General features: G+C 37.1%; 2 protein-coding genes and 1 non-coding gene across 3 annotated transcripts; 1 reads left to right on the plus strand and 2 right to left on the minus strand.

Annotated features, from left to right (window-relative positions):
* Window positions 1-18,961: 18,961 nt before the first annotated feature.
* Window positions 18,962-21,930, minus strand: LOC142505044 (uncharacterized). Its single transcript, XM_075617869.1, has 5 exons — window positions 21,592-21,930; window positions 20,602-21,073; window positions 20,182-20,478; window positions 20,042-20,099; window positions 18,962-19,457 (listed from the first exon to the last, which is right to left on the minus strand). The coding sequence occupies exons 1-5, from the start codon at window positions 21,928-21,930 to the stop codon at window positions 18,962-18,964; spliced, it is 1,662 nt and encodes a 553-aa protein (XP_075473984.1).
* Window positions 21,931-21,984: 54 nt separating this feature from the next.
* LOC142505045 (uncharacterized) lies at window positions 21,985-23,120 on the minus strand. The gene is made up of 2 exons (XM_075617870.1): window positions 22,278-23,120; window positions 21,985-22,056 (listed from the first exon to the last, which is right to left on the minus strand). The coding sequence occupies exons 1-2, from the start codon at window positions 23,118-23,120 to the stop codon at window positions 21,985-21,987; spliced, it is 915 nt and encodes a 304-aa protein (XP_075473985.1).
* Window positions 23,121-23,649: 529 nt separating this feature from the next.
* Window positions 23,650-23,754, plus strand: LOC142513009 (small nucleolar RNA R71). Its single transcript, XR_012808978.1, has one exon. It is a non-coding gene; the product is annotated as a small nucleolar RNA R71 (small nucleolar RNA).
* The last annotated feature ends 48,335 nt before the right edge of the window (window positions 23,755-72,089 follow it).

Consider the following 72,089-nt stretch of genomic DNA (forward strand, 5'->3'; position numbering starts at 1 on the left):
TGACATAAACATATAATTCATGTACTCATGCAAGTAACATCATAAAATCATATAAATCATGTAGACTTACAAGTTTGAGGCTTGACGATTGAGCTTCCGGCACTGATGGTGGCACAACTCTTTACAGGACCATTGCTCTGATACCAACTGAAACATCTGCTATTCGCTTTCTTAAAAAGTACTAGATTTTTTTTAAAACTCTTACTAGCATCGACCGAACACTTGCATAACTTCTCAAAAACCACTGATAAACATAAATAAAAGTCATAAAATATCTTTAACATAATCTTAAAATCATAAATCATAACTAGTGCGGAAAACTAGGGTAGGTCCTTGGGTTATGTGCACCTTCAGTCCAGTCAGATCAACCATCAAGACCCCCATTAACATTATTATCATAATCACCTGCATCAATCACACCTAGTGAGTCTAAAGAATCAACACACCATAATCTTGATAACAAGTAATACATATACAGATCACATACAACAGTGAAAATACTTGTACTTAAAATAACGTTTTCATGAAGATGCATAAACTTTAAACAAAACCATTTTCGTAAACATTTCATGATTTATAACTTTAAATAAAAACATTTTCATAAACATTTTCGTAAACATTTTCATATCCTCATAAACATATTCATATGAACATGCCAAACTTAAATCTTAACCTTTTCCTTTTCCTCATTTCATAACATATATCTTTTCATCATGAACATATACATTTTTCCTTTTTATTAAATTCAGATCGTTAATTGTGACTTTCCTCATCCTCAAAAATTCGATGGATCCATCTACATGTTACCACAGTACTGGGCGGCGGGGACAACAGCGACACTTTCTCGTCAACTGAGCCTTGGCCTATCCTCATCGAATGGAAATACGATCTTCGTGCTCCTTCTGGGGCCTTCTCCCATAAATGGGATCTCGCTAGGGCCTTTTCCCTCACGATATCCCCATTCTGATCCTCATATCCTCAATAGTCACAATTACTTCACCTCCTCCAATGTTTCACATTTTCATCACTTTATTAAATCCTGCATTTAATATCATTTTTCTTTTAAAAACAAGCATGCAACATATCTTTTAACGTTATCGTTTTGTCATAAAAATCCATTATTGTTTAAAATAAATATTTTAGCATATTAAAAATCCATAAACATTTAAAATAACATTTTAGGATCATAAATGTTTAAAATAACATGTTGACATATTAAATCATAGATATTTAAAATAAACATTTTGACATAAAAATCCCTAAACATATTGTTAGACTTAATTTAATTGTGGTGATGAGAGCCAAAACCAGTAGGCCGTTATAGCTAAATCAGAAGACAATATAAATTGACAGAAGCAGAACTCGGCTTATAAAAAGCAGAAGCATAACTCGACTTATAAGAGCAGAATCAGAATTTAGAAAAGCAGAAGCATAACTTATCAGAACTTGAAGTCTTTTACTTGATCGTCACAGTCTTAAATGTTACTGTAACTTTACCTAGTACTAGCATTAATTACACCATTAATGCTATACAAAGACATTTAACGCTCCTTACTAGTTTTGGTATGAAACAAGACTTCTTGTTTTGAAGCATTCTGCAGGACCCTTTTTTTAGTAATAAAGCTGATCTTACTTAGGAGTCTCAGAAGCCGTTTTTGATTATAGACGTTGGATTCAAAGCTTTCTCTATATAACTGTCATATCCTTTATAGAAAATATTATTATCATTATTCTTTATCAACGCAACGATTATTCCAACGCTAGTTTGAGCTATCATCAACTACTACTTATCTTCAAGCTCAACATACAGAAAAGCAGAACACGCTTTATTCTAAATATCCGATCTTTTGATATCATACTGTGCTACTGTTTCGTAATCTCTTCAAGCTAAACACTTTACTATATCTTATTGAGAAGAGTTTCTAATCTGAAAAAGAGTCTTTTCCAGAACTTTGTTGTATTCATTTACTTCGTGTTGAGAGACTAAGAGTTTCAGTAGGCAAAGGATAAGCCCTACTGAAATGGGTGTGTACAACTGTTGTACTGTAATAACCAAAGTCTTTTAGTGATACCTTCTGGAAACAGAAGAAGGGGAGACGTAGAAGATTTTATCTTCGATCTTCTAGAAACAAACACTGTTCTATTGTCTACTGTTTTATTGTTTTCACCCCATACCATCAGATCGTTTCCGTACTTATTATTATTGTCATCTGCTGAGTATTTATTCGAACAATATAAGCTATAATCTCTAACATGATTCTAGCACTTTTTGCAAAAACGTTCAACAAAGGAACGAGTTTATTCATCCCTCCTCTAAATTTGATAACGATCCCCAACAAGTGGTATCAGAGCAGATTGTTCTTGTTCCGAAAATTTATAACATATATGGCACACTTCAGCAAAGTACCCATGTTTTCAAAAGAAGATTTCGATGACTGGAAGATCCGGATGCAAGCTCATTTTGCAGCCCAAGATGATGACATGTGGTTTGTCATCACAGATGGTCCCCTGAAAATTTTAAAGCCAAATACAGCTATTGTTGTTACTGAGGAGGCACCACAGATGGTTGAAAAGTACAGAGGAGAATGGACAAGTGAGGACAAAAAGAAAGCTAATCATGAAAATGTTGCGAATGACATTCTCTACTAAACTCTCGACAAAAATACCTTCAGTAAGATCAAGATGTGTCCTACTGCAAAAGAGATTTGGGAAAAACTCATCCAAATCTGTGAAGGAAATGAACAGACGAAGGATAAAAATTTATCTGTAGCAATGCAGAAATTTGAAAATCTCAAAATGAAAGCTGGAGAAACTCTGAGCGAGTTTGATGAATACTTTAGCAGCTTGGGTAATGAGCTAGCAGCTCTGGGAAAGGAATATGGCAACAGAGAAATATCACTCAAAGTAATGAAAGCTTTACCCAGGGAATGTGACATAAAAACTATGGTTATGAGAGTATCTAAAAATCTGAACAAGTTAGAACTACACGACTTGTTTGCAGACTTAAAAGCCTATGAGTTCGAACTGGAAGTGAGAAACTGGAGAAGAGCCCTCATCGAATCCACCTACCAAGGCTCTTACTGCTACTGCTACTGCTGCCGTTGCTCCAAGTGCATCACCTGCTACTGCCATTGAAAGCACATCTGAAAAGACTGCTGAACAGATCAGCAATGATGCTATGTCCTTATTTGAGAAGAAATTTTCCAGATTCATGAAGAAGAATCACCGAGCTTACCAGGGTCTTAACCGAAAGGATTCACCACCATGTGACAAGGCGTGTTTCAACTGTGGAAAAGTAGGGCATTTCATTGCTGATTTCCCGAAGCCGAAGAAGGATGATCAGAAGAAAAATGAATACAAGAGAAATGACAAGAAATCCAGAAGAGACCGCAAAGCGATGATTGCTGAAGAAAGCAAATCAAAATGGGCGGATTCTAGTTCTGAGTCTTTTGACTCAGAAAGCCATTCAAGTGATAGCGATGCAGAAGAGATCAAATATCTTATGGCAGACACGGAATGAACCTCGACATCTGGAGAGGTATTTTAATTTGACTCGAATGAATTTACACGAACTGATTTTGTTAAAGCAGTGCATGACATGATAGAAGAGTACTCAAGACTTTCTCAATCATGCGAGGAAGTTAAAACTGAAAATCAAAACTTTAGAGTTCAAATCAGTAAGTTTACTTGCTTGCAAGAAAACAACTGTAGTGATCTAAAAATTGAGATAAGTAAGTTGAAAATTGAGAATTACAGAGTAAATGCATATTACCATACAATGAGGTCTGAGAATCAGAAGCTATCGGTTCTGGTAAATGCATGGAATAAGTCTTATGTTTCTTTAGAGAAGAAGCAAGAATTACAGAAGCAATCTAGAGACAGGAGTGGTCTCGGATTCAGTAATATTGAAGGCACTTCTGAAACAGGTACTAAGCAAGAATTGTATACAAGAAAAGAGAAATACATTCATTTTGTTAAATCCAGTGTGGTATATGAACCAAAAGTACCAACTGTTCGAGTTGAAATGTTTGTAGATCAGACGAACAGAAGGAAGCATTATGTTCTGGGTTTTGTTGAACCTAAGGGAAGAGTCCACTAGAGTGCTGGATCTAGTAGAGGATTCAACTCAGGAGGACAACCCTCTATGAAGGTTAGAAACTACCAGTACTATAATTCTAGACCTGTTCAGAAGAGATACAGACCAGACGACAAAAACAGAAGGGAAGAACAACATTCTAAAATGCATTCTGTTAGAAATAACTGACCTTCTGTTGCACACACCTCTGTGGATACCCGAAGTATAAGGTCACCTAGAATTGTACAAATGTGGGTTCCTAAAGGACTGATAAGGCTTGGACCCAAATAGATTTGGTACCAGTTACTAAAACTTGTGCTTGCAGGAACATGATAAAAAAACCAAGATAAGCAGCTCCACATGGTATCTGGACAGTGGATGTTCCAGTCATATGACTGGAAAAAAGGGTTTACTTTCAGAAGTAATGAGTTGTAGTGGACCAAAGGTAACTTTTGGGGACAACTCAAAAGGTAAAACCGTGAGTAAGGGTAAGATTGTCCATGGTAATATTACTATAGATAATGTGCTCTTAGTTGAAAATACAATTTAATTAGTATTAGTCAACTATGCAATAATGGTTACTCAGTAGTTTTTAAGAAGTACACCTGCACAGTTAAAAATGCCAATGAATCTATAGTCTTAAACGGAATAAGAGAAGGCAACACCTACAAAGTATCATGGAACATAGATCATGTTAATGTTCCTAAATATTTAGTTGACTTCCTTAGTGATAAACATTGGCTCTGGCACAAGAGATTGAATCGCCTGAATTTCAAGTCAATCAATAATCTCAAGAAACAGAACATAGTTGATGGTTTATCTGATATTAACTTCGTTAAGAATCATGTTTGTTCTGCATGTCAGCTTGGCAAACAAGTAAGATCTAGCTTAAAGAATAAAGGTAGTAAATCAACATCAAGGTGTTTGGAATTATTGCATATGGACTTATTTGGTCCATCCCTATCATAAGTTTAGGGGAAATGAAATATACTCTTGTTGTTGTTGATAACTTTTCTAGATTTACTTGGGTAATATTTCTTGCTGGAAAAGATGAAACCAGTAGCCTCCTGATCAAGCTTCTGAAAAAGATTCAAAATTAAAAAGCAGTTATATCATCAAAATCAGAAGTGATCGGGACACTGAGTTTACTAACAAGATTCTATACACAAAACAGAACCACAATCAACAAAAGGCACAATCAGACCTTATACGAGATATGGAAAGGGAGTAAGCCTAATGTAACATATTTTTATGTGTTTGGTTTCAAATGCTTTGTGCATAATTATAGCAAAAATTATTTATCTGCATTTGATTCAAAATCAGATGCTGGAATTTTTCTTGGATATTCAGCAGTAAAGCAAAGCATTCAGAATTTTCAATAATAGAACTCTTAATGTTGAAGAATCTAATCATGTTGTTTTTTATGAAGATAGCAGTGCTCCTGGAATTTCTAACGTGTCAAATCTAAGTAACAGATTAGATAGAATTCATCTGAAACTGGACAGTGATGATGATGCAGTACCAAGTGTCAAAGATGCTCAAATACAAGAACCAGACATTCCTCTGGTAGAACCAGTTGTTCAGACACAGGACATACCAGAACCAGAAGCTGACATTCCAGAACCATCTACTACTTTGGCCGAGCATGATCTGAATCCATCAAACCAGGGAGAAATTTCTTTAAATACTTTTGTTTGGAGAAAATCTCACCATCCATCTTTGGTTATTGGAAATCCAGCAGATCCATTAAGAACCAAAAGGAAAATGATAAACGAATATATGCATGCTGCTTTTATTTTTCAGGATGAACCAAAGAAGATTGAAGAAGCTCTTCTGGATCCCAGTTGGATTGAAGCCATGCAAGAAGAGTTGAATCAATTTAAAAGAAATGAAGTTTGGTTTCTTGTACCTATACCATCTCATCTAGCAGTTATTGGAACTCGGTGGGTATTTAGAAACAAGCTAAATGAAGAAGGTGTTATGGTTAGAAATAAAGCAAGACTGGTAGCTCAAGGTTTCAGACAAGAAGAATGAATAGATTATGATGAGACCTATGCACCAGTAGCAAAGCTTGAAGCATTCAGAATATTCTTAGCCTTTGTTGCTTTCAAGAACTTCAAAGTTTATAAGATGGATGTGAAAAGTGCCTTCCTAAATGCTCTACTGCAAGAAGAGGTCTACGTTGAACAACCTCCAGGTTTTATTAATCATTTCTTGCCGCATCATGTTTTTAAATTACACAAATCCCTGTATGATTTGAAACAGGCACCTCGAGCATGGTATGACACACTCTCACAATTTCTTGTCAATCATGATTTTACAATCGGCACAGTAGACAAGACTTTATTTACTTTAGTTAAGAATAAGCATATTTTGTTAGTACAGATTTATGTTGATGACATTATCTTAGGGTAACCTAACACCAAATTGTGTGAAACTTTTGCTAAGATAATGCATGAACAATTCGAAATGAGCATGATGGGAGAATTAACATTCTTCCTAGGATTGCAGATCAAGCAACTCAATATAGGAATCTTCATAAATCAGGCTAAGTACACAAAAGAGCTACTGAAAAAGTTTGGCATGGAAACATGCTCTGCTGCTTCCACTCCAATGAGCTCATCTACTAAAATTGATAAAGATGAAAACGGAATTTCAGTAGAGGTAACTCAGTATCGTGGTCTAATTGGTTCATTGTTACATCTTACTGCCGGTAGACCTGATATTATGTTTGCTGTTTGTATTTGTGCAAGATTTCAATCTAACCCTAAGCAATCACATTATATTGCTGCTAAACGTATTCTGAAATACTTAAAGGGTACTCAAAATGTCGGCCTATGGTATCCCAATTATTCTTCTTTCAATCTTATTGGATATTAAGATGCTGACTATGCAGGTTGCAAACTGGATAGAAAAAGCACAAGTGGTTTTTCTCAATTTCTCGGTGATAGGTTGATCTCCTAGTTCAGTAAAAAGCAGACTTCCATAGCCACGTCTACTGCAGAAGCAGAATATCTTGCTGCTGGAAGTTGCTGCTCTCAATTGCTTTGGATGCAACAACTTAAGGATTATGGAGTTCAAGCGTCTGAATCACCTATATTCTGTGACAATACCAGTGCTATAGCAATTACACACAATCCAATACTTCATTCCAAAACGAAGCACATTGACATCAGACATCATTTTATTAGAGATCATGCATGTGCAGAAGAAGGACATTCGTCTGGAATATGTCTCTACTGATCAAATGCTGCTATCTTTACAAAACCTCTACCCGAGAATAAGTTTTCTTATTTTCGTAATGTTCCTGGTTTAATTGATTTATCTTAACTACTGTTTACTATCTTCTGTTTTCTTTTATGCAGTAAGTAAAAGCAGTAGATAAACAAGAGATATGACAAAATGGAATATTTCATTGATAAAATCAGATGTGTTACATTGTCTAAGCTATTACAATTGTTGATATCAGCAGTACTGAGAGTTACAGAGGAAAACCTAACTAGAAGATACTAGATTAATCCCCCTCTCTTTGCATGATCGTGGTTGTTAAAGGGATTATTCCGCAGCTTAGTCCTTCTATAATATAGAATAATCTAACTGATTATTAAGATTACAGGTCGGAGAATTTCTTCCAAGTTTTCATCTCTTGGAGAATGATGTCTTCAAACATCTTCTTACGAGACCCCAGAAGTTTCCTCTGAAACTCCTCTGCTGAATCAGACTCTGGAGAAGACTCCCAGAGAATAGTTGCACTATCCATTTCATTTTATTTGATAAATGTGTAAATGACTTATAGTTTGTGTATTTGCAGGTATTTATAGAGCTTTGGGGTAGCTAAAGAGTCACTTGACTGTTCATCTCACGCACGAATATCAAGTGTCATATGTCTTTCCTTTGGATCTCGAATCTTCGCTTTTAATATTTATTTATTATTTGAATTTATTCAGGGGGAATAATTTTATTGTGACTGATATTTTCATGCCGTGTCATAACAGAAGGAGGACTTCTCTTTTAATAAAACAATGTGTCTACTGGTCTTTATAAAAGTACTGGATATATTCCAGTACTTTATGACTTCCAGTAGATATTATCATAAGATGACAAATCTTCTTCTGATTTCCTTTAGTAACCGCTTGGACAACTCTCCTCTTTTATTGTATTTTTAAATTTTGGCGTATCTGACACTCATCTTTTAACTTTTCATAAACTCAACCACAAACATACTGACACGTGTCCTTATGTTTTCACTGACGGCTGTACATTTTGTATATTAACCGTCTCTTTTCTCTCATTTCAAATTTTACGATTTCAGACTATTTCATACTAGCTACTGCTTTCTCTCGCATTCATCTCTACTACAGAATCTACTTCGAATCTTTCCTACTTGCAGAAATGGCTGAAGCTTATACACTAAATGCTTACCAAGTTAACTTTGCATGAGTTCTGACAATCAAGGATGACAATCTTGTTAAGATGTTCAAGGCCATTGAAAAATCTGGTCTTAGGAGGTTTTTGGAAGCACCTGCTATCATCTACAAGACTACCCTCCTGGATTTCTATGCTAAAGCAACCGTTGAGGATGGGAAGATCATTTACTCCCAGGGGGATGAATCCATCTCCATCGATGGTGCACTGCTGGAATCAAATTTCTTTCTTCCATTCTTATGTACTTCTGATTTTTCAACTATTTCTAAGGAGGATATGTCCACTGCCCTCATCACTTTCTCAGCTTTTGGAGAGGAACTCTCTCCCTCTTGCTTCAAGAAGCTTCTGAAAATGGAATGTCAAGTGCTTGCCGATAATGTCTCTACTGATTCAGATAAAACAGTATATGAGGAGTCTGCTGTTCCAACCAAAGCCTCACTCCCAGCCACCCCAAGCAAAAATAAAGCCCGCACAACTCTCCGCCTCAAGAAGACAGCAGCCCTTGCTGATCTTGACACTGTCCATCTAAGACAAGTGTTTCCAGAAGCTACCTCATCTAAACCAGAATCTGTCCCCGTCTCAAAATCAGCAGCCACCTCTACTTCAACCACCTCAACTTCTGTTCCGACTTTCAGACCCTCGTCTGGAGTCGTTATTAGAGAAACTACTGCAGGGTCTTCTGCCTTTAGACCTGTTCTGCCTGTATCATCATCAGATAAAGGTGCTACTACTTAAATTATAATTCACCCAAGTGTTGGTTGTCTGCAAGTAAGATATTTCGTGAGTACGAGATCGATCCACAGAGAGGTTATTTTTAGTTTAAATTTATTAATTTATAAACTACCAAATTCAAGAATGAAGTTTAAAAATTATAAATTTTGTCAAGGCTCAAGGATTTATTCTTGGTTTATGTAATATTTTTTAACTAAAAGTAAAACAAAGTAAACCACCATAAATAATGGTTCCAAGAAAATTAAATAATTAAACACACATATAATATAATATAGTTCCCACTATAGAAAATACCGAATTAACCAATATTTTATCTATGATACCTATGATTATATATATAACTATATAAATATATAATTGCATAAATTAAATCATTATATTTCATTAGAACAACCGGCAGAGCCACGCTATTGCCTAAATGAAATATATGATTTAATAAGTTATTTGCGATAAAGTAAATGTTAGTTGCAGTAAAGTAAAAGTTAGATGCGAAAAATAAAAGTTTGTTACGGGAAAGTAAAAGTTAGTTGCAGTAAAGTAAAAGTTAGATGCGAAAAATAAAAGTTAGTTGCGGGAAAGTAAAAGTTAGTTGCAGTAAAGTAAATGTTAGATTGTTAGATGTTAGTATTAAATCATAATATTGCATTTAGAACAACCGGCAGAGCCACGCTATCGTCTAAATGAAATATATATACACACACACATATATATATAATATAACAATAATAATAATTGATGAAATATTTATTCTATCAAAATTAAACAACAAATCAAGATAACCACTTTAATGGTATCAAGCATTTGGTGTAAATTGATAACAACAAATAATTCATTATTATACCTACAATAAAAAGAAGTTAGTTAAATGAAAATAAATAAAGAAAGAATATATAAAATATAAACAATCTTACTTCACCAAGAATTCATCCTCTTCACCTTGACATAATAGATTTAGCTTTCCATGAGCTTACTTTTGATCAACAATCATATTTGGGAAAATGAAAAATATATTGGAACTTAGAACTTTTATACACACGATATTTTACAACGGGATAGAATGATTCTCAAGCTAGCACAAGGCCTCTATTTATAGGCCAAATGAGAGAAAGGGTCAAAAATTTTATTAATATCATATAGTTGTAATAGTAGTTTTTGTCTCCTCCAACTACAATTCCATGACCCTTCTTTCAATGCTATGTTCCACGACCTTAATCACCGAATTTGACTCTGCTCAAAACAGCAAACATGTGGGAAATTGTCTGTAGATGATTTTGGCTTTTTGGTTCACCTCATTTGGTTAAATATTGAAATACTTATGATTTTTTTACTATATGCTGGTCATAGTAAAAGTAAATCTGTCCTCCTTTTGATATTTGCACAATTTGATCATCTTCGTGAACTTTTTAAGCAATCATGGCTTCTGCAAAGTTGTAGATAATTTCTCAAGGATTCCAAACATGTTTGAATCACCTCCATTTGAATTTTGTAGCTTGAGTTATCATTATTTTACAAACACCTAAAAAACCTGAAAATAAAACATATTCAGTAAGACAATTAAATATAAACAAACAATACTAAAATAACATAATTTTATAATTTTAATGAAACTTAAATTTTAAAATATAGGTTTTAACGTATAATAAATTATTAATTATAAGTTTCATCACACCCCCACATTATCTTATTACTAGTCCCTTAGTAATAAAATAAAATTTATCAGAAAATCACAACCTAGATTCTTTATTCCTTTTATATATTCAAATATACAAAAATATTCATTTTAAAACAAAATCATATACCGATTTATATATATATATATATATATATTTATTTATTTATTTATTTTTCGTTTAATATAATAATATATAATTAGATGTGTTTTTATTATTATTCTTATTTTCACATAATATATAAAGTAATAATATATATAATTTTTAAATTGTTAAATTTTTTATAATAATATAGTCAAAAAGATAATTTACACCACCCACCATAACATGTATAATATCAAGAATATTTTTGTAAAAGCTCAACTCCATATATTCTTTCAGGTCAAAATATTTAATGAATAGCTAGTTTTCACTCATTGAGTTGGAATGAATATTAATTCTCATTGAAAAAGGCTAAGTATTAAAGCAGAAAATTAAATAAACTAATATTGAAAACAAATAGGAAAATTTACAAAGAATAAAATATTTTTTTTTCTTTTTTTTCTTTCTATTTTTTTTAATTAACGTGATTACAAAATTTTACAATAACATAAATTTTTTTATCCAAATATTCTACCATAAATATATATATATATATTATATATATAAACATTTATATAACGGATACATCCGACTACCTTTGAAACTTATCTAGCACAAACAAATCTTTTTGTTTGTTTGTTTATTTGTTTTTTTAAAACATTGATAGTTGTTTTTACAATACATTGATAGTACGTTATTTATTTACATCTTTTTTTTTGAATAAATATTTTTTTAGGGGAGTTATATTCTTGTAATTAACCATTTTTTAATAATCAATAAAAGTTTATTAATTGTTTTCTCATTTCTCACCACTTACTCACAAAAGATGTGTGAGTATATATTATACTTTTACAAAAAGAATTCTTTCAATTATACATGTTAACAACCATACAAACCATATCTTTTAATTATATTCTCATAAAAATTTTAAAAATTATTTTATTCGAAAACACACACAATTATATATATAAATATATATAAATAAATAAACACATCTATTATACATTTTATATTAATTGATCAATATATATATATATATATATATATATATATAAATTGTTACATATGAAAAACTAATTTTTCTTGTAGTCTGTAATTTGAATATAATGAATATTAAAATCTAGTGTGTTGTGATTTTTCAATAATTATCAACTAATGAGTTTCATATGAATATTAAAATCTTGGATGTTGGCCAATTAAGTTGAGATAAGAATGGATCAGGTTGATGACTAAATCCTTGCAGTAAATTAATAAGTTCACCTTCACTTGTAGCAGAAACTAACATCCTTCGTGAAGCTAATGAAAGAAATCCCTGTTCCACAACATCATCAAGAAACGATAACAGTTTATCATAATAATTGTTAACATTTAACAAACCAATTGACTTATTGTGGATTTTTAGTTGTGCCCAGCAAACAGTATGAAATATTTTCTCCAAAGTACCGAAACCTCCTGGCAAAGCAATGAAAGCATCTGAATGTTCAATCATTTGAGTAATTCGTTCATACATGTTGTCCACTTTCATTTCTTCTCCTATTGTTGGTCCAGTAAGATTGGCTAAAGTAATCGGAATAATGCCCAAGACTTCACTTCCATCTGTATGCACAGCTTTAGCAAATTTTTCCATGAGACCAACTCACCACCACCATATACCAATTGAATCTTTTTTTTAGCAAGTATTATTCCATGCTTTTCTGCTACTTCTTCATAAATTGAATCTTTTCCTGCACTAGATCCACAAAATACACAAATATTTTTTATTTTACTTACCGTGGATGTTGACATGTTTAGAAATATGTTTTCTGTAATTGTTAGATCACATCATATGAATTTATAAGCGTACCATGCCAAAAGTCAATATTTGAACAGAAAATTATTATTAATAAAATAAAATAAAAATGACATAAAATTAAAACACATATATACAGCGTAGTTGTGATTGTGACTTACATCTTCCTCTGATTTTACGTTCAGTAATTGCTTCAACGCCTTCTATGAGTCGAGGATATTCTTCCCATCCAATTTTCTTATAAATTGGCAAACAGGGTTTTTTAACGTCAGATTCCCAAGACTAAATTGTGTATATATATATATATTACTTATCAAAATAGATATGTGTTACAAAAGTAGGATCTTTCTAAGGCTGATTCCACCGTCCATATTGATATTCCTCATGTTGAAATTGCCACCATAGTTTAAGAAGTTCATTTTGCACGTACCCACTAGAATGCGTATCAAGAACCTCTAGAAAATTATCCAAAGCCTCTTTACTCAGACCATTCTTAATGAATAAAATTTTATCTTCTCTATTCATTGATGTCATTCCAACATTTTTGCATTTCCCCTTACAAGTCCACCTTGCACATTTATGGTATCTACCTATACGTTTAGCTCTTTGCTTTTTGGCATATGTGCTTTTACCAAATCTTGGCATATGTCTTATTATTATTTTACTTCCTTCCCCAACCAATCGGACTTTTGCTTCAATTATCAAACGGACATCATTCGGTATGCCATAAGACATCATCAACCTTAGTCGCTCACATCTAGCTTTATATATTTTTTTCAGCGTATTATCAGGTAAACAAGCAAAATATTTACGAAGATTCATAATACACGCATCCATATTTTTTTAATTATTATTATTATTATTATTATATATATTTCAATTATTTTGGGAAAACTAAAGAAACCGACTTAAACAGTCACGGAGTACCATTATCCGCCACTTAACCGGGAAATGAACTAGAATCTGCAAAAAAAAAAAATATATCAAACAACTATTGTGGATCATATAAAGGCATAAACTCATCATTAAGAATTTCATTTTCTATAAAAGGCTTAAGTCTTTGCCCATTAACTTTAAACACGTCATTATTTTTAGGATTTTCAATATCAACAGCACCATAAGGATAAACAAATTTAACTATAAATGGTCCTGACCACCTCGATCTTAGTTTTCCAGGAAATAAATGCAAACGAGAATTATAAAGTAAATTTTTTGTCCAATTTCAAATGATTTTCTCATAATATTTTTATCATGAAAGACTTTAGTTTTATATTTATAAATCTTTGAATTTTCATATGCATCATTTCTTAATTCTTCAAGTTCATTTAATTGCAATTTTCTTAATTTAAATGCATCATCTAAATTAATATTAAATGCTTTAATTGCCCAATAAGCTTTATGTTCAAGTTCAACCGGTAAATGACAATGCTTACCGAAAAATAACCTATATGGTGACATCCCTAATGATGTTTCAAATGCAGTTCTATATGCACATAATGCATCAGTTAATCTTAAAGACCAATCTTTTCGATTTGGATTAACTGTTTTTTCTAAAATTTGTTTGATTTCTCTGTTTGCAAGTTCAACTTGACCATTACTTTGAGGATGATATGGGGTAGAAACTTTATGTATAATGCCATATTTTCTTAACAAAGAAGAAAATGATTTATTTATAAAACGACTTCCCCCATCACTAATTATTGCCCTCGGTATTCCAAATCGGCTAAAAATAATTTCTTTCAAAAATTTTATAACAACTTTATGATCATTAGTTCTACATGCAATTGCTTCACTCCATTTTGAAATATAATCAACAACGACTAAAATGTAGGTAAATCCAAAAGATAATGGAAATAGACCCATAAAATCTATCCCCCAACTATCAAATATTCCAATAATTATGATTGAATTTAAAGGCATCATGTTTCGTTTTGAAATGGATCCCATCTTCTGACAGTTTTCACAAGATTTGCAAAATAAATGTGATCGAGCAAAACTTGCACTGTGAAATCCTTAATAAAAATATAGTTTTGTATGCTAAATAATTAATCGCAAGTGCACTGTGTCAAGTAATAGTATAATGTAAGTGAGTACGAGTATCGTTCTACTGAAGACTGTATTCGACAATTATTTTTTTACAGTTATTAAATCTTCAACAATGAAAATTTGTTGATTGATTATTACTACTCTAATCAAATAAACATGCAAATAAAATTATTCAAAATCAAGTAATGAAATATAATGTCTAAAATAGTTGAGTAAAATTCAATAAGAAATGAATTTGTTGGGAATTTCGGTTCACCTACCCCTCGTGAATTAATTAATTCGTTCGAAAATGATTATATGCTTCCGACAGGATTTCCTATTCAATTGAACACACTCTCTCGAGCTATGCCAAACTAATTCCACTCAATGATGTAATTAAATGTCTTTAATTATTTATCAAGAGCGAATTGCATGTCGATCTATGAAATCCCCTAGTTTTCGACCCTTAGGACTATAACTATCGGCGCGTATCCAATTTCATATATCTATGTAAATTGTAGATCCACGGATTACACTACTCGTTCCTATCACAAGTTATTCTCTCGAACTCACTCGCAATATAAAAACGTTATTAAAGTTAGCTACGCTTTAACACCACGATAAAACAATAGTATAATCAAGAATACATCAAAAATCGATATGTAAATTAATTTAAATCAAATTTCGGGGTAGGATCCCCTTAAATCCCAACAAATACTAAAGTTTAGCTACTAGAATTTATAATGAAAATAAAAGCAAAAATGTTTCAAAGATAAAAACTAAGTTAGAAATACTAGATTTGACGAAAATTGCGAGGAACGACGCCCGGAAATCTTCGAATCTTCGATCCAAGCACGAAAATCTCTCCAAAGCTTCTGGTGGCTGCTCAATGAAGTCTGAATGAATGAAAAACGTCCACCAATCCTTTCCATATCCTCCTCACACCAAGACTAAGGCAAGTAATCGGAAAAGATATTTTTTCCAAAAATAGGTGGCGCTCGGGCGGTAGAAAATTACCGCTCGAGCGCCACATCTTCTGTAATCTTTCTTGAGGAATGCGGCATTCGTGCTCGGTCGCGCCCGGCGGTAAATTTCTACCGCTCGGTCGCCAGTCTTTCTGCCCATTTTTGCACCTTTTTCTCCGATTTTGGTTTTTCGGTCATTTTTCCTGCAAATTTGTCACACACAAGTGAAACATGATCAAATGCATATATTTACTCTAAAACGAACAAAATGTAAATGAAATGTACGCATGCATAATGCAAACACACACAAATTAATGCAATAAAACATATAAAAACCACGTCTATCAACTTCCTCATACTAACCTTTTGCTTGTCCTCAAGCAAAATAGGTTACAGACTACAACTAAAACATGAAACAAACACAAAGTGAACGTATTAAAATAACTAGAATGATGGCGAAGTAGCAAACTGACATCTCCTGCCTCAGCGGGTTATTGAACCACATCCACTTAGTCAAAACACATCCATTAATATCCCCTTCAACACATCGCACAACATTTGTATTTTTCCAAAAGGCGTGGCCGTGTGTGCTGTGGATTTTTCTAGCTTGTGTTTCAGACAGTTTTATTCGCAAATCATGTGGGTCGTTGAATCAACAAGTCAACACAAATTTCTCTCTCTTGAGTTCTGTTTCTATTCGGGACCAACCAGTAAACACATAAAGCGGTAGAGTTTCATGGTAGAACAACAAAATTGAGGGAGTCAATAGCCATAAGTGTCAAGTGGTTCAGAAAGATGGGGAGTACGTAGATCATTTTCACTATGAATTTGTCAGAAATTTTCTCTGACATTCCTCAACGCCTTACATCTCCATTTTTTTAGCCTGAGGATAGGATTTCATCCCTTTTTGGCTCCCCCTCACCTTACATCCCCTTTTTTTATTCCATTTTTTTTATATCCAAGTTTGCGCATAGTTTTCTCATGCGTACTCACTAGGCTTTGGATATAGGGTATGTTTATTTATCTGGCATAGGGATGAATTTTTAGGTCCTATGCACGATTGGGATGAAGGATGTTTGAGGGATATTTTTGATTTTCTACTTGAGTTAATCCTACTGGTTAGTCATTCATTTCAACAGGTAATCATTCAAGTTCTACTCGCATCTTATGTTTCTCCAGTTCCCCTCACAGATTATTTTGAACTTAACAGTCATCGACACCACTATTAAAATCCACTATGTGTGCATAAAACGATTTCAATTCACCCGGGGATTCATAACGAGTGATAAGACTAAGTAACATGCAGTTCATTTATCCCATAATCATCATTGGCTACCAATTTACTATTTTCACCATCATCTGACACTCATGCACAACAAATACAAAAAAACGACCCCCTCATACTAAAGGAGTGCAATGTCCCCATTGCACAAAATCGAAACACAACAATTCAAGCACTAATGCAGACACAGAGAAAATTAATGCAAAATAAATGCCAGGTAAGAAATAAAACATAAAGCAATAAAAGAAACTTCAATAAAAATGCGAAGAAAGGGGAAACAGTGAACTCCCCTGATCAAGGTCCCTCCTCATCGTGCTCCGGTGGTGGCACTCCGACGGCATCCCCTTGCGGAAGATAGTCATACTGAAACTGGTAGGGGGGATGAACGGCGGACATGGTGGTATGGTCCCTGGATCTACGCCCCCGTGGATGAGCATAGTGCGCATCATGGAGTCGAGATGGGCAAGATGTGTCGCGACGTTGGCGTTGACCTGCTCCTGGTGAGCCATGAAGGCAAGACTCTCGTCCATTTTATCGTTCTGAGTGCGCCTGCGGGGTTGTGGGCGACGAAGGATGAAAGTGCTTGATCCACCTGCCTCCTCCTCTTGAGTGGGGAAGTCTACTTGTCGCTTTGCCCTCTTCCGCTGTAAGTCATCTACACAAATAGCCTTCATCGACTACAACCACTCCTCATCATCACGGAATACAACTCCCGCCTGGGCACACAACTCGGATATGATGGTAGGAAAGAAGAGGCCGATGTGGCTGTTATTTATGCTCATCATGATCTGAGAAAGTATGAGTTTGCCCACATTTATGTTGTATCCAGTAGTAAAAGCAATCAGGAGCACCGCCCGCTCTTTTTGCACCTCGCTCTTATGCGAGAACGGCATCATCCTCCGGGCCACAAACAGATACCACAGAGCAATTCCCGTTTTCAAATACTTCTCGTCAAAGCAACTTGGCGGTCCGTCCAATGGTTTCCACATCGCGCCCGGATGGCACAAAGTCTCGATGATCATCGTGTAATTAGGGTCCGCAACTAATGCCTCGAATTCGGAGTCATCAACGTCGGCCGTTTCTAATAGGGAGTTAATCGTGAATGAATCAAACGGCACGAGCCGACCTCTAACAAACGCTTTACTATCAGTTCGTTCACCGGCATTAGCATAGAATTCCCTAACTACAGACACCACTGCCGCCTTAGGTTGCTCGCCAAATTTTACCCATCCTCGTCTCTCTAATGCACCAAGAGTCTCTACGTGTCTATCCTCAAATAGACGACGAAATCCCCTTTCAGCAATGGGGTTTCTATGCACCTTAGCATGCTCAAATCGGGCCCTAGCCGCCTCACTCACAAAGAGATGTCTACCAAAGGACGAAGAGGAAGAGGAGGAATCAGGATTACCTCGTTGTTTCTTGGGATCCATGAGGGTGTTGATGGAGATGGTGCCTTGAATGGAGAAGATGAGCGGAGTGAGGAAGATTCTTGTTTCCTATGAAGATTGTTCCACCTTGCAGGGAATTTGAGTAGGGATCGACTTGCCTGCACAAGGAAATCGAAAAGGGAGTGAGAGGGTGTTTAGGGATTTAGAAGTTGCAGAATGAGAAAAGGGGAAAGGGGATTTCGCGTTTTTAATTCCAGGCGCGCTCGAGCGGTAAAAAATTACCGCTCGAGCGCCAGGTTCTCTGGACTCGTACCTCGTCTTAAGTGTTCGCGCTCGATAAGTAAAAAATTACCGCCCGAGCGCCGAGCTCTCTGGAAAAGTATTCCCCTCTTTTTTTGTGTTAATTAAAACAAAACTATACAAATAAATAAGACATACCTAACATAAATAAAATATCGAAGTAAATGCAAGATAAGAGAAAGAGAGGTAGTTCTCAATTTATAGTCGAGAGCTTGACTGCCGGTCAGTCTCAGTTCGGTTTGTCTTGGAACCGGGTGATTCCAAGTGGTGGCTCCATCATGCCACTCATGTAGTGCTTTAGGCACTGTGCATTGAGCGTAAATGTCCCATCCTTTCTGTCTTGCAATTCTACAGCCCCCGATGGGTAAACTTTGGAAATCACGAATGGACCAGACCATCGCGATTTCAACTTTCCGCGGAATAGTCGCAACAGGGAGTTGTAGAGCAGGACGTTTTCACCTTCCTTGAATTCCCTTTCGATGATTTGCCTTTCATGCGCCCTCTTTGTCTTTTCCTTATACGATAGTGCGAGATCATATGCCAGATTCCGAAATTCCTCCAATTGGTCCAATTGAAGTAGACGTCGTTCACCTGCATCAGTAAAGTTAAAGTTCAGTGCTTTTGTTGCCCAGTATGCTCGATGCTCTAACTCTATAGGTAAATGACATGCTTTACCAAACAGTAGTCTATATGGTGTAATGTCTATAGGTGTTTTGAATGCAGTCCTATATGCCCAAAGAGCATCATCTAACCTTACAGACCAATCTTTTCGACTGACACCAACCACTTTTTCTAAAATCCGCTTGATTTCTCGGTTAGACACTTTCACTTGACCACTTGTTTGGGGGTGATAGGGGGTAGATATCTTATGTGTGACACCATATTTGCTTAAAAGTTTTTCAAAGAGTTTGTTGCAAAAATGAGTGCCACCATCACTAATGATTGCTCGTGGTGTCCCAAACCTGTTAAAAATATTTTTCTTTAAAAATTTCAAGATCACTTGAGCATCGTTAGTGACATATGCTTCTGCCTCTACCCACTTAGAGACATAGTCGACCGCCACCAAAATATATTTTTTTGTGAAAGAGCTGGGAAATGGTCCCATGAAGTCTATTCCTCACACATCAAAAACCTCACACTCAATAATATTATTCAAATGCATTTCATGACGGTTAGAGATGTTACTTGTCCGTTGGCATTTATCACATGCTTGCACATAAGAACGACCATCTTTAAAAAGGGTTGGCCAGTAAAAGCCACATTCAAGTACCTTAGATGCCGTCCTTGTTGCTCCGAAGTGACCACCTACCTCACGGTCATGGCAATGGTGGAGAATTTGACCAAATTCCTCCTCTGCAACACACCTTCTGATCATAGAATTTGCACAGATCTTAAACAAAAATGGTTCCTCCCAAAAATAATGTTTCACGTCAGAAAAGAGTTTCTTACGTTGATGAAACGATAGATTGGGTGGTGGTGTGCCTGTGACAAGAAAATTAGCGAAATTGGCATACCAAGGATAATGTTTCACCTCAAACAATTGCTCATCAGGGAACCAATCATCAATAGCCTGATCTACACAGTCATTACTAATAAGCTCTAGTCTAGACAAATGGTCCGCCACCACATTTTCTACACCTTTTTTATCTTTTATTTCGAGGTAAAACTCTTGGAGAAGTAATATCCACCGAAGTAAGCGTGGCTTTGCATCTTTTTTAGCATGTAAATATTTCAATGCCGAGTGATCTGTGTAAACAATTACTTTGGACAACACAAGGTATGAATGAAATTAGTCAAGCGCAAATACTACTGCAAGTAATTCCTTTTCAGTTGTTGCATAATTCAATTGACCCTCGTCAAAGGTCTTACTTGCGTAGTAAATTGTATGGAATACCTTGTTTTGACGCTGGCCAAGCACAGCCCCCACCGCAGTATCACTGGCATCGCACATGATCTCGAAGGACAGATCCCAATCTGGTGCCACCAAGACAGGAGCCATCACCAAGCGCTCCTTCAAATCCTCGTATGCCCGTAAACAATCAGAATTGAAATCAAAAGTCACATCTTTCATAAGTAAAGAAGATAAAGGTTTGGCAATTTTTGAAAAATCTTTGATAAACCGCCTATAAAAACCGGTGTGGCCTAGAAAACTTCTAACTCCCTTTATTGAGGCTGGTGTTGGTAAGTTCTTTATGACTTCTATTTTAGCTTTGTCCACCTCAATCCCTTGTTCCGAAACCTTGTGCCCTAAGACAATTCCCTCTTGTACCATGAAGTGGCACTTCTGCCAATTAAGCACCAAGTTCGTTTCCTCGCACCACTTCAACACGGTTCTCAGATTCTGCAGACACTCATCAAACTTTGCACCAAAGATAGAAAAATCATCCATAAATATTTCAAGAAATGCTTCAATCATATCATGGAATATAGCAGTCATACAACGTTGAAACGTAGCAGGGGCAATACAAAGACTAAAAGGCATACGGCGGAAAGCAAAAGTTCCATAAGGACAAGTGAAAGTGGTTTTCCCTTGATCCTCAGGTGCAATAGTGATTTGATTATACCCCAAATACTCATCTAGAAAACAGTAAAACTCATGCCCCGCTAGTCTCTCCAACATCTGATCAATAAAGGGCAGGGGAAAGTGGTCCTTACGGGTGGCGTCATTCAACTTCCTATAGTCAATACACACTCGCCATCCCGTAACTGTCCATGTGGGTATTAATTCATTTTTTTCATTTGTGATCACAGTAATCCCACCTTTTTCGGCACAAACTGAACAAGACTTACCCATGCACTACCAGATATAGGATAGATAATACCTGCATCAAGGAGTTTGATAGTTTCTGCTTTTACTACCTCTTGCATCTTTGGATTTAATCGTCTCTGAGGTTGCACAAGAGGTGAGTACTTGTCTTCCGTCAAGATCTTGTGCATGCAGACTGATGGGTTGATCCCTTTTATGTCCGCCACCTTCCACGCAAAAGCACTCTTGTGCGCTTTCAAAACTCCCAACAGTTTGTCCTCCATCCCATCTGTCAAAGCAGCAGAAATAATGACAGGTAAAGTGTTATTCTCACCTAAGTATGCGTACTTGAGGTGTGGAGGTAATGGTTTGAGCTCAAGCGTCGGTGGCTCCTCCAGGCTTGACTTCTGAGGGATCAAATCTCTTCGATCTCCTAAGTCCTCTAGTTTCATCCTTATTGGCCTCTTCCATGGCTGGTTGGCATTGAAGTATGCCAATATTTCGGCTTATTCTTCGTCCAATTCATTTTCTCTCAGTTCGGTATTGAGATTGGCTTCCAAAGGATCTCCAATAGCACCCTGCACATAGTTAGACACAAGAGCATCAAAAGCATCAATTCTGTAACAACTATCAGAGTGCAATGTGTGCTTGAGTGCATTAAAAACATCAAATGTAATCTCTTTCTCCCCCACTCTCAATCTCAACTTCCTCTCTTGAACATCAATCAGGGCCTTGCCAGTTGCAAGGAACGGTCTCCCAAAATCAAAGGCATCTCCACATCCTCCTCCATATCAAGTACCACAAAATCTGCAGGAAATATGAATTTGTCCACCTTTACCAAGACGTCTTCTATGACCCCTCGCGGGTATTTGACAGATCTGTCTGCTAGTTGCAAGGACATCCTTGTTGGCTTAGGTTCTCCTAATCCGAGCTTCCGAAATACAGATAAGGACATAATATTAATACTTGCACCAAGATCACACAAAGCCTTGTGAAAAAAGACATCACCAATCATGCAAGGAATAGAGAAACTCCCTGGGTCTTTTAGTTTTGGTGGGATTTTATTTTGCACCAAAGCAGAGCAATTCTCCGTTAAGTTCACCGTCATGTGATCCACCAACTTCCTCTTGTTAGCTAATATGTCTTTCAAAAATTTAGCATAACTAGGCATTTGTATTAAAGCATCGGCAAAAGGAATGTTGATATGCAGTTTTTTGAATACCTCAAGAAACTTACCAAATTGTGCATCAAGTTTTGCCTTTTTTAATGCTGCGGGAAAAGATGGAGGAATAACAATTTTAGATTGTGTAGTGGGTGCTGGTGTCGAGTGGGAAGACTTACCTTTTGAAGACTCAGTCTGTTCATCCTGTGCTTGAGTTTTTTCTATTCCTCTGGCCTCTAAGATCTTTCCACTCTTCAACTCCATAGCCTTCACTTGCTCCTTTGGATTGGTCTCTGTGTTACTTGGCAAGGTTCCCGGCTCTCTATTTGCTATCATCTTTGCTAACTGTCCAATCTGATTCTCTAGCCCCTTTATTGATGCATCTTGATTTTGAAGTCTAGTTTCAGTGGATGAGATAAACTTAGACTTCATCTGCTCTAAGTTGGAATTTTCTTCTCTAGGAGGGTCAGATCTGTACATCGGTTGTTTCCCATATTGTTGTCCTCCTTGTGGTCAATTCTGACTGTTTTTACTACCCCATGAGAGGTTGGGATGTTGCCTCCATCCAGGATTGTATGTGTTTGAGTACGGATCATTCCTCGGATGGTTGTGGACTCCCACTTGATTCACTGGTGACTCATTTTGCACATAGAAGGGATTGTCATCTTGACAGTCCTTCACAAAATGTTCACCTCCACACTTTTCACAGAATATCTCTTGAAGACGCATAGCTTTGCCACCCATATTCAAGCCATCCAACTTCCTGTTCAAGATATCGAGTTGTGCAGTAATAGCGGAAAGGTCAGTTACCTGGTGAACTCCTGCACTTCTTCGCTGATTATTCCTTTCAGATTGAGGATGGTAGCTGCTAGCAGCCTTCTCCTCCAACAACTCATATCCTTCCTCAGCAGTTTTTCTCAACAGGTTTCCACAAGCAGCAGCATCTATCATAGTACGATTAGGAGTAAGCAAGCCATAATAAAAGGTTTGAACGACTAACCCAAGTGGCAGTTCGTGATGAGGACATTTCTTAATAAATATTTGAAGCGCTCCCATGCCTCATATAAAGACTCCTGCTCGAATTGAGCAAATGTGGTGATGTCTGCCCGCAGTTTCATGGTCTTAGATGGAGGAAAGTATTTGATTAGAAACGCTTTCGCCATGTCCTCCGATGTGATGATCGAACCTACAGGCAAACAATTCAACCATGCTTTAGCTATATCACGTAGGGAGAAAGGAAATAAACGCAACCTAACAGCATCATCAGAAACTCCATTAAATTTAAAAGTGTCGCAAATTTCAAGAAAATCTGCGATGTGCGTGTTTGGGTCATCTACTGCAGATCCTCCAAACTGGACTGTGTTATGAATCATCTGAATTATAGCTGGTTTGATTTCGAACTGGTTTGCCCGCACCATAGGCCTCACAATGCTGGGGCGTGCTCCATCCAAAGAAGGTTTGGCATATTCCAGAATCGGTATGCGGCGTGGCATCTCAACACGTCTAGCATCATGGTGTTCTCCTCATGATCGTTCTCATGCCTCTCCATCAGTTCTTTCAGTCTCTGCTGTTGTCTTCTCTTGCGGAAAGTTCTTTCAATTTCAGGGTCAAACTGCTCAAGCTCCACGTCAAATGACTTTGGCATGCACTGGATAAGATATCTGTGAAGAAATCGAAGGTTTCAAACAAAGTAAAATAGAGAATACTAAAGAAAATAACTAAAAATAAAATTGTGAATTAACAGTCCCGAGCAACGGCGCCAAAAAATTGATCGAACAGAACTTGCACTGTGAAATCCCTAATAAAAATATAGTTTTGTATTCTCAATAATTAATCGCAAGTGCACGATGTCAAGTAATAGTATAATGTACGTGAGTACGAGTATCGTTCCACTGAAAACTGTATTCGACAATTATTATATCCAGTTATTAAATCTTCAGCAACAAAAATTAGTTGATTGATTATTACTACTCTAATCAAATAAACATGCAAATAAAATTATTCAAAATCAAGTAATGAAATATAATGTCTAAAATGGTTGAGTAAAATTCAATAAGAAATGAATTTGTTGGGAATTTCGGTTCACCTACCCCTCGTGAATTAATTAATTCGTTCGAAAATGATTATATGCTTCCGACATGATTTTCTATTCAATTGAACACACTCTCTCGAGCTATGCCAAACTAATTCCACTCAATGAAGTAATTAAATGTCTTTAATTTTTTATCAAGAGCGAATTGCATGTCGATCTATGAAATCCCCTAGTTTTCGACCCTTAGGACTATAACTATCGGCGCATATCCAATTTCATATATCTATGTAAATTGTAGATCCACGGATTATACTACTCGTTCCTATCACAAGTTATTCTCTCGAACTCACTCGCAATATAAAAACGTTATTAAAGTTAGCTACGCTTTAACAACACGATAAAAAAATAGTAGAATCAAGAATACATCAAAAATCGATATGTAAATTAATTTAAACCAAATTTCGGGGTAGGATCACATTAAATCCCAACAAATATTAAAGTTTAGCTACTAGAAATGAAAATAAAAGAAACAATGTTTCAAAGATAAAAACTAAGTTAGAAATACTAGATTTGACGAAAATTGATAGGAACGACGCCCGGAAATCTTCGAATCTTCGATCCAAGCACGAAAATCTCTCCAAAGCTTCTGGCGGCTGCTCAATGAAGTCCGAATGAATGAAAAACGTCCACCAATCCTTTCCATATCCTCCACACCCCAAGACTAAGGCAAGTAATCGGAAAAGATATTTTTTCTAAAAATAGGTGGCGCTCGGGCGGTAGAAAATTACCGCTCGAGCGCCACATCTTCTGTAATCTTTCTTGAGGAATGCGGCATTCGCGCTCGGGCGGCAAAACATTATCGCTCGAGCGCCACATTGTGGGGACCCGGACGCTAATCCGTTCTTAATCGTCATCAGGATCAATTTACTAATCAAGTAATTAGGGTCTTAAATTTTTTTTTTTCCTTTTTAATGCGGAATGTAGTGAAATCAAACTAATATACAACTCAGTATAAAATAAAGTACAAGTCTTGTACCGTCTACAAAACAGTAAAAACTAAGGTTCAACATCTAATTATCAAGTGCCAAAACCCTATATACATCAAAGTCCGAAGTCTCCACTCTATCACGATCTCTCCTCATCTCCTGGACTCTGATCCTGTCCCACCTGTTGTCATGTACACATACAAACAAGACAACAGCCGGATAATTCCGGTGAGAATATAATCCCAGTATAAATCAACGAAACATGCAATCATATAAACAAATATAAAGCATGTAACAGATAACAGCAATATGTATCAAAATATGAAACATAATCAATATCAGACTGTCGACAATACTCGTAACTCTACAATTCAGACTAAACTCAATCCTAGTCTAGGGATCCCGGTTTCCAGAAGTTGGCATTCCCATATCGACCAACAGTAATAGAAAAGACTCCAGTTCTATCCACGTCGATAGGGTATCGATCACCAGTAATAGAAGAAGCTCTGATCCTATCCACATCGATATAGTATCGATCACCAGTAATAGAAGAAACTCCAATTCTATCCACATCGATATGATATCGATCATCAGTAATAGAAGAGTTACGATTCTATCCACATCGATACAGTACCAATCATCAGTAATAGAAGAAGCCACATTTCTATCCACATCGATAGCCAATCATCCGGTGACAGACTTTGGCACTATCGCCATTACACTATCTTGTGACATCGTGCAATGTGCCCGTGGCAATCCCACCACTATCAGGCACTTCTGTCACAAGATTACTCGTCTAATACCTGCTATCTATAAATCAAGAGAACAAGTACCTCAATCAAATCAATGCAAATATCAATGCAATAAAGTAAAGTATGTGATTTAGGGAAACTCAATTCTAAACCGACTCAAGTCGATCTCCCAATACCACATTGACTTATACCTTTCGTTCGTGGTTTCGGTCTGGAATTCAAACTCTGTCAATCCCTTGATCTGGCAATGGCAATATCAATAATATCATATTAATATACCGCTCAAACCAATTCCAATCTGATCAATAATTTAAAATCAACGGTATAACCGCACAATCCCGATATCCCGGTCAATGTAACATCACCAGATAATAATTCCCTCAACTAATAACCGATACCAATACAATCTGATATCATATCTCAGTCAATTAACTTCAGAAATCATAACAATTCCATAATCAGTCCGTTTCTTAATCTGACTTCGATTCTATGATGTCTAACATGTCCAGAACATCATATATGAATTCCATGCAATTCTGACAATATCATAATTTCAAAACATGTTAAAAAGTAGTAAAATTTACGTCCATTTGTAGCCTGCGTTGATATGAACACAGTACCGAAGTCAGATTCAAAATCAGACGGACTGATTTTACACAATCGCGATCCTAAGATTCAAGGACAGTTTTTCCCCAAAGTTTCCCCTTCGATTTCTCGTTTTCTGAAGTTTACGTATTTGCTTATATATATATATATATACGTAACATGCATCAAGGCAAATGGCGCACCCTCCACGCGACACATCTCGCGCATATGCGCGACATCTACCGGCGTATATGCGCGAGACCATATGTCTCGGCGCGTGATGTGCACAGTGCCTCGCGCATATGCGCACCCTCATTCGGCGCATATGCGCGAGGTACTCAAATTTCTGCCCAACTCTCTGCCACCCTCGCGCACATGCATGGGTTCATGTCGCGCATATGCGCGAGGTCCTCTGGACATTTCGCGCATATGCGCCTGGCTGGTCGCGCATATGCGCGAGAGCTCCTCGCACATACATCTTTTTACACGTTATCTCAAATCGTGTCTCGGTTAATCCTTTCATATTCACATAAAATTGTAAATAAATCATCGTTAATTACAGTGATTAATTCTCGGGCATTACATTTCTCCCCTCCTAAGATATGATTTCGTCCTCGAAATCACAGATCGTCAAATCATATCATTAAGAAGGCATGTAATTAAAACCGAATAAACATTTACATAAGTGAAACAATGCTGGGAATTCTTGTCTCATATCTGATTCAGTTTCCCAGGTAGCTTCTTCAATGCCATGACGAGTCCATTGAACTTTCACAAGAGGAATCGTCTTTGTTCTGAGCTGTTTTTCTATATGATCGATAATCCAAATCGGTTTCTCGACATAACTCAATGTCTCATCCAGCTCGGTCTCGTCTGGTTGAATAACGTGAGAATCATCAGGGAGATATTTCCGCAGCATAGATACATGAAAGACATCATGTATCCCTGATAATGAAGGCGGCAAGGCGAGTCGATAGGCACGATCTCCTATCTTTTCGAGAATCTCATAAGGACCAACATATCGTGGTGACAATTTTCCTTTCTTCCCAAATCTAACCACACCTCTGAATGGAGAAATCTTCAAAAATACTCGATCTTCAGTCTCAAATACCAACGGTCTACGTCGAAGGTTGGCATATTTGGCTTGTCGGTCCTGTGCTGCCTTCATTTTCTTCTGAATTAGTTTCACTTTTTCAGTGATATCTCTAATCATGTCAGGTCCAGTCTCAGGAACTTCAGAGATATCATCCCAATAAAGAGGGGATCGACATTTGTTTCCGTACAACGCTTCGAATGGTGCCATATCAATACTCATTTGATAGCTTTTGTTGTACGAAAATTCACAAAGAGGCAATGCATCTTGCCAGTTAGTGCTAAAGTCAAGCACTACAGCTCTCAACATATCTTCCAATGTCTGAATCGTCCGTTCTGACTGTCCGTCAGTCTGAGGATGATATGCGGTACTCAGATGTAATTTTGTACCGAGAGCTTGCTGCAAACTTTGCCAGAAGTGCGAAGTAAACCGAGGATCACGGTCTGAAACAATCGACTTCGGCACTCAGTGCAGTCTAACCACTTTCTTGACATAGATATCGGCCATCTGATCATATCTATATGTCATCTTGTATGGAATAAAGCATGCTGATTTGGTCAATCGATCAATCACGACCCAAATCGCATCGTAACCTCGGGAGGAACGGGGTAACTGTGTCACAAAATCCATGGAAATGTGATCCCATTTCCATTCAGGAATAGACAAAATCTGTAACAGTCCTCCAGGTTTCTTTCTTTCAGCCTTCACCTGTTGGCAATTCAGAAATTTGGCTACAAATTCAGTAACATCTGATTTCATTTGCTTCCACCAATATTGTGTCTTCAAATCATTATACATTTTCCTGCCAACAGGGTGAATGCTAAAACGACTATTGTGCGCTTCTGCTAGTATTCGTTGTCTCAAATCCGAAACATTTGGCACAACAAGACGATTATTCACATACAAAATACCATTTTGAACCTGATATTCCGATCGATGTCCAGCTCTGACCATAGCAATCGACTTCTGTATATTCTGATCAACTTTCTGAGCTGCTTTAATTCTCAAAATCAGCTCTGGTTCAGCTTGAATCACATATAGTCTTAGAGGCCGACGGTCTGTTTCAAAGGCTAATCCAGACAAACAGCAGTCTTCAATCAAATTCGAAACACCCATAGTCGATAAGGATAAAGAACATACCTTTCGACTCGGTGCATCACCTGCTGCATTAGACTTTCCTGGATAGTATTTGATTTCACAATCGAAATCCTTTAGCAAATCAAGCCATCTTCGTTGCCTCATATTCAGCTCGGATTGTGAAAACAAATACTTCAAGTTCTTGTGATCAGAATATATCTCAAATTTCTCGCCGTACAGATAATGTCGCCATATCTTCAATGCAAAGACGATGGCTGCCAATTCAAGATCATGAATTGGATAACGAGATTCATGGGGTTTTAGCTGTCTCGAGGCATAAGCAATCACATGCCCACGTTGCATCAAAACACAACCCAATCCGCGGTGAGATGCATCACAATAAACAACAAAATCACCAGTACCTGACGGGATAGTCAGCACTGGAGCACTGGTCAATTTTTTCTTCAATTCGAGAAAACTGGTCTCACATTCCTCAGACCAAACGAATGGAGCAGTCTTCTGAGTCAATTGTGTAATTGGTTTGGCAATACTGAAAAAATCTTTAATGAATCGGCGATAATATCTTGCCAAACCCATAAAGCTGCGTATCTCTGGTACAGATGTTGGTCTCGGCCAAAAAATCACTACCTCAACCTTACTGGGATCAACGGATATCCCGTCTTCGGATATAATATGCCCCAGAAATACCACCTGTTTCAACCAAAACTCGCATTTCGACAGTTTAGCATACAGTTTTTCTGCCCTTAAAATTCTCAACACAGTTCTTAAATGCTCAGCATGCTCCATCACATTCTTTGAATAGATCAAAATATCATCGATGAAAATAATCACAAAATCATCGAGATATTTCTGAAAGACACGGTTCATTAATCCCATAAATACCGCTGGTGCATTCGTCAAACCAAAGGCATGACAATAAATTCATAGTGTCCATACCTGGTTCTGAATGCTGTCTTTGAGATATCAGAATCCCTGATTCTCAGTTGATGGTATCCAGATCTCAGATCGATCTTGGAATACACCGAAGAACCTTGCAATTGATCAAATAAATCATCAATACGAGGCAATGGATATTTATTCTTTACCGTTGCCTTGTTCAGTTGCCGGTAGTCGATACAAAGTCTCATGGAACCGTCTTTCTTTCTCACGAACACTACTGGAGCACCCCAAGGAGATACACTCGGTCTGATATATCCCTTGGCCAGTAAATCCTCCAACTGTTCTTTCAACTCTTTCAACTCTTTCAACTCAATCGGTGCCATCCTGTACGGAGCCCTCGAAATCGGAACTGTTCCTGGCATCAACTCAATGCTGAAGTCTATCTCTCGAATCGGAGGCAATCCAGGAATCTCATCTGGAAAGACATTAGCAAACTCACACACCACTGGCAAGTCCGCCAATGATGGGCTCGACTTCTGCAAGTCAACTAAATATACCAGGAATCCATCCGCCCCTTTCTGCAATAATCGAGTCATATTTATTGCAGATATCAAAGGAATTCTAGCTCGAGAACCCTTACCGTAAAATTTCCACTCCTCAGCCATTTCAGGTCTGAATCGAACAATCTTGTGGAAACAATCGACTGTAGCCCTGTACTTGGTCAACGTATCGATACCGATAATACAATCAAAGTCAGATATCCCAAGCACAATACAGTCTAACTCAATTTCATGCCCATCATACTGCAGTATACACGATCTAACAGATTTCACTGATATCAAACCCGTTCCCAAAGGAGAAGAGACAGACACTACTGCAGATAATGACTCAATAGGCAAATAATGCATCAAAGCAAATCGCTCAGATATAAATGTATTGGGATGCACCAGTATCAATCAATACATAAGCAGGATAACTAGAAATAAAACAGTTACCTGCAACAACATCATCAGGTGCATCCTGTGCCTGCTTCTCAATCAAAGCGAACACTCGGGCCTGCTTTCTAGGAGGCTGGCTCACTGTCTGGCTCCCTCCTGGCCTCGGCCGTGACTCGGTAGGCGGTGCTGGCTGGAAGGAATGAATGGCAGAAGATCGTCTCCCTGTCAGAGCCACTGATCTAGATGACTCAGCGGCCTGGGATCCCTGGGCACTTCGCTGTGGACACACTCGGGCAAAGTGTCCATGCTGTTTACAAATGCGGCAGTTGCCGAACACTCCTCGGCACTGTTCTGTGGAATGCTTTCCTCCACAAGTGCTACAGTAAGGTCCTGTATAACTCTGGCCTTGACCAGTGTGGGGACCCGGCTCTAACTCAATTCTTTTCGGGATTAATCGGATCCTTGTTCAAAATTACGGGTCAAAATTTTGCTTTTTACATTAAATCAAATGTTTACAACTCAAGCACAAGATAATTCTATATTCATTTCATTACAACAACATAATATACATGCCTCGTTTTATTCATATTCTACAAACCAGTAATTAAATACAGTACATATCAAACGTACAACTACTAGTTCATCTGCTACGCCCGTGATCACCTATGCTATGTCCATCTCTCATCTCTGTCGCGACCCTGATCCTGCCCCACCTGTTGTTATGCACACATACAGACATAACAACAGCCGGAAACTCCGGTGAGAACAAATCCCAGTATAAAACATGTATACATACTGATACATAATCATAAATCATGAATAAAAGCAATAATAATGGGCTGCATAGTCTATGAAACCAATCTATATAAACATGCAATTCAAATCAAATCATGTCTTGACTCGACTCGACTCTACTCTAGGGATCCCGGTGTGAATAAGACGTCACTGTCTGTCACCTACCCTCCCAATCGGGGTAACTGTACGTCTTATTCCTAGACTTCGGTCATGTCTGTATCGAATGTCTACAATCGGAGGATGTCTGCTCCTATGCGTCGTTACACCGAACGTCTAGAAGTTTGGCAAATCTGCCATTGACTCTCCTATCTCAAATGCATGAATATAAATCTATAAATGCATAATCATATCAAAAGATTTGAATATAAACTATAAACAAATCATAATCATATCAAAAGACAAGCAACTAATCTAGTATGTGATTTTGTTGGGAAAACTCAAATTGAATCTTATTTGAGTTGTGTCTTCCCCAAACAAAACATGCATTATACCTTCGTTGTAGTATAATCGTCGTCGTAGTCGAAGTCTTGTTCCCAAATTTACCACTACAAATCTGAAATGGCATAATCAATGTGTATTCTATCAAACTTCTACTCAATTCAACACATATATGAATTGACAATCAATCTCAATACAAATCGACGGTACAACGGCATAATCCTGCGATACCGATCACTCAATAACGTCATAATCAATCAAAATCAACTCATACTTCTCATTACAATATAATGTATCATACTGAACTCCTCACTATCTTAACTCAATATACATGCTGGAAAATCGACACCATCTCAAACGGTATCCGAAAATCGATCCGATTGTATTTCCATACTCACCATAATCATAAGAACATATAATCACAAGCATATCAGCATTTCTCCAACATGTATACTTCAAAACATGTTAAAACTTAACCAAACTTACATCCTTTTGTAGCCCTTAAAGAGAGGAGCAAGATTCTATGCTTGGATTAAAGTTTGGATGAATATATCTTGTACAAGCTCAATTATAGGATGAAAAGGACCTTGAACTTAAAAGAGAAATTCCTCTCGATTCTGAGTTCTGAAATGAGAAGGACTAAATCAGTCCAATATCTATATATATATATGCCATGTGTCACAACAAGGAACAAAGGTGGATTTCTCGCATGTAGCACCGCGGGTGCGGTCACTCTTCACCGCGGGTACGCTGTGCCCACGGCATACCTTTCATTTCCTGAAATTCGACGACCGCGGGTGCGGTCCCTCCTTGACTGCGGGTGCGGTCTTGCTTCGAATAAAATTTCCTACCCTACTGGACATCAACCGCGGGTGCGGTACTTCTTCTCCGCGGGTGCGCTGTCCCTACTGTAAAATTGGCCAACTTTTTGTCCATGCACCGCGGGTGCGGTGCTTCTCTAGGCGCGGGTGCGGTCTCTTTATTCAAGCAACACTTCATATTTTCATTTTATCCACATACAATCTAGGGCATTACATTTCTCCCCCTCTTAGATATTAGTTCGTCCTCGAACGTGAAATCAATTAATCAAAGTATGTGCAAACAGCAGTAAAATTAAAAGCTGAATAAATACTCACATAATGAGAATAACTCGGGATATTTCTGTCTCATAGCTGCTTCTGTCTCCCAAGTCGCTTCCTCGGTGCCATGACGACTCCACTGGACTTTCACTAGTGGAATAGTCTTCGTTCTGAGCTGTTTCTCTTTCCGATCAAGAATCTGTATCGGTTGTTCAACATAACTCAACGTTTGATCCAGCTCAGCTTCGTCAGGCCGAATGACATGAGAATAATCTGGAATGTATCTTCGCAACATTGATACATGAAAAACGTCATGTATCCCGGATAGAGAAGGAGGAAGAGCCAGTCGATATGCTCGATCGCCAATCTTTTCAAGAATCTTGTATGGACCGATGTATCTAGGAGACAATTTCCCACGCTTGCCAAATCTGACAATGCCCCTGAAGGGAGAAATCTTCAAGAATACTCTGTCCCCTTTTTCAAATACAAGTGGTCTACGTCTGATATTGGCATATTTGGCTTGCCTATCCTGTGCCGTCTTCATTCGCTTCTGAATGATCTTCACCTTCTCAGTCATTTCCCGAATCATATCAGGCCCAAGTTCTGGTACTTGAGATATATCATCCCAGTACAACAGAGATCTGCACTTCTTGCCATACAATGCCTCAAACGGTGCCATCTCTATGCTCGTTTGATAGCTGTTGTTGTACGAGAATTCACACAACGGTAGTGAATCTTGCCAACTAGTGCCAAAGTCTAGCACTACAGCTCTCAACATATCCTCTAATGTCTGGATAGTCCGCTCTTACTGTCCATCTGTCTGGGGATGATAAGCAGTACTTAGGTTCAATGTCGTACCTAAAGCCTATTGCAGCTTGTGCCAAAAGTGAGAAGTGAATCGTGGATCTCGATCTGATACGATAGACTTCGGCACACCATGTAATCTGACTACCTGTCGGACATATATCTCAGCCATCTGATCATGTCTGTACGTCATTCTGTATGGAATAAAACACGCTGATTTGGTTAATCTGTCTATCACAACCCAAATCGCATCACAACCCCGGGATGATCGAGGTAACTTCGTCATGAAATTCATGAAAATGTGATCCCATTTCCATTCAGGAATAGACAAACTCTGAAGTAAACCTCCGGGCTTCTTTCTTTCGGCCTTCACCTGTTGGCAATTTAAGCACTTAGACACATATTCGGCAATATCTGATTTCATCTGTTTCCACCAGAACTGTGTCATCAAGTCGTTGTACATTTTTCTGCCACCAGGGTGAATGCTAAACCGACTACAGTGCGCTGCTGACAATATTTGTTGTTTCAACTATGAAACATCTGGCACTACAATACGGTTATTCACATACAGAACAAAATCATGTGCCTGATATTCAGACTGATGTCCTGATCTGACCATTTGAATCGAGTTTTGCATATTCTGATCAGTTCTTTGTGCCTCTTTGATTTTCATAATCAAATCTGGCTCAACTTGAATCGTGGCAAGTCTTAATGGTCTACTATCTGTGTCAAATGCTAAACCAGACAAACAACAATCTTCAACTAAATTCGAAACACCTATCGTCGATAAGGATAGGGCACAAACCTTTCGACTCAAGGCATCTGCTGCTGCATTTGACTTCCCTGGATAGTACTTGATCTCGCAATCAAAATCTTTTAGTAGATCAAGCCATCTACGCTGCCTCATGTTCAACTCTGACTGAGAAAACAGATACTTCAGGCTTTTATGGTCAGAGTAAATCTCAAATTTCTCACCATAAAGATAGTGACGCCAAATCTTTAATGCAAATACGATAGCCGCCAATTCAAGATCATGAATGGGGTATCGAATCTCGTGTGGCTTCAGCTGTCTAAAGGCATATGCGATCACATGACCCCGCTGCATAAGAACAAATCCCAGCCCTCTGTGAGAAGCATCACAATATAGAACGAAATCGCCAGTACCTGAAGGAATCATCAAGACAGGTGCACTGGTCAGCCTCTTTTTCAACTCTAGGAAGCTAGACTCGCAATCCTCCGACCACAAAAATGGTGTATTCTTTTGCGTCAACTGGGTAATCGGCTTCGCAATACTGGAGAAATCTTTGATAAATCGTCGATAGTACCCTACTAGACCCATGAAACTGCGTATCTCAGGCACCGAAGTCGGTCTTGGCCAACTGATCACAGCTTCCACTTTACTCGGATCCACGGAAATACCATCTCCAGATATGATATGACCCAAGAAGACAACCTGTCTCAGCCAAAACTCACACTTTGACAGTTTCGCATATAATCTTTCATTTCTCAATGTTTGCAACACAATTCTCAAATGATTGGCATGATCATCCAAATTCTAAGAGTACACCAAAATATCATCAATAAAAACAATCACAAATTCATCTAAATACCTCTGAAAGACACGGTTCATTAGTCCCATGAACACCGCTGGAGCATTCGTTAAACCAAAAGGCATGACAATAAATTCGTAATGTCCATACCTGGTTCGGAATGCTGTCTTTGGTATATCAATATCTCGTACTCGCAGCTGGTGATATCCAGATCTCAAATCGATCTTGGAATTGATAGATGATCCCTGCAAGTGATCAAATAAGTCGTCGATACGAGGCAAAGGATATTTGTTCTTTATCGTTGCCTTGTTCAGCTGCCTGTAATCTATACACAATCTCATAGAACCGTCTTTCTTTCGCACAAATAGCACTGGTGCGCCCCAAGGAGATACACTGGGTCTGATATATCCCTTGGCTAGAAGATCTTCTAGTTGTGCTTTCAATTCTTTCAATTCTATTGGCGCCATCCTATATGGGGCTCTCGAAATAGGAACGGTACCTGGAATAAGATCAATGCTAAAATCCACCTTTCGAGCTGGAGGTAACCCTGGAATCTCGTCAGGAAATACATCTGCAAACTCCCGTACTACTGGCAAATCTGCCAATGCCGGGCTCGATTTCAGTAAATCTACTGAATAAATAAGGAACCCTTCTGCTCCTTGTTGCAAAAATCTACTCATAGTCAGAGCAGATACTAAGGGAATCCGAGATCTGGAACCCTTACCATAGAATTTCCACTCCTCTGCCATTTCAGGTCTGAATCTGACAATCTTGTGAAAACAGTCTACGGTGGCTCTGTACTTAGTCAACATGTCAATCTCGACAATACAATCAAAATCAGATAAACCAAGTACAACACATTCTAAATCGATCTCATGCCCTTCAAACTGCAGTAAGCCATGTCTAACTGAAGTCACAGATATCAGACCACTTCCCAACGGAGAAGAAATAGACACTACAGTAGACAATGACTCTACAGGCAATGCATGTGTCAATGCGAAACGTTCTGATATGAATGTATGTGATGTACCTGTATCTATCAATACATATGCAGGATAACTGCAAAGAAAACAGTTACCTGCAATCACATCGTCTGGCGCATCCTGGGCTTGCTCCTCGGTCAGTGCAAACACCCTAGCCTGTTGTCTAGGAGGTTGGCTCACTGTCTGGCCACCTCTGGCTCTAGGTTGAGACTGTGTAGGCATGGGCTGGAAGGAATGGACAGACGAAGCTTGCCTCTCAGGCTGAGTCACTGATGCTGATGACCCTGCACTCTGAAATCTCTAGGCACCTCTCTGGGGACAGACTCTGGCGAAATGTCCCATTTGCTTACATATGTTACATCTGCCCATCACTCCTTGACACTGCTCTGTGGCATGTCGGCCTCCACAAGTAGTGCAATACACACCTGTCACATCTGTACTCTGGCCAGGACCTCTCTGTCGTGACCCGCTGGAGCTCGATGAACTGCTCCCTGCTCTCTTGAACTGCTTACCCTTAGCTTTCAAAGAATCTTTCTTCCCACTACTACTGATTCCACTATCAAATTGAGGAGGAGGTGGTGGAAACTGTGGCGAACGGTGGCGGTCTCTGACCCTGAACACTATAGGAAGCTCCTCGCTGCCTGATCAAGCCAGCCTCTGCTCCCTTCGCTCGATTCAGCGCCTCAAAAAAAGTGTTGGGTCGCCTCGTGTTCACTAGGGTGAAGATATCCGAATTCAAACCATTTATGAACTGATCGGCAACTGCCTCATCATTCGCTGCTACATGAGGTGCAAATCGAAGCAAGGACGAGAATTTGGCAACATACTCCTCTATGTTCCATTGCCCCTGTCTCAAGTTGGCGAACTCTGCCCCTTTGTCTTTTCTGTAGGACACTGGAAAGAAACGTTGATAAAATTCATCTTTAAAGACTTTCCAAGTAATATCAATACCTCGATGTTCTAAGGCTCGTTTCGCCGTTAGCCACCAACTCTTGGCCACTTCTTGCAATTGATGCCCAATCAACTTCACCATACGTTCATCTGTATAGGCAAGTGATTCAAATAACATCTCTATATCATCCAACCAGCTTTCACAATCCACTGCATTTTCTGTGCCCTTCAAGGTAGGTGGATGGAATGATTGAAATCTCTTCAACAAAGTCTCCATCGGTGTCGCAGTCACGTCCATCTGAGTACCCGACGTACTACCCTGTTCCAGCACTTGACCTGCAGCTGGTTGTGGTATTCTTCTGGGCGGCATATCTGATTATCAAACAGATTAGGATACAATCTATACAATCTGTCTCAGCCCTCCTCTGATCATATACCTCTGATCCAGAATCGGTTCTGATTCAGTCTTTACAAGTACATGCTGTAAATCAATTCAGATAACAATACAACATGTAATAGGAAAAGCAATAAATCATGCTAGCACATCAAAAGCAAGGAAGAAGACTCGATCTACCCCACTCATTCTATTCTATCTCAGTCTACAGAACCTACTGCTCTGATACCACCTGTTGTGGGGACCCGGCTCTAACTCAATTCTTTTCGGGATTAATCGGATCCTTGTTCAAAATTACGGGTCAAAATTTTGCTTTTTACATTAAATCAAATGTTTACAACTCAAGCACAAGATAATTCTATATTCATTTCATTACAACAACATAATATACATGCCTCGTTTTATTCATATTCTACAAACCAGTAATTAAATACAGTACATATCAAACGTACAACTACTAGTTCATCTGCTACGCCCGTGATCACCATGCTATGTCCATCTCTCATCTCTGTCGCGACCCTGATCCTGCCCCACCTGTTGTTATGCACACATACAGACATAACAACAGCCGGAAACTCCGGTGAGAACAAATCCCAGTATAAAACATGTATACATACTGATACATAATCATAAATCATGAATAAAAGCAATAATAATGGGCTGCATAGTCTATGAAACCAATCTATATAAACATGCAATTCAAATCAAATCATGTCTTGACTCGACTCGACTCTACTCTAGGGATCCCGGTGTGAATAAGACGTCACTGTCTGTCACCTACCCTCCCAATCGGGGTAACTGTACGTCTTATTCCTAGACTTCGGTCATGTCTGTATCGAATGTCTACAATCGGAGGATGTCTGCTCCTATGCGTCGATACACCGAACGTCTAAAAGTTTGGCAAATCTGCCATTGACTCTCCTATCTCAAATGCATGAATATAAATCTATAAATGCATAATCATATCAAAAGATTTGAATATAAACTATAAACAAATCATAATCATATCAAAAGACAAGCAACTAATCTAGTATGTGATTTTGTTGGGAAACTCAAATTGAATCTTATTTGAGTTGTGTCTTCCCCAAACAAAACATGCATTATACCTTCGTTGTAGTATAATCGTCGTCGTAGTCGAAGTCTTGTTCCCAAATTTACCACTACAAATCTGAAATGGCATAATCAATGTGTATTCTATCAAACTTCTACTCAATTCAACACGTGAATTGACAATCAATCTCAATACAAATCGACAGTACAACGGCATAATCCTGCGATACCGATCACTCAATAACGTCATAATCAATCAAAATCAACTCATACTCCTCATTACAATATAATGTATCATACTGAAATCCTCACTATCTTAACTCAATATACATGCTGGAAAATCGACACCATCTCAAACGGTATCCGAAAATCGATCCGATTGTATTTCCATACTCACCATAATCATAAGAACATATAATCACAAGCATATCAGCATTTCTCCAACATGTATACTTCAAAACATGTTAAAACTTAACCAAACTTACATCCTTTTGTAGCCCTTAAAGAGAGGAGCAAGATTCTATGCTTGGATTAAAGTTTGGATGAATATATCTTGCACAAGCTCAATTATAGGATGAAAAGGACCTTGAACTTAAAAGAGAAATTCCTCTCGATTCTGAGTTCTGAAATGAGAAGGACTAAATCAGTCCAATATCTATATATATATATGCCATGTGTCACAACAAGGAGCAAAGGTGGATTTCCCGCATGCAGCACCGCGGGTGCGGTCACTCTTCACCGCGGGTGCGCTGTGCCCACGGCATACCTTTCATTTCCTGAAATTCGACGACCGCGGGTGCGGTCCCTCCTTGACCGCGGGTGCGGTCTTGCTTCGAATAAAATTTCCTACCCTACTGGACATCAACAGCGGGTGCGGTACTTCTTCTACGCGGGTACGGTGTCCCTACTGTAAAATTGGCCAACTTTCTGTCCATGCACCGCGGGTGCGGTGCTTCTCTAGGCGCGGGTGCGGTCTCTTTCTTCAAGCAACACTTCATCTTTTCATTTTATCCACATACAATCTAGGGCATTACAACCAGTCTGTCTCGAGCCACTCGAACTGGATGAGCTACTTCCAGATTTCTAGAATTGCTTCCTCTTAGCTTTCAGGAAAACTTTCTTCCCACTACCACTGCCGCTTTCATATCGAGAAGACATCTGTGATCTTGGTGCTGCAGGCACAAATGAAGCCTCTTTCTGTCTCATCAGACCGGCTTCGGCTCCCTTGGCTCGATTCAAGGCATCAGTAAAGTTGTTTGGCTTCCCGGTATTCACCAAGGTAAAGATTTCAGGATTTAGGCCATTTATGAACTGGTCTGCAACGGCCTCATCATGTTCAGCTACGTGGGGAGAAAATCGGAGCATTGTAGAGAATTTGGCCACATATTCCTCAATATTTAGCTGGCCCTGCCTCAAGTTTGCAAACTCGGCTCCCTTGTCCTTTCTATACGACACTGGAAAGAACCTTTGATAAAATTCATTTCTAAAGACATTCCAGGTGATAGTCGTACCTCGTTGTTCCAAGGCCCGCTTTGTGGTAATCCACCAGTTCTTTGCCACATCGTGTAACTGGTGCCCTATCAGTTTCACCCTCTTCTCATCAGTATAGTCCAAGGACTCAAACAACATCTCGATATCATCTAACCAACTCTCGCATTCCACTGAATTCTCCGTACCCTTCAGAGTTGGTGGATGGAACGACTGAAATCTCTTTAACAAGGTCTCCATTGGAGTGGCTATAACGTCCATTGGAGGATTTGAAGTACTACCCTGTTCAGGTACCCTTCTCGGAGGCATATCTGATAATCAAAAGGATTAGTAATCCCAATACACAAATATGTTTCAGTCCTCCTCCGATCATCTTACTGCTGATCCAGAATCGGTGCTGATCCATTCTCAATAACACATGTTTTCAAATCAAGTCAGATAAACAGATAAACATGCATTATAAAGCAGTAAATCATGCTAGCAATCAAAAGCAGGAAAGAAAACCTCAATCTACCCCGCTCACTAGCTCCTACCTCAGTCTTAAGGATCTATCGCTCTGATACCACCTGTTGTGGGGACCCGGACGCTAATCAGTTCTTAATCGTCATCAGGATCAATTTACTAATCAAGTAATTAGGGTCATAAAATTTTTTTTTCCTTTTTAATGCGGAATGTAGTGAAATCAAACTAATATACAACTCAGTATAAAATAAAGTACAAGTCCTGTACCGTCTACAAATAAGTAAAAACTAAGGTTCAACATCTAATTATCAAGTGCCAAAATCCTATATACATCAAAGTCCGAAGTATCCACTCTATCACGATCTCTCCTCATCTCCTGGACCCTGATCCTGTCCCACCTGTTGTCATGTACACATACAAACAAGACAACAGCCGGATAATTCCGGTGAGAATATAATCCCAGTATAAATCAACGAAACATGCAATCATATAAACAAATATAAAGCATGTAACAGATAACAGCAATATGTATCAAAATATGAAACATAATCAATATCAGACTGTCGACAATACTCGTAACTCTACAATTCAGACTAGACTCAATCCTAGTCTAGGGATCCCGGTTTCCAGAAGTTGGCATTCCCATATCGACCAAAAGTAATAGAAAAGACTCCAGTTCTATCCACGTCGATAGGGTATCGATCACCAGTAATAGAAGAAGCTCTGATTCTATCCACATCGATATAGTATCGATCACCAGTAATAGAAGAAACTCCAATTCTATCCACATCGATATGATATCGATCATCAGTAATAGAAGAGTTACGATTCTATCCACATCGATACAGTACCGGTCACCAGTAATAGAAGAAGCCACATTTCTATCCACATCGATAGCCAATCATCCGATGACAGACTTTGGCACTATCGCCAATACAATATCTTGTGACATCGTGCAATGTGCCTGTGGCGATCCCGCCACTATCATGCAATTCTGTCACAAGATTAATCGTCTAATACCTGCTATCTATAAATCAAGAGAACAAGTACCTCAATCAAATCAATGCAAATATCAATGCAATAAAGTAAAGTATGTGATTTAGGGAAACTCAAGTCTAAACCGACTCAAGTCGATCTCCCAATATCACATTGACTTATACCTTTCGTTCGTGGTTTCGGTCTGGAATTCAAACTCTGTCAATCCCTCGATCTGGCAATGGCAATATCAATAATATCATATTAATATACCGCTCAAACAAATTCCAATCTGATCAATAATTTAAAATCAACGGTATAACCACACAATCCCAATATCCCGGTCAATATAACATCACCAGATAATAATTCCCTCAACTAATAACAGATACCAATACAATCTGATATCATATCTCAGTCAATTAAGTTCAGAAATCATAACAATTCCATAATCAGTCTGTTTCTTAATCTGACTTCGATTCTATGATGTTTAACATGTCCAAAACATCATATATGAATTCCATGCAATTCTGACAATATCATAATTTCAAAACATGTCAAAACGTAGTAAAACTTACGTCCAGTTGTAGCCTGCGTTGATATGAACACAGTACCGAAGTTAGATTCAAAATCAGACGGACGGATTTTACACAATCGCGATCCTAAGATTCAAGGACAATTTTTCCCCAAAGTTTCCCCTTCGATTTCTCGTTTTCTGAAGTTTACGTATTTGCTTATATATATATATATATACGTAACATGCATCAAGGCAAATGGCGCACCCTCCACGCGACACATCTCGCGCATATGCGCGACATCTACCGGCGCATATGCGCGAGACCATATGTCTCGGCGCGTGATGTGCACAGTGCCTCGCGCATATGCGCACCCTCATTCGGCGCATATGCGCGAGGTACTCAAATTTCTGCCCAACTCTCTGCCACCCTCGCGCACATGCGCGGGTTCATTCCCTCATATGCGCGAGGTCCTCTGGACATTTCGCACATATGCGCCTGGCTGGTCGCGCATATGCGCGAGAGCTCATCCTCGCACATACATCTTTTTACACGTTATCTCAAATCGTGTCTCGGTTAATCCTTTCATATTCACATAAAATTGTAAATAAATCATCGTTAATTACAATGATTAATTCTCGGGCATTACACACATGGTCTGGAAATCTCGCGCTCGGGCGATTGAATGTTACCGCCCGAGCGCCATATCTTCTGTAATTTTGCTTGTGAGTCACTTCTCGCGCCCGGGCTGTAAATTTCTACCGCTCGGGCGCCTGTCTTTCTGCCCATTTTTGCACCTTTTTCTCCGATTTTGGTTTTCCGGTCATTTTTCCTACAAATTTTTCACACACAAGTGAAACATGATCAAATGCATATATTTACTCTAAAACGAACAAAATGTAAATGAAATGTACGCATTCATAATGCAAACACACACAAATTAATGCAATAAAACATATAAAAACCACGTCTATCAAAATGCGTATCTTTGAATAAAGACGGCCAATAAAATCCACATTGTAAGATTTTTGTAGCTGTTTTATTGGATAAAAAATGACCTACACATGCTTCAGAATTACAAAATTTAATAACGTTACTTACTTCATTGTCGGGTATGCATCGTCGAAAAATTTGGTCAGGACAATACTTAAACAAGTAAGGATCATCCCAATAAAATTTTTTAACTTCTATCAAGAATTTATTCTTTTCCTGTGAATTCCAATGAGAAGTCATTTTATTTATGACAAGAAAATTTACAATGTTCGCAAACCATGGCATATAGTAGCATAAAACAACTGATCATCGGAAAATTTTCATTTATTGGTATTTCATTATGAGATGATTCAGTCATTATTCTAGATAAATGATCGGCTACGACATTTTCTTTTCCTTTTTTATCTTTAATTATAATAACAAATTCTTGTAACAATAAAATCCACCGTATTAATCTTGGCTTAGCATCTTGTTTATTTGATAAATATTTTACGGCAGAATGATTAGTGTAAACAACAGTAGTAGAACAAATTAAGTAAGATCGAAACTTATCTAATGCAAATAATACTGAAAGTAATTTTTTTTTAGTAGTTGAATAATTTATTTGGGCACTATTTAAGGTTCTACTAGCATAATAAATTGCATAAGGTTTTCCTTCTTTTCTTTGTCTTAACACAGCTCCTATAGTATAATCACTTGCATCACACATTAATTCAAATGGTAAAGACCAATCTGAATGTTGTAAAATAGGTGATGTAACTAAAAGATTAATAATTTTTTTAAAAGCATTTTCACATTTTTGAGTCCATTCAAATTGTGTATCTTTTGTTAAAAGATTTGAAATTGGTTTAGATATTATACCGAAATTTTTTATAAACCTTCTATAAAATCCTGCATGACCCAAGAATGATCGAACTTCTTTGACCATTTTTGGTTATGTTAAATTAGCAATAACATCAACTTTGGTTTTATCAACTTCAACTTCTTTTTCAGATATCACATGTCCTAAAACAATCAAAGATTTAACCATATAATGACATTTTTTCCCAATTTAAAACAAGATTTTTTTCTTCACATCTTTTTAATACTTCTTCTAGGTTTTTAAGACAATTTTCAAATGAGTTTCCCAAAACAGTTATATCATCCATAAAAACTTCTACAAATTCTTCAATCATATCACTTAAAATACTTTACATGCATCTTTGAAATGTAGCCGGGGCATTACATAAACCAAATGGCATTTTTTAAATGAAAAGTTCCAAAAGGGCAAGTGAAAGTAGTTTTTTCTTGATCTTCTAATGATATAGGTATTTGATATTATCCTGAATACCCATCAAGAAAACAGTAATAAAAATTACCTGCTACTTTTTCTAGAATTTGATCTAAAAATGGTAGTGAGAAATGATCTTTTCTAGTTGCAGCATTTAATTTTCTATAATCAGTACACATACGCCAACTAGATGGAATCCTTGCTTGTAATAACTCTCCATTTTCATTTTTTATAACAGTGATGCCTGACTTTTTAGGTACTACTTGTGTTGGACTTACCCATTTACTATCTGAGATTGGATAGATAATTCCAGCATCTAATAGTTTTAATACTTCATTCTTAACAACTTCCTTCATATGTGGATTTAACATTCTTTATGGTTGTTAATATGTTTTAGCATTTTCTTCCAAGTGAATTCTATGTGTGCAAATTAAAGGATTAATATCTGTTATATCTTTCAAATTCCATCCAATTGCATTTTTATATTTTTTAAGTTAATTAAATCTTCTTATTGATTTAGTAAAAGAGTGGAAGAAATTACAACATGGAATGTTTTAATTTCACCAAGAAATACATATTTCAATTCTAATGGTAAAACTTTTAATTCAAGTTTTGTATTATCATCTTCTTTAAAATTATTTTCAGACTCAAAACTTTCAATAAAAAAAAATTTAGATTGTTGATTTTTTTCTTGTATATTTTCTTCCACAATTGTTTCTATTTCATTATCATATTCATTTTCATTTATACTTGGTTGTTTACATAAATTGAACATATTAAGTTCTAAAGTCATATTTCCAAAAGACAATTTTATTATTCCATTTCGACAATTAATTAAAGCATTTGAAGTTGCTAGAAATGGTCGTCCCAATATTATTGGAATTTCATTATGTACTTCTATTGGTTGTGTATCCAAAACAATAAAATCTACAAGATATATGAATTTATCAACTTGAACCAACACATCTTCTACAATACCTTTAGGTATTTTGATTGACCTATCCGCCAGTAAGAGAGTAACAGAAGTGGGTTTTAATTCTCCTAAATTAAGTTTTTCATAAACTGAATAAGGAAGTAAATTCACACTTGCTCCCAAATCTAACAAAGCTTTTTTAATTTTATTTTCTCCAATAATACATGAAATTGTTGGACAACCAGGATCTTTATATTTTAAACTAGAATTGTTTTGAAGAATAAAACTTACTTGCTCGGCCAAGAATGCTTTCTTCTTCACAGTACATAAGTCTTTTAAAAATTTTGCATAGGAAGGTACTTGTTTAATAGTATCAAATAATGGAATATTTATCTGTACTTGTTTAAAAACTTCATAGATATCAGAATCACTTTTTTGTTTTTTATGATTTGTTAATGCATGAGGAAATGGTGGAGGTTTATTTGACTCATTTACTATTTCAGATGAATTATCATTTACCATATTATTCTTAGAATTTAAGGTATCATCATTCTCAAAAGTATCAGGATTATCATCCTTACTATTTGAATTTAAATGATCCTTGTTTTCATTACTATATGGATCATTAACTATTTTACCACTTCTAAGGGTAATAACAGATTTTATTTGATCAATTTTTTCATTTTTAATTCTTGATCTTGATTTTTAGGATTAGGTTGAGGTTGAGATGAAAATTTTCCTTTTTCATGAATATTAAGTGCAGATGCAAATTTTGCAAGATTTTCTTTCAAATCACTCATAGATTGACTGTTTTGAATATTGATAGACTCTTGCTTTTGGATAAATGCATGAATTACATCTTCAATGTTTTTTCTTGAAGGTGAACATAAGGAATATAACCTTGATGATTTTGAAAATATTGTTGTGAGGGTTGTGCATTATTATCATTCCTCCAACTAAAATTAGGATGATTTTTCCATCCAGGATTATATGATGGTGAAAAAGGATCTAATATTGGTTTTTTATAATTGTTAACATAATTTGCTTGTTCATGGAGACATTCTTTAAATGAAGGTAATGTTGGACAATCTTTTGTTGAATGATCATGTGTATCACATATATGACAAACAATTTCTTGAATACTTTTTCATTGACCAATCTTTTTCATTTCTAATGACTCAATTTTTCTTGCTAAAGATGCAAGTTTAGATTGAATATCTATATCATCTTTAAGATTATAGATACCACCCCCATTTGTTGAATTATTGATTTTAGTTGTTGGTGGTTCTATTGTGCCTTTATTATCTTAATTTTGAGCATTTTCTGCTAATGAATCCAAATACTCCATAGCTTCATTTGGGTTTTTATCTTCAAAAGTTCCATTACACATGAATTCTATCATTTTCTTATCTTTAGGTATAAGACCTTCATAAACGTGAGAAACTATTCTCCATGTTTCAAAATCATGATGTGTGCATGTATTAAGTAATTCTTTATATCTATCCCAACATTGATAAAATGTTTCTCCTTGTTTTTGAGAAAAAGTTGTAATTTGTCTTTTAAAAGAGTTTGTTCTATGGAAAGGAAAAAAGTTTTTAAGAAATTGTTGTTGCATTTCTTCCCATGACCTTATTGAACTCGATCTCAAATTTTGTAGCCATGTTTAAGCTTTATCTTTTAAAGAAAAAGGGAAAAGCTTTAATCGAACTATATTCATGCTACAATTTTGATCATTATAAGTGTTACAAACTTCCTCAAATTCTCTTAGATGTAAATATGAATTTTCAGAATCTAAGCAATGAAAATTTGGTAAAAATTGAATAATTTGAGGTTTAAAGTTGAATTAGATGCATCAGGAGGAAAAACTAAACAAGATGCGGCACTAGTTCTAATAAGATTCATATGGTGCCTAAGTGTTATTAATTGATCATTCTCTTGATTATTATTATTATTATTATCATTATCTTGATTATTTGAATTATCATCCATGTTTAAATTATTTTCAGATACTCGAATAAGTCTACCACTTTTTTTTCGACTCCAAATACTCTTACAAGTAAAAACAACACAATACTTATAAATAAAACATAAATATCAAATATAAACTTAATTTATACCTCCCCGACAACGGCGCCAAAAATTTGCTACTACTTAAATTAAGATTCACCCAAGTGTAGGTTGTCTGCAAGTAATATATTTCGTGAGTACGAGATCGATCCACAGAGAGGTTATTTTTAGTTTAAATTTATTAATTTATAAATTACCAAATTCAAGAATAAAGTTTACAAATTATAAATTTTGTCGAGGCTCAAAGATTTATTCTTGGTTTATGTAATATTGTTTAACTAAAAGTAAAACAAAAGAAACCACCATAAATAATGGTTCCAAGAAAATTAAATAATTAAACACACATATAATATTATATAGTTCCTACAATAGAAAATATCGAATTAACCGATATTTTATATATGGTACCTATGATTATATATATATTTACATAAATATATAATTGCATAAATTAAATTTTAAATTAAATCATTATATTTCATTTAGAACAACCGGCAGAGCCACGCTATTGCCTAAATGAAATATATTATTTAATAAGTTAGTTGCGATAAAGTAAATGTTAGTTGCAGTAAAGTAAAAGTTAGATGCGAAAAATAAAAGTTAGTTACGGGAAAGTAAAAGTTAGTTGCAGTAAAGTAAAAGTCAGTTGCGGGAAAGTAAAAGTTAGTTGCAGTAAAGTAAATGTTAGATTGTTAGATGTTAGTATTAAATCATAATATTGCATTTAGAACAACCGGCAGAGCCACGCTATCGTCTAAATGAAATATATGATATAATTATATAAAGATATATATATATATATTATAACAATAATAATATTACAATAATAAGAATTGATGAAATATTTATTGTATCAAAATTAAACAACAAATCAAGATAACCACTTTAATAGTATCAAACATTTGGTTTAAATTGATAACAACAAATAATTCATTATTATACCGACAATAAAAAGAAGTTAGTTAAATGAAAATAAATAAAGAAAGAATATATAAAATATAAACAATCTTACTTCACCAAGAATTCATCCTCTTCACCTTGACATAATAGATTTAGCTTTCCATGAGCTTACTTTTGATCAACAATCATATTTGGGAAAATGAAAAATATATTGGAACTTAGAACTTTTATACAAACACACTATATTTTACAATGTATGGAATGATTCTCAAGCTAGCACAAGACCTCTATTTATAGGCCAAATGAAAGAAATGGTCAAAAATTTTATTAATGCCATGTAGTGGTAATAGTAGTTTTTGTCTCCTCCAACTACAATTCCATGGCCCTTCTTTCAATGCTATGTTCCACGACTTTAATCACCGAATTTGACTCTGCTCAAAACAGTAAACATGTGGGGAATTGTCTGTAGATGATTTGGGCCTTTTGGTTCACCTCATTTGGTTAAATATTGAAATAACTATGATTTTTTTACTATATGCTGGTCATAGTAAAAGTAAATCTGTCATCCTTTTGATATTTGCACAATTTGATCATCTTCATGAACTTTTTAAGCAATCGTGTCTTCTGCAAAGTTGTAGATAATTTCTCAAGGATTCCAAACATGTTTGAATCACCTCCATTTGAATTTTGTAGCTTGAGTTATCATTATTTCACCAACACGTAAAAAACCTGAAAATAAAATATATTTAGTAAGACAATTAGATATAAACAAAAAATACTAAAATAACATAATTTATAATTTTAATAAAACTTAAATTTTAAAATATAAGTTTTAACATATAATAAATTATTAATTTTAAGTTTCATCAAAAGGCAAGGGAAAACTCGTTGAAGAACCGCAAGTTCATGGTGCCAAATCATCCGTTAAAACTGCTATTGATCTTCACGTGGAAGAGATTGAAAAATCTGCCAGTTAAGACACGACCTTCTTTGATGATTAGCTTAAGGTTAGAGTTTTCCACCCTATCGCATATCTAAGAGCACCAGGTGCAAACGCAAAAATGGTGAAGAATGAAAAGAAGGTCTTTGTTTCTGCTAAGACCAACAATGTTATTGAGGCGATGAACAGAAGAAGCTACATCCTCGAGCAGCTGAAATTCCAGAAGCTGGAATCTGTTTTAAAGACTCTTAAGGCTAATTTTGACTCTATGATACCTACTGCTGCTCAGGATCAGAATGTAATTCAACTTTTGACTGACCAACTGAGATTGATGAATGAGAAAATTCTTGCTCAAGAACAGGCCTTTGGAGAGCCGTTGCAGTACCGAGTAGTTGATGTCCCAGAATTTCTTCAGATTAAGCCAGTTGAGGAAAGGACCACATTTCCTTCAGAAGCTATGGTCTCCAGTACTCCTGCATCACCGACGTTGCTTACCAAATCATCATCTCTGATTTTTGTTCATGAGCTAGAATCAGTTGATGAAGTTATTCAATCAATTTTCCTCTCTGCTGCTGCACCAGAAGCACCTCAGGTTGATAACGTGGTATTTTTAGAAGCTCAACCAGCAGATCAACCGATGGAACATTCATATGCTGCTCCATCCCAATCTTTGCCAAATCTGGAGATATTTTCTGTTGATCATCAAGCAAAAATGAAAGCTTTATTGAATAATCAATCTGAATATATTCTATCTGTTGAGACACTGGAAGCCGCTGAAGCTGCCCAACCAGAAGAGAGTGCAATTGCTGAACTGCCTACTGCTGCTGAAGGAAATTCTGCTGAACCAACTATTTCTCCACCAGAAGATGCCTCTACTGCTTTAATTGTCCCTCCTGCTGATTCTCCAGCTTGCATCACTCATCTTGCGGAGATTAGACAGCGTATGATCGAAAGAACTCAATCCCGGGAAGAGCAATTTGATCTCGAGTTTCAGAGAGACATTCTCTAAAGAAATCTAAACAATCTGTCAGAGATTGTTAAACAGTTGTCCTTCAAACATGCTGGTGAGGTTAGTGCCACAAAATTCCATCGTGACTGCATCTCCAAAGAAGTCACTCGCATGGCAGAATCATTGGCCAAATTACATGTTGAAACAAGTATTTTTCGACAGACTGTTCTCTTTAGTCAAGGGAACATATTGATTGGACAAGCTGATATCATTAAGAATGTCTCTGATCATGACTAAACTATTCGCTCAGTCTCCACCAAAGTTGAAGCTATGGATTCGAGGCTTGAAACCATTGATGCTAAGATTGAGTCCTAGTGTCGATCCATTTTGATCTTAATGAACGAGTCTCGAATCAGGCACCTGTTCTTGAGATGTTGAATCATGGCATTATTTCTCTTGCTGGACGGATGGATGATTTACTTTCTGGAATTCAAGCCAGTGATGCCAAAAAGGGGGAAACAGAAGGCAGAAATGAAGAAGGCAGAACTGGAGGACATCATGCTGAATCCTCCTACAGAAATCAAGATCCTCAGGATGAGGAAACAATGTTCAGAGACATCGGCACTGATGATTAAACACTTTTGAACTCTGTTTTACTACTTATTTACTTTTCGATTATTTTGATATTGTTTGAAATCTGCTTGTTGTTATAATTGTTGTTCTTCGTATTTACTAACATCTAGGTTTTTCCATCACCACAAAAGGAAAAATTGTTAGACTTAATTTAATTGTGATGATGAGAGTCAAAACTAGTAGGCCGTTATAGCTAAATCAGAATATAGTATAAATTGACATAAGCAGAACTCGGCTTATAAAAAGTAAGAAGCAGAACTCGACTTATAAGGGCAGAATAAGAATTTGCAAAAGCAGAAGCATAACTTATCAGAACTTGACGTCTTTTACTTGATCGTTACAGTCTTAAATGTTACCGTTACTTTACGTAGTACTAGCATTAATTGCACCATTAATGCTTGTACAAAGACATTTAACGCTGCTTACTAGTTTTGGTATAAAACAAGACTAATGCCTACTGTTTTATTGTTTTAACCCCATACCATAAGATCGTTTCTGCACTTATTTTTGTGATCTGATGAGTATTTATTCGAATAAGATAAGCTATAATCTCTAACAGGATTCTAGCACCCTTTGCAAAAACGTTCAATAAAGGAACGAGTTTATTCACCCCAGCTAAACTAGATATCGATCCCCAACACATATAAAATTTCATAAACATCCATAACCATTGAAAATAATCATATTAGCACATAAAACAACGTTCAAGGCACGTCCATGACGTTTACTAATTTTGGGTGTAAAATTACCGTTTTACCCCTAGACGTAAAATTTCACGTTTTGGACATTTTCTTAATTTCGTTGACTCTAACATGTCCCAAATAATTATTTAAGCTTACAAAATTTTCTCATATTTTTATTTAGTTTAAATCGATGACTTTTAAACTAATATTTAAATATAACATATTAATGCGTTTTAATCCCGAATTAAACCAAACCTTAATATAAAATTCCCAAACAAAAATCATAGACTTATAATAATTATATGAGCTTAAATATAATTTTTCATAATGTTATTATGCACAAAACAAGGCGTTTCAATTAATTCTTTAATTAACTTTTCCTGCGGCGATTAAATCCCGAATAAATCCAAAACTCATTATTTTGATTCCAAATTTTACACATAATATTTTAATTATTTATTATACCCTTTTGAGCCATGAAACACACTCGTGGACTCATGGTTTCAATTTTAGTTCTAAAAATCTCGAAATTGACACCTTAACGAACCACCCGAGCCATCTCCCAATTTACTCGAGCCATGGTCAAGCCACCTCGAGGCAAACCTGAGCCAACCCATCTAGGAACCCTAGTGACCAAGCTTAGCACAAAGAACCAGCTCTGGCTCGCTCAAAAACCTCCTGCCCCTTCACCCGATTGCATGCATATGTGTACTTGTGTAGTGTTCTTGTTGTATTAGGACTCCTAGCCGCCTAGGACTCTACCAGCCCCTAACCACATACCACTTCAGCCTCTTACTGACTCCTGACTAGTCCTTGACCTGATCCACCCCCAGCCTGAATCCCTGAACCACGCAGCAAGGCCCTGCTCAAGAACAGCACATGCGCGACCCTCCCTTGCTCACTCACGGTTCCATCTCCTCTTGAGCCAGCAGCCACCCAAGCCTCACCAGCCCCTAGTCCGATCCTAGACCATCTCCCTTAGACCCCATAGGACCCATCTGGCTCTCCCCCAGGCCAGCTGCAAGCCCCATACTTCCCATCCAGCTTCTGCGCGTTGATGTATTAATATGCACGGCTTCCCCTTGACCTCTCGGGTGGAGTCCTAGCTTGCTCGGACTCCTCCCCAGCCCTTGGTCTCGAGTCCTAGCGTTGCTAGGACTCTTCCCTTGACTCCTACATGACCCTAGCCTAGCCTTGGTCCAGCCCCAGCCAAGCCAAGCCACAAAGCCCCATCAACCGAGCCCCTAAGATCACCATATAAGACACATGGTCCCAGCTTGTTTTATTCACGTTGTGCAACATAATGGGGTGATTTATGACTCTCTAAAACATGTAAAAACATCACTTAACCCTATCCTAATCATGGCAGCCCCTTTAGATCATATTAAACATGATTTTGGATGAAAATACAAGCTTTAAAATTGACACATGCCACAAAAAAAAATTGTTTCATGATGCACTTGTTTTTCATGCAACAACTCAAATAAATAAAATATTATGGTGTGATAGATGTTTGAAAGAATGAATATGGCGTGTCTTTGCGTTTTAAAAGCAAGATTTTACGTTGAAAAATCGAAGAACGACAACGACGATATTGGATTAATTTTCTCCTTGAAATTTTCGAACCTCCCTTGAATAATATGATGTGGGTGCCGTGAAAATTTGAGAGAATTGTTTCAAGGGAGAGTTTGAAAGGAATTGGGGAGTGGGGCGTGGAAATTATGAGGGTTATGGGGTGGGTTTGTATATTATATACTTTAATTAATCACTAAACAAGCTTAGGCCCATTAAAGGAGTTTAATTAGGTCCATTAGTGTTTAATTAAAGTATTAAAATTATTATTTTAAAATAAGTTTGTGAATTTATTAGCCGGATTGCCAAAACGTTTGTATTTTTGTTGAAAAACCAACACCGAAAAAATTTACGTCTTGGCGTATAAAATCACTTCAAAACCTCATATTTTCAAAAATAACAAAAAGAATCACCCTTAATTAAAATAATTAAAAATAATTATTTATTAAAAACATTTTCTATTTTTCAGCCCTCGGTCTCTGTTCCTCGATCGCAACTCGAATAACCTTTAAAAATACATTTTAATGCAATCATGTAGAAAAATATATTTTAAACATGTAAATATGCACAACATATTTAATCCATGCAATTAAAACATTTAATTAAAATACAAGGGAATTTAATAACTTGTATGCATGTGGTTCGCGTGGACCTTTAAAATTTTCGGGGCGTTACATCAAGAATGTTTTATATTAATGGGCCTAAAACCCTTTTAACTCATTTAGTTATTATTTTTGGCCCATTATAATACAATTATATTAACCTAAACTCTCCATTATCTAACCTAAACCTATTCTAAAACCCACGGCCACCCTCCCCCATGGAACCAGCTGCCATTCAAATGTTCCTTCAGCAAACCACCAAGTTTCTATCATGTTTTCAAGAAGAATCATTCCCCGCCTTTCCGGTGCACGGTCTAGGTCTCGTTTGTGTGGTTTTTCGTGCATTTAGACGCAAAGGCACGCCTAATACCTTTCTTTTCTCATCATTCACATCATATTAATTATTTTGATTGATCTTTCATGAAAAATGTCATTTAATGGTTTATTTACGTTTTTATGGGTTTGGCATGAGAAAACTTGATTTTCTTGAGGTAGTTCATGTGTTCTTTAATGTTTAAATGGGCTGCCAGGTTCCAAGCTTGAAGGGGCACGATCCATGAGTGTATATGTGTCCTAGGAGTGATTATAATAGGTCTGGTATGACAGCACAAAGAGGTCGAACGAATTCTTCATGGTTTGGCTTGTGTGCGATTTTAGGGTGAGTGTGGCTTAAGTGATCGGGGGGCAGTACCTATGAATTTTTGGTTGGTTTTCTGAAAATGTGTTCAACATATGATTTGTTGCACTCTGTGTTATATTTGATTCGACAGTAAATTCGTAATTTTATGATGAGAAATGAGGTTGATATGATTTTTATCATAAAATCGCACAAGCTCTGAAATTTCTACGTCACAAAACCCACCACCCTCTGTTATTTCGAATTCTGTGACTTTTTGGTTTCTGTTCGGAAAGTGTGTTCAACATATGATTTGTAACACCCTGTGTTATCTTCGATTCTATAGTAAATTCGTAATTTTTTGATAAGAAACGATAGAAATATAGTTTTTATCGTAAAGCCGCACTAGCTGTAAAATTTCTGTGTCGCAAAACCCGTCACCCTCTGTTATTTCGCATTCTGCGACTCATTGGTTGGTTTTTTGAAAATGTGTTCAACATATGATTTGTAGCACTTTGTGTTGTCATTGATTCGATAGTAAATTCGTAATTTTCTGATAAGAAATGAGAAAGATATGATTTTTATCGTAAAATCGCTCAAGCTGTGAAAATTGTGTTCGTATGTTGGAGATTCCAGCAGCCTTTGGGCTTGTTTCGTGGGTCATAAGTGGTCTGGAACGGGTGTTTTAGAGCCTGGTAATGTAGGTTTAAGTTACAGTTTATGTTGAGAAAAATTTGGTTAAGTTTCGCGTTGATTTGGGCTAAAACCGGGACCTGAGACCAAGTTTTAAAATGAATCGTTTAAGTTTTGAAACGAGCTTAATTTTATGTCTAAGAAATGCTTATTATTATGTTTAGTTGTGTTTTAAGGTGTTTGGTTGACTTCGGGTTGAAATTTTAAGGTCTAGGAGTAAAACGGTCATTTTTGGTTTCCAGGGGCAAAATGGTCATTTTGCACGCTGGTCGAGTTTGAAGTCATAGCAGCACCATAAACACGATTTTAGATGTTTTTAAACGTTTATGATATCATGTATATGACCTTTTTATGTAAATATGAAAACACGTGGCATGCCTGATTTTGAGGAAAATTTACATATATGCATGATTTTTATAAGTGATGAATATGATAACATGTTTTGAAGAATGAGAGTTGGTTGTGACTAATACGATAATTTGATGATACAATGATATGTAAGGCCAAGGCTCAGTTGACGGGTGAGAGTGTCGCTGATGTCCCCGCCTTCGGTACCGTGGTAATACGTAGATGGATCCATCGCCTAATACGATGATACAAAAGTCACAATTGATGATCTAAATTCAAATTAAAGAAAATTTATATGCATACATGTTTTGACACGTTATGCTACGATACGATATGTTTAAGTTTACGTTTTTAAGATCATGCAAGGTATGTTGATTAGAGTATTTTTCACTGATGTGTGCCATGTGTATGTATTAGATATGACGTTACAGGTGTGTTGAGTGTTTAGACTCACTAGGTATAAATGATGGAGGTGAACACGATGTTATGGAGACTGGAGGCGCTAAAGACTGAGTATGTGGAGCTGGGTGGTGCACTGGATAACCCGAAGACCACACTTTTCTGCACATCATGTTTTTATGAGATTAGATAGGACAAGAACATTTTATATACGTTGGATTTGATATGCTATTGATTTCTAGTATTTTCACTCTTTTATGTTTCCGCATATTTTGTCGGATTAGTTCGGCCATTTCAAACTGTAGCTTTTTAAGTGTCGAATATTTACGATTACTTTTAAATGGTATATTTTAAATTTGGGTTGCATGCATGCAAAATATTTAAATGTTATGTTCAAAAAAATGGGAGCTTTAAAAAAATAAAATAAAATTTAGCAACATTAATTTAAATTAGTAGATGTTTCAGTTGGTATCAGATTAAGGGTCTTGTATAGGGTTGTGCCACCGCCAGTTGCTGCAGCTCAGTCTTCAATCCTCAAGTCCGTAAGTTTACATGTTTTGAAAGTTGTGATGTTATCATCTGCTTGTTTACAAGATAAACGTCTTACAGTACATGTTTATCTGTTGTTATGTCTTGAGATTAGATGTTTTAAAATTTTTATGCATGTTACGACATGAAATGAGAAATTATATGATTGTCATGCATGCTAGCTTTGTAGTGGGATTGAACATGAATAAGAATTTGGATATTGAGCGTTAGGAATGGTTGAAAATAATTTGACTAGATTGATTTGTGGATTTTTGTACTGATCTTCTACTCTTTTGGGTCATAAGTTAATCATGAAGATTATGAATGCTTTGGCACATTTATATTTTCTATGAAAATACGGATGGTTCATGGTTACTAGTTGAGTTAATTTTCGAGAAATTCTTATAAGGAATAATGAATCAAAGGCTACGACGATCTTTAGAAGTATAAAAACTTAAAATTTGGGGTTTTAAATATTTAGGGAAATGTAAGATTGCCTATGAGAATTGATTTTGAGTTTAATAAGCTTAATATTATTGAACTTTATGATATGGAAAATGAAACGTCTGCTTAATCGTTTTCTTAAAGTACTAGAAATTTTTTTTTTCAAACCTCACATAACATTCGGTTGAATCATAAAATATTTTGGAACCATTTTAAAAGTAAAACAACCAACTATTTTATCAACCCAAAAATATTATTTGAAAGTTGTGGGGACCCGAACTTAATTCAGTTCTTAATCACTTTCTGGGAATAATTAATCAATTAAAATAAACAGGGTCTAAATTATTTTTTTTTAAAATACGAGAGTACGCAGCATATGAAATAAGTCCTATCTCATTTGCAAGATTACTATTCAGATCTAATTACAAGTCCTGTACAATCATAAATCAAAATAACTACTGTTTCTTCACTACATCTCAGGTGATATAACAGATATACTTCTAAGTCCGGATCTCCACGCTAACTGTCTTCTCTCATCCTCTTCTTGACCCTGATCCAACCCCACCTGTTGTCATGCACACATACAAAACAAGACAACAGCCGGATAACTTCGGTGAGAATAAATCCCAGTATAAACAATGTAAACATGCAATCATATAGAAACATATACAAAATCATATAACAGTTATCATTAACATGTAGCAAATCAACAAACATGAATGATATAAAACTGTAAATCAACTAGTCATCACAGACTCGACTCAAACAACGCGTCGTCTCAGACTCGACTAAACTCTAACCTAGGGATCCCAATGTCTGGATATTGATAATTATATCGAATCTCAGTCGATAGGAATGAATCAACCCTAAACGGCATCGATATAATTGATATATCCAGTGTCTGGGCGAAACAGCCGCAGAATTGACGAATCAGTCAAGAATTAAACGAATCAGCCAATAACTAGACGAATCAGCATGTAATTAAGCGAATCAGCCAAAGTTTAGACGAATCAGTCGATAATTAGACGAATCAGCCAATAACCAGACGAATCAGTCGGTGACTAGGCGAATCAGCCAATGACTAAACGAATCAGTAGTCAATACATGCAGTGGCAATAAATCACTAGACTACAAACATCAATCTCATCAATTACAAATATCAATGCAAGAAACTAAGTATGTGATTTAGGGAGACTCGAGTTGTGCAATCCCAACTCAACATTAGTTTATACCTTTCTTTCTGATACTCTGACTCTGTTGAAGTCTCGAACCCCAAGCCTATCAATACTCAATCTGGCAATAACGATATCGAGGGTACGGTATCAATACACCACTCAATCAATACTGGATATAATCAGAATTCAATCAAATTCTGTTTCAACAATATAATGTCATAATTTCAATATATCCAGCACTACCATATCAGTCAGATATCAATTCCAACACCTTATAATCGATAACAATTCAGTACTGATATCAAATTGACTCCAAAACTACTCCGAAAATCATAACAATTCCATATGGTATTTATTCTTCAGTCCGGTTTCGATTATACGATGTCTAACATTTCAAGAACATCATATATGAATCCTATCAGATTCTTACAATACCATAATTTCAAATCATATTTAAACGTAGCAAAACTTACGTCCAGTTGAAGCCTGCGTCGATAGGAACACAGTACCAAAGTCGGATTCAAAATCAGACGGACGGATTTCTCACAAAAGGCGTAAGGACTTCTTTCTTTCTCAGAAACCTTTTCTATACGATTCCTTCCTTTTTGTCCCGACTGAAGACTCATGTACACATATATATATTCACACGTTGCATGTCCAAGCAATGTGTTAGCTTTTCCTCAATTCTGGTTGCCGCTCGGGCGGTTATAAATTCCCGCCCGGGCGCTTGCTCGGCGCTCGGGCGGTTAATCTTTACCGCTCGGGCGCGGAAGTTTCTGTCGAGATACTCGGCTGAACATCTCTCGGTGCTCGGGCAGTTCTTTTCTACCGCTCGGGCGCCAAACATTCTGTCCAAAATCATGGTGCATTGGCGCTCGGGCGGTTCTTTTCTACCGCTCGGGCGCGAGATGTTCGGTCCAACATCTTGGCTTATATGTAACGATGCTCTGCTTCTTCATTTAAGTTCCTATAACCTCAATTATGTCAATTAATCAACGTCTGATTACAGCAATTAAATCTCGGGCATTACATTTCTCCCCCCCTTAGATATGATTTCGTCCTCGAAATCCCAGGCAATCAGATCATATCATAGGGAATCATATTAAACCAGGAAGAAATGTATACAAAGGCTAACAGAAAACTTACCTCAATGAAACAATTCTAGAATCTTTATCTCATCTCGGATTTTGTTTTACAAATAGTTTCTTCAGTATCATAACGATTCCATTGAAATTTCACAAACGGAATAGTCTTCATTCTGAGGTGTTTTTCTTTCCGATCAAGAATCTGAATCGGCTTTTCCAAATAACTCAATGTCTCATCCAACTCAGCCTCATTTGGTTGGATGACATGTGAAGCATCAGACAGGTATTTTCTCAAGAACAAACATGAAAAATGTCCTGTATCCCATATAATGAAGGCGATTAAAGCGAGTCAATAGGCACAATCTCCTATCTTCTCAAAAATTTCGTACGGCCCAATATATCATTGAGATAGTTCCCCTTTCTTGCCAAATCTGACCACCCTCTGAAAGGTGAACAACTCCTCGGAAAGGTGAAATTTCCATAAATATTTGGTCACCAGCCTCAAATACCAACGGTCGTCGTCGGATATTGGCATAATTGGCTTGTCGGTCCTGTGCTGCCTTCATTTTCTTCTGAATCAGTTTCACTTTTTCTGTCATATCTCTGATCATATCAGGTCCAGTCTCAGGAACCTCAGAGATATCATTCTAATAAAGAGGGGATCGACACCTCTTTCCGCACAACGCTTGGAAAGGAGCCATCTTAATACTCGTCTGATAGCTATTGTTGTACGAAACTCACCAAGTGGCAATATATCTTGCCAGCTAGTGATAAAATCAAGCATTGCTGCTCTCAGCATATCTTTCAATATTTGGATCGCCTGCTCAGACTATCCATCGGTCTGTGGATGATATGCAGTACTAAAATATAACTTCGTATCTAAAATCTGCTGTGAATTCTGCCAGAAGTACGATGTAAACCGAGGATCATGGTCTGTTACAATCGACTTCGGCACTCTATGCAGTCTACCTACCTCTATGACATAAATCTCAGCCATCTAGTCATGTCTGTACGTCATCTTGTACAGAATAAAACATGCGGATTTGGTCAATCTGTCAGTCAGAACCCAAATCGCATCGCAACCTCTGGAGGAACATGGTAACTGCGTCACAAAATCCATGGAAATGTGATCCCATTTCCATTCGGGAATGGACAAACTCTGTAACAATCCTCCAGGTTTCTTTCTCTCAGCCTTCACCTGTTAGCAATTCAGACATTTGGCTACAAATTTAGCAATATCGGCTTTCATTTGTTTCCAACAAAACTGTCTTTTCAAATCATTATATATTTTCTTGCAACCAGGATGGATACTGAATCGAATGTTGTGCGCTTCTGATAGTATTTATCGTTTCAACTCCGAAACATTTGGCACAACAATACAATTATCTATATACAGAACATTGTCACGAACCTGGTACTCGGATCGATGTCTTGCTCTAACCCTCGCTATCTAGTTCTGTAAATTCTGATCAACTTTCTGAGCTGCTTATATTTCAAAATCAGCTCTGGGTCGGACTGCACAATATAAATTCCCCCACTGTCTACTATCTGATTCGAACACGGATTCAGAATAACAGCAATATTCAATCAGATTCAAAACATCACTCATTGGTACTGATCTGCTAAACTCATAAAACCGCAAATATTTGACATTAATATCCACCTCGGCCAACTAATTACGGTTTAATTCTGCTAAAATCAACAGACACATCATCTTAAGATATAACACATCCTGAATGAAATCTGTCTTCACCAGGATTCACCATTTCACAATTTCTGATATCAAGTCATAGTTAAAATCAATTTCTCTGACTGAAAGCAAATCTAAAGTCTTATCTGGGGAACATCAGTAACTTTCATATCATTGGTAAATCAGCCAATGATAGACTCAACTTCAGTAAATCAACTGAATACATAAGGAGTCTCTCTGCTCCTTTCTGTACTAATCGAATCATAGATAGTACGGATTATCAAAGGAATTCTCAATCTAGAATCCTTATCCTACAATATTCATCCTTTGGCCATCTTAGGTCCGATTCTCACCATCTTCTGGAACTAATCTAGGGTAGCTCTGTACTTGGTCAGCATATCGATATCAGTAATGCAGTCCCAAAATCAGATAACACTATTACAATTCCAGCTACCAGACGATCTAACTCAATCTCATTCTCATCCTATTGTAGTATATGATATTTGACAGAATTCACTGCTATAAAAACTCTCCCTCACCAGTAAAAAGATATACTACAGTAGATAAGAACTTAAAAGGTAATGCATAACTCACTGCAAATCATTCAAAAATAAACATATGGGAAGCATCCGTATTCATCAATACAAAAGCAGGATAACTACATCAAGAACAGTTACCTGCAACATCATCATCTGGTGCTTCCTGAGCCTGCTCCTCAGTCAAAGCAAATACTCTGGCCTGCTGTCTAGGAGGCTGGCCAACTGTCTGGCTTCCTCCTGGCCTCTGTTGTGACTGAGATGGTGGTGGCTGAAATGAATGAACAGCAGCTGATCGTCTACTCCACTGTGCCGCTGATCCAGATGATTCGGCTCCCTGGGATCTTTGAGAACCCTTCTGTGAACACACTCTGGCAAAATGTCCCTGTTGTTTGCTGAAGTGGCAACTACAAAGTACTCCTTGGCATTGCTCAGTGGAATGTCTCCCTCCACAATTTCCACAGTAAGCTACGGTGTAACTCACTTTGGAACCACTGGAGCTAGAAGAACTGCCGCCAGACTTCTTAAACTGCTTTCCTCTAGCCTTCAGAAAATCTTTCTTTCCACCACTGCTACTATCACTCTCAAATCGGGGAGGTGGTTGCTGTGGTCTCGGTGCGGAAGGAACATCTGCAGCTCCTCTCTGCCTTATCAGGCCCGCTTCAGCGCCCTTTGCTCTATTCATAGCATCAGCAAAGTTATTCGGTCGCCCTGTGTTCACCAATGTAAATATATCGGGATTCAAGCCATTGATGAACTGATCAGCAACGGCTTCGTCATTTCCAGCCACATGTGGAGCAAACTTCAACAAGGTAGAGAACTTGGTCACATATTCTTCAATGTTCAGCTGACCCTGTCTCAAATTGGCAAACTCCGCCCCCTTGTCTTTCCTGTACGATACTGGGAAAAATCTTTGATAAAACTCAGTTTTAAATACATCCCAAGTAATAGTCGTACCTCGCTGCTCCAAGGCCCTCTTCATCGTAATCCACCAGTTCTTTGCAACATCAAGCAACTGGTGCCCAATCAACTTAATTCGGCGCTCATCACTGTAATCCAGTGAATCAAACAGCATCTCGATGTTATCTAACCAACTTTCACATTCAACTGATGTCTCAGTACCCTTCAGAGTCGGTGGTTTGAATGACTGAAACCTTTTCAATAACATTTACATCGGAGTTGCTGTCACATCCATTGGAGGATTCGATGTGCTACCCTGTTCTGGTATTCTTCGAGGAGGCATATCTGATAATCAAATGAATTAGCACCCCAATCCAATAAACCTGTTTCACTTCAGTTCCCTCCTCCGATCATCTTACTGCTGATCGAGAATCGGTTCAAATTCGTTCCCAATAATACATATAACACAATCAAATCAGATAAGTCAAGTAACATGAATTATATAAAGCAGTAAAGCATGCTAGCAATCACAAGCAAGGAAAGAAAACTCAATTCACCCCGCTCACTAGCTTCTATCTCAGTCTAAAGGATCTATCGCTCTGATACCACCTGTTGTGGGGACCCGAACTTAATTCAGTTCTTAATCACTTTCTGGGAATAATTAATCAATTAAAATAAACAAGGTCTAAATTTTTTTTTAAAATACGAGAGTTTGCAGCATATGAAATAAGTCCTATCTCATTTGCAAGATCACTCTTCAGATCTAATTACAAGTCCTGTACAATCATAAATCATAATAACTACTGTTTCTTCACTACATCTCAGGTGATATAATAGATATACTCCTAAGTCCGGATCTCCACGCTAACTATCTTCTCTCATCCTCTTCTTGACCCTGATCCAGCCCCACCTGTTTTCATGCACACATACAAAACAAGTCAACAGCCAGATAACTCCGGTGAGAATAAATCCCAGTATAAACAATGTAAACATGCAATCATATAGAAACATATACAAAACCATATAACAATTATCATTAACATGTAGCAAATCAACAAACATGAATGATATAAAACTGTAAATCAACTAGTCATCACAGACTCGACTCAAACAACGCGTCGTCTCAGACTCGACTCAACTCTAACCTAGGGATCCCAATGTCTGGATATTGATAATTATATCGAATCTCAGTCGATAGGAATGAATCAACCCTAAACGGCATCGATATAATTGATATATCCAGTGTCTGGGCAAAACAGCCGCAGAATTGATGAATCAGTCAAGAATTAAGCGAATCAGCCAATAACTAGACGAATCAGCCAGTAATTAAGCGAATCAGCCAAAGTTTAGACGAATCAGTCGATAATTAGACGAATCAGCCGGTGACTAGGCGAATCAGCCAATGACTAAACGAATCAGTAGTCAATACATGCAGTGGCTATAAATCACTAGACTACAAACATCAATCTCATCAATTACAAATATCAATGCAATAAACTAAGTATGTGATTTAAGGAGACTCGAGTCAAACCTTACTCGAGTTGTGCAATCCCAACTCAACATTAATTTATACCTTTCTTTCTGATACTCCGACTCTGCTGAAGTCTCGAACCCCAAGCCTATTAATACTCAATCTGGCAATAACGATATCGAGGATACGGTATCAATACACCACTCAATCAATACTGGATATAATCAGAATTCAATCAAATTCTGTTTCAACAATATAATGTCATAATTTCAATATATCCAGCACTACCATATCAGTCAGATATCAATTCCAACACCTCATAATCGATAACAATTCAGTTCCGATATCAAATTGACTCCAAAACTACTCCGAAAATCATAACAATTCCATATGGTATCTATTCTTCAGTCCGGTTTCGATTATACGATGTCTAACATGTCAAGAACATCATATATGAATCCTATCAGATTCTGACAATACCATAATTTCAAATCATATTTAAACGTAGCAAAACTTACGTCCAGTTGAAGCCTGCGTCGATAGGAACACAGTACCGAAGTCGGATTCAAAATCAGACGGACGGATTTCTCACAAAAGGCGTAAGGACTTCTTTCTTTCTCAGAAACCTTTTCTATACGATTCCTTCCTTTTTGTCCGGACTGAAGACTCATGTATATATATATATATATTTACACGTTGCATGTCCAAGCAACGTGTTAGCTTTTCCTCAATTCTGGTTGGCGCTCGGGCGGTTATAAATTCCCGCTCGGGCGCTTGCTCGGCGCTCGGGCGGTTAATCTTTACCGCTCGGGCGCGGAAGTTTCTGTCGAGATACTCGGCTGACCATCTCCTGGCGCTCGTGCAGTTCTTTTCTACCGCTCGGGCGACAAAAATTTTGTCCAAACTCATGGTGCATTGGCGCTCAGGCGGTTCTTTTCTACCGCTCGGGCGCGAGATGTTTGGTCCAACATCTTGGCTTATATGTAACGATGCCCTGCTTCTTCATTTAAGTTCCTATAACCTCAATTCTGTCAATTAATCAACGTCTGATTACAGCAATTAAATCTCGGGCATTACAAAAGTATAACCCATACTCTAACCTCTCAAAAACAACTCATAAATAAATCGTCGTAAAAATATCTTTAACATAACTTAAAATCATAAATCATAACTAGTGACTAGCGTCGGTCCTCGGGTTATGTGCACCTTCAGTCCAACAAAGTCAACCATCAAGACCTCCATTATCATAATTAGCATAATCACCTGCATCAATCACACCTAGTGAGTCTAAAGACTCAACACACCATAATATTGATAACAAGTAATACATATACATATCAAATGCAACAAAGAAAAATACTTGTACTTAAAATATCGCTTTCATGATGATGCATAAACTTTAAACATAACATTTTCGTCAACATTTTCATGATGCATAAACTTTTTATAAAAACATTTTCATAATAATGCATCAACTTTAAACATAAAAATTTTCATCAGCTTTTCATAAACATTTTCGTAAACCTTTTCATATCATCCGCAACGTATTCATATAAACATGCATGACATAAACCTCAACATTTTCCTTTTCCTCATTTCATAACATAAATCCTTTCATCATGATCATAAACATTTTTCCTTTTCCTTTTCCTTTGTTGAATTCAGATCGTTAATTGTGACTTTCCTCAATCCTCAAAAGTCGATGGATCCATCTACATGAAACCACAATACTGGGCGGCGGGGACATCAGCGATATAAGATCGTCAACTTAGCCATGGCCTATCCTCAATCATATCCTCATATCCTCAATAGTCGATGGATCCATCTACATGAAACCACAGTACTGGGCGGCGGGGACATCAGCGATGATCTCTCATCACCAATTTAATATCTTTTTCCTTTTAAAAACAAGCATGCAACATTTCTTTTAACGTTACCAGCAAGTGTCACTAGTCCAGACGCAGGTTTTTGAAATGGTCCTGAGCCTGAAATCACGAAGAAGACCATTAGACGGGGGCCAGGAAGGTGTCCTGGCGTAGCCCCTCCGACGCTCAAGTCAGTAACTGAGGATATATGGGGGGAGCAGCTAAGGGTGCTGCTGAAAACAATATATTGAATAAATCAACTGAACACTCAAACCTGGTATTTATAGGAAAATACCTGGGCCCTTGATGTGCCTGTCTTCCATTTGGGCTAGGGATGTGCCAGGGGTAGTAGGCCTGATCTAGATGGAGCCATTTCTGATGTATCACCAGTCTCCCCTTCCCAAGTCGAACTGAATCGTAGGTTCGAAGTTCGATTAATTGTGTTGTCCTCAGTTTACAAGGCGTGAGTTGTGCATTTTTCCTTTGCTGCTCATTAGTCTCCATAAGTTTGGAAACAAATTAAATCACCTTCCCATTTGAAGGTCCAGATCTGCATTAGGCTCCCTTACTCGCCGACCACAACCTCCTGCGCTCGTCGCCTCGCCTACGCCCTTGCCACAATCTTGCCTCACAACCACACCTTCGCGCAGCCCTCGCTCGTCCTCGCGCCATAGCCCTCCTCAAACACATGTGCAGGCTAGTCCTATCGCCTTCATCTCGCCTCGTCCCTGCCCTTCTCCCCTGCCATAACCCACGCCCTCGCCCCCTCCGTCTCGCCCACAGCCCACGGCGCCACAGCCCCTTGCCCATCCTTGAGTGCCTGCCTAGCACAGCCTCACCCCGAGTGCTCGTCAAGCACACCCTCATCTTGAGTGCTCGTCCACCACGCTTCACGCTTCATGCTCGCCCAGCAGCCCTCACACCCTCGCCCAACCGCCCACATCCGTGCAAGCTCGCCCTCACACCCTCGCCCAACAGCGTCGTCCCTCTCCCTCGCCACTTCGCGCAACCCTCGCCCTAGCCACCTCCTCGCCAACCTTACCCCTCCCTGCCGCCAATGCCCTTCGCCCTCGCCAAGCCTATACTCGCCCAACAGCATCTCCCCTCGCCCTTGCCATTCACCTCTCGTCCTTCTTGCCGAGCACAGCTCTAGCCCGCTCCTGCCGACACTCGCCCCTTCCGTCTCGCGCACGACCTAAAGAGCTTTTGGGGGCGTTGGCCCCAAACCCCCATGACCTGACCGGGCAGGTCGATCCCCGCGACCTGACCGGGCAGGTCGATCCCCGTAATTTTCGCAGCAACAAACATCGTTCGTTAACGACAAACCAAATAAATTTTTCTGATAGGTATGCCCTCGTCTCCCCTATCTTCAAGGTCCTCTACGAAGCTTTTGAAGGAAAATAATTCCCATTTCCTCGTGCCCTTGTTTCCTCAGGAATGGCTCCATCTAGATCAGGCCTACTACCCCTGGCACATCCCTAGCCCAAATGAAAGACAGGCCCATCAAGAGCCCAGGTATTCTCCTATAAATACCAGGTTTGAGTGTTCAGTTGATTCATATAATATATTGTTTTCAGCAGCACCCTTAGCTGCTCCCCCCATATATCCTCAGTCACTGACTTGAGCGTCGGAGGGGCTACGCGAGGACACCCTCCTGGCCCCCTTCTAACGGTCTTCTTCGTGATTTCAGGCTCAGGACCATTTCAAAAACCTGCGTCTGGACTAGTGACACTTGCTGGAATCGAACCCTAAATTTCCCGTGAGTATCAAGTCACAATTACTTCACTTCCTTCAACATTTTACATTTTCATCACTTTATAAAAATCACTCATTTAATATCGTTTTCCTTTTAAAAACAAGCATGCAACATTTCTTTTAACTTTACCGTTTCCTCATAAAAATCCGTAAACATTTTAAAAGAAACTTTTTAACATATAAAATCCATAAATCTTTTAAATAAACATTTCAACATCATAAACATTTAAAATATGCATTTAAATCATAAACATTTAAAATAAACCTTTTAACATATTAAATCATAACCTTTTAAAATAACATTTTTGACATAATAAATCGTAAACATTTAAAATGTCAATTTGACATAATAAATCATAAACATTTAAAATCAATGTCATAAAAATTCATGAACATTTGGAATAATCATATTAGCATATAAAACAGCATTGAGGACACTGCCATGACGTTTACTAATTTCTAGGTGTAAACGCACGAATAATCGTTGACGATGAAGAACAGAGCAAGCCCTTTGCTTGATTCTACCTTTAACCTTCGAATTCCTCCAAAAATAATTGTGTGTGTATCGTGTAAGGTGGTGGGGAGAGTTTTAGAAAGTGGGGCGTGGGAATTGGGGTGAAAAGTGTAGGGTTTAAGGTGTTTTAATATATTTTAAATACTAATCAATTCTCTAATCAAGGCTTTAGTCCCATTAAGCATAAGTTTAGGCCCATTAGTGCTTCATTAGGATTTAATTAAAATATTAAAATAGTTTGGTAAAAATAAGTTTGTGAATTAAATAGCCGGGTTGCCAAAAAGTTCGTATTTTGTTGAAAGACCAACACCGATAAAATTTACGTCCCGGCGTATAAAATCACCTCAAAACCCCATATTTTCAAAAATCCGAAAAAGCATCACCCTTAATTTAAATGATTAAAAACAATTATTTAATAAAATTTTTTTCTATTTTTTAGCCATCGGTCTCCGTTCCTCGATCGCAATTCGAATAACTTTTAAAAATACATTTTAATGCAACCATGTAGAAAAATATATTTTAAAAATGCAAATATGCACCACATACTTAATTTATGCAATTGAAACATTTAATTAAAATACACAAAGAATTTAATAATTGCATGCATGTGGTTCGCGTGGACCTTCGAATTTTCGAGGCGTTACAGGAAACCTATAAAATGGAATTAAGAACGTCAAGAACTTATGGGTAATTGTAGAATTTTCGAAATTAAGGACAAATTGGATAATTTTCGAGGACATTAAGAATTAATTTTGGTAATTTTTAAGAAATTTGGGGACTGGTTTAATAGTAAGTGAGAATCGAATGTTTAAGGGATATAAATTTTCGATGATTTAGGCTTGAAGGGATATTTAAAACTTTGAAACATCTGGGTTATAATGTTATAAGAAATGATAATCAAAAGCATTGTAGGATGAATGCATATTGGGCATGAAAATCTAAGTGTTAGTGGAATAATGCTGTGGTGAATTAAGAATTTAGAGTGATAATAATTTAAGGTAAAGTTGCTTAATTAGTAGTTTTAATCCTGATCTTAGGAGTCAATATTATATCTTTATTAGGGTTAAATTTTTCTAGAAAGTTGGGTATGATTGATGGTTAGGTTACTTGACAAACACATGTAAGAATTGAGATAGACACCTTGTCTTGAGAAATTTTCGAATGTCATTATGAAACCTGGGATTAAGTGGATATGTGTGTTGTAATTGTGTTATCTAAAGACTACTTGGGTTATGTAAGTGAGTTACAAGTTTATGAAATAGGTGTTCATACGGAAAATTTGGGTGAAATAAAAACAAAAAGGAAGTAGTGGTGTTCAACATATGTTACCAATGAAGGAATATTAAGATTTTTAGTCAGGTAAGTAATTTAAAATCTCGAAATCTGGATTCTAGAATGCTATGGAGCATAAGTGAAGTTGAATTACTAGAGTTAGTCTAATGCTAACATGGGATAACTTATTAAGTTTTATACGCTAGTATTGATTAAGCATTAAGGATAAGTCAGAATGCGACATTCGTTCCAATGAGGAAAGTCCAAGGGTCTTAGGTCTCAACTTTATTGTAATTGGGAAGTGAATAGTTTAAGCATGTAATCGTGTCTAGAAGGGTTTTATTATTTAGGTAGAAGATCGATATGGTATACTTTGGGTTTTATTGACTAACTTTACTCGAATTCAAGGTTTGCAACAATTTGATATTTGAGATGTACTTGTAAGTAGTTAAGTTACATTAGTTTGGTGCCGTATGATAAATATTCGATCCAAAGATCTTAGGCTAATATTATTATGGGATTGAGATAAAGTTTAATTATTAAGTGAATTACCGAGGATAAGAGTCGATCAGTAAATTTTGGTGCCTTAATCTTTTAAGTTGAACTACATAAAGGCTGATATTTTGATTTAAAGCCTTAGCATACCTTGATCTTACTAAATATAAGAAATGATGCTGTTGAGATGTTAATATTGTAATATAATAGGTCGATGAACATCTTGAGTATTGTATAAGAAAAGTAAGGTATGATAAGTTTGTACATCCATCTCTAGTATGAGGAATTGGGAGATAAGTCAAATTCAGGTAATAGTAGAATAGAAATAAGTCACCATGGGTCGTTTTAAGTGGAAATTCGCATAGAGGATTTGCTAAGCAATTTAATTAGGATTGAGGAGACATAAGAACAACTTAACATTAATTTTTTTTATCAGAGTAGCGCAACGGAAGCGTGGATTATTGGGATACTAGAATTAATAGTCTAAACTTTTTTTTGATTATCAATGATAAGCGAATTTTGGGGAAGAAATTCAATTTAAGGGTGATAGATTGTAACGTCCCAAAAATTTGAAGGTCCACGTAAACCACATGCATGCAAGTTATTAAATTTCCTTTGTATTTTATTAAATTGTTTTAATGCATTAAATGCATGTTTATTGCATAAATATGTGTTTTAATTCATGGGTTATTAAAGTGTCATGTATTAAGATTTTAAGTTGCATTTCGTGCTCGACCGAGTAACGAAGACCGATGATAATTAAGGAAAAATGTTTTTATTAAATAATTATCTTTAATTATTTAATATAAGGTGTTTTCAAGTATGATTTTTTTGAAAATGGGCCTTGGTTGGGTAACTTTTACCCGCCAGGTTATATTTTTAGTCGGTATGCAAATTTTAACGATTCAGAGGATTTTTTGAGGGTTCGGACAATATTTTCAAAAAGTAACAAAACGAAATATTTTTCGGGAATGTTATTGTGCTTGGCAGGAATATTTTATTTATTAATTGGCCTTAAACCCTTTTAACTCAATTAATTATTATTATTGGCCCATTAGTATACAATTATATTAACCTAAACTCTCCATTATCTAACCTAAACCTATTCTAACACCCACAGCCACCCTCCCCCACGGCAGCAGCTTCCATTCAAATTTTCCTTTATCAAACCACCAAGTTTCTCTCAAGTTTTCAAGAAAATAATCCTTCCCTGCCTCTCCGGTGCTTGGTCTACGTCTCGTTTGTGTTGTTTTTCGTACGTTTATACGCAAAGGAACGCCTAATACATTTTTTTCTCAAAATTCACATCATATTAATTATTTTGATTGATCTTTCATGAAAAATATGTCATTTAATGGTTTATTCACGTTTTTATTGGTTTGGCACGAAAAAACTTGATTTTCTTGAGGTAGTTCATGTGTTCTTTAATGTTTAATTGGTCTGCCAGGTTCCAGGCTTGAAGGGACACGATCCATGAGTGTATATGTGTCTTAGGAATGATTCTAATAGGTCTGGTATGATAGCACAAAGAGGTCGAACTAATTCTTCATGGTTTGGGTTGTGTGCGGTTTTATGGTCTTTGTGGCTTAAGTGATCGAGGGGCAGTACCTGCGACTTTTTGGTTGGTTTTCTGAAATGTGTTCTACATATGATTTTTCACACTCTGTGTTATCTTCAGTTTGATGGTAAATTCTTAATTTTCTGATGAGAAACGAGGGAGATATGATTTTTATCGTATAACCCCCCAAGCTGTGAAATTTCTGTGTCACAAAACCCGCCACCCTCTGTTATTTCGAATTCTGCGACTTTTTGGTTGGTTTTCTGAAAGTGTGTTAAACATATGATTTGTATCACCCTGTGTTATCTCTATTTGATAGTAAATTTGTAATATTATGATAAGAATCGAGGGAGATATGATTTTTTTCATAAAACCGCACAAGCTGTGAAATTTTTGTGTCACAAAACCCATCACTCTCTGTTATTTCAAAATCTGCGACTCATTGGATGGTTTTCTGAAAATGTGTTCAACATATGATTTGTAGCACTCTGTGTTATCTTCGATGCGATAGTAAATTCGTAATATTCTGATAAGAAATGAGAGAGATATGATTTTTGTCGTAAATTCGCTCAAGCTGTGAAAATTGTGTGCATACGCTGGAGATTTCCAGCAAACTTTGGGCTTGTTATGAGTAGCATAAGTGGTCTGAAACAGGTGTTTTAGAGGCTGGTCATGTAGGTTTAAGTGACGGTTTAAGTTGGGAAATATTTGGTTAAGTTTCGGGTTGATTTGGGCTACAATCGGGACCCCGGTCCAAGTTTTAAAACGAATCGTTTAAATTTTGAAACGAGCTTGA

The sequence above is a fragment of the Primulina tabacum genome, chromosome 10 (assembly GCF_025594145.1).
Source record: "Primulina tabacum isolate GXHZ01 chromosome 10, ASM2559414v2, whole genome shotgun sequence".
NCBI lineage: Eukaryota > Viridiplantae > Streptophyta > Magnoliopsida > Lamiales > Gesneriaceae > Primulina > Primulina tabacum.

What these genes read in the sequence shown, in the direction of transcription:
- LOC142505045 (XM_075617870.1), bottom strand. Translation starts at nt 23,120, where the DNA reads ATGTACAGATCTGACCCTCCTAGAGAAGAAAATTCCAACTTAGAGCAG. An exon ending in TATTTCCTGCAGATTTTGTG is followed by an intron (nt 22,057 to 22,277) that starts GTACTTGATATG and finishes AACTATGTGCAG; the next exon opens with GGTGCTATTGGAGATCCTTT.
- LOC142505044 (XM_075617869.1), bottom strand. Translation starts at nt 21,930, where the DNA reads ATGAAACTAGAGGACTTAGGAGATCGAAGAGATTTGATCCCTCAGAAG. An exon ending in TAAATCCAAAGATGCAAGAG is followed by an intron (nt 21,074 to 21,591) that starts GTAGTAAAAGCA and finishes GAGTGTCTGCAG; the next exon opens with AATCTGAGAACCGTGTTGAA. An exon ending in CAATCTATCGTTTCATCAAC is followed by an intron (nt 20,100 to 20,181) that starts GTAAGAAACTCT and finishes TTCTATGATCAG; the next exon opens with AAGGTGTGTTGCAGAGGAGG.